Source organism: Gymnoscopelus braueri (genome assembly GCF_963280865.1).
Source record: "Gymnoscopelus braueri genome assembly, chromosome: 15".
Taxonomy (NCBI): Eukaryota; Metazoa; Chordata; class Actinopteri; order Myctophiformes; family Myctophidae; genus Gymnoscopelus; species Gymnoscopelus braueri.
In genome coordinates, this window is record NC_137620.1 from 46,465,179 (window position 1) to 46,537,267 (window position 72,089).

The window sequence follows — 72,089 nt, forward strand, 5'->3', positions numbered from 1 at the left end:
ATAGCTTTCTTCACCAATGTGTTCTTATAGGTGTCTAGAATCACCTCTCAATTTATTTAAACCCAACTCCTCGTGGAAAATCCTGGAGAGCCAATCGAAGTTAAGGAGCCCAGAGGGCTTGGGTGAAAAATATGAAAAGAAATAAAAGTCTTGTGAGGTGTCTAACTAGGGGTTTTCAGGGGTGCTGAATCCATTCCAACCATTATTTTTGAGTAAAAATGTCTCCCTGGCCATCTAATATTGGTATATTGGTTCTTGTTAGTGTATAATCAGTGTATAATCAATGGTAGGGGATTGGGGTGTTGTTGAATTGATTCTATTCTGAAAAAAAATAATAATAATATTGCTAAACACTTGATAAGAGTGTACACCTACTGTGCACATGCTCAGTGGGATACACTGTCTGCATGTGGGGAAGGAGCGGGAGTGTTGCATCCTGGAAAATATTTCTGGACGATTTTAAGGTACGGTAGTTTATCTACTTTTTGGCATTTATTTTCCTCTGCTGGCAAAACTTTTGATTACTGTGAATTTAGATGTCAATTTTCTCTAGCCTATTGCTTACATTGAACAACCATTAGTTAAACAATCATGACACTTGTCTTTTAGTAGACAACATGGAAGAGGATTCTGTAGCTTGTGGCTTAAGGTGCTTCATCTGTGGTGGTCCTGAGACTGAGATTCAAAAGCTCTCAAAAGTCACCCAAAAAGGCTATGCACAGATTTTGTCTTATTCTGAGAGTGTGGATGATGCAGCATTAATCAGAAGACTACATGAGGACTGGAAAAACTGAGATGACCCCAAACTAAGATACCATTTGGAATGCAAAACCGAGCTATACAGTCGTGCAAGAGGTATATCCACTGGAAATTGTACGTTTTTTTCACTGTGATGAAAGTTGCCACTTGCAGATTTCAATCCTATTCTATGTTGTGAGTGACATCATAATTTAATAAAAACTTTAAACATAATCTATTCTTCAGAGCAAGATGAGCAAGACCAACGGCCAGGCAGGAAGACAAGACGCAGGGCATTGTCTGGGTCAAGTAGTTCAAGTGCTAGCTGGCACACTTGATCTACCATAATACTTGCATCCTTTGCAATGAAGGTATCAATGTTGGCACATTGAAAAGAAACCATGGCAAGTCTTTTGTATGTAAGATTCAAATGAATTTTGATAATTGTTTTTCTTGCTCCTCATTGTAGGCTTCCACTCAAAGTAAAATAATTTAATCATGCACATACTGTATGTGGCTACCTTTTATCCAGACAGAGCTCGGCAGTATCGTGCACCTGATAATGTCTACCAGGACCAACTGAAAAGGAGTTTGATGCAGAGAGCAAAGCGACGAGGTGATGACTGGGGACGTGAAGTCGCTGGTCACCTGTCTGGTATTATAGATTTGGTGGCAGAAGAGGCAGTATATCATATTCGATGAAGAAGAGACTTTGAGAACCCTGTTACAAAGTCTAAGGTAACATTATATGGATACACAATACAGCTGTACAATACAACTCACATTTCTTATCCTTTATTAGTCCCCCTGATTACTGGACCCATATCAATCTTGCAGAATAAATTATTTTGAAGTCAAAAGTTTCACTATTAAAAATTATATTTCTTCCCTCAGGACAAGAAATGTGAGTTGTATTGTACAGCTGTATTGTGTATCCATATAATGTTACCTCAGCCTTTGTAACAGGGTTCTTAAAGTCTCTTCTGCATCGAATATGATATACTGCCTCTTCTGCCACCAGGCCACCAGCGACTTCAAGTCCCCAGTCATCACCTCGTCGCTTTGCTCTCTGCATCAAACTCCTTTTCAGTTGGTCCTGGTAGACATTATCAGGTGCACGATACAACTGCCGAGATCTGTCTGGATAAAAGGTAGCCACATACAGTATGATTAAATAATTTTACTTTGAGTGGAAGCCTACAATGAGGAGCAAGAAAAACAATTATCAAAATTCATTTGAATCTTACATACAAAAGACTTACCAGGGTTTCTTTTCAATGTGCCAACATTGATACCTTCATTGCAAAGGATGCAAGTATTATGGTAGATCAAGTGTGCCAGCTAGCACTTGAACTACTTGACCCAGACAATGCCCTGCGTCTTTTCTTCCTGCCTGGCCGTTGGTCTTGCTCATCTTGCTCTAAAGAATAGATTATGTTTAAAGTTTTTATTAAATTATGATGTCACTCACAACATAGAATAGGATTGAAATCTGCAAGTGGCAACTTTCATCACAGTGAAAAAAACGTACAATTTCCAGTGGATATACCTCTTGCACGACTGTATAGCTCGGTTTTGCATTCCAAATGGTATCTTAGTTTGGGGTCATCTCAGTTTTTCCAGTCCTCATGTAGTCTTCTGATTAATGCTGCATCATCCACACATCCACACTATAATAATAATAACAATAATAAGACAAAATCTGTGCATAGCCTTTTTGGGTGACTTTTGAGAGCTTTTGAATCTCAGTCTCAGGACCACCACAGATGAAGCACCTTAAGCCACAAGCTACAGAATCCTCTTCCATGTTGTCCACTAAAAGACAAGTGTCATGATTGTTTAACTAATGGTTGTTCAATGTAAGCAATAGGCTAGAGAAAATTGACATCTAAATTCACAGTAATCAAAAGTTTTGCCAGCAGAGGAAAATAAATGCCAAAAAGTAGATAAACTACCGTACCTTAAAATCGTCCAGAAATATTTTCCAGGATGCAACACTCCCGCTCCTTCCCCACATGCAGACAGTGTATCCCACTGAGCATGTGCACAGTAGGTGTACACTCTTATCAAGTGTTTAGCAATATTTTCTTATTTTATTTTTCAGAATAGAATCAATTCAACAACACCCCAATCCCCTACCATTGATTATACACTGATTATACACTAACAAGAACCAATATACCAATATTAGATGGCCAGGGAGACATTTTTACTCAAAAATAATGGTTGGAATGGATTCAGCACCCCTGAAAACCCCTAGTTGGACACCTCACAAGACTTTTATTTCTTTTCATATTTTTCACCCAAGCCCTCTGGGCTCCTTAACTTTGATTGTCTCTCCAGGATTTTCCACGAGGTGTTGGGTTTAAATAAATTGAGAGGTGATTCTAGACACCTACTGTATAAGAACACATTGGTGAAGAAAGCTATTGGTAGTAAATTTTTTCACAGATGGTCCAAACATTTTGCTAAAATTCCCTAGCTATTATCATCATCATTATTATGTCTGTAAAACATTATAAACACATGTATGAGACAATGCTCTCCTACAGTATGATTTAGTAATAGTTGTGACAGGCCTTCCTCCTCCTCCTCCTCCTCCTCCTCCTCCTCCTCCGCCTTCTCCTTTTTCCCTACACCGTCGCGTGTCTAAGGAGTTATGACAGACAAGCACTTATGGACATCAGCACAGCGATTACACACAGAATTCCGGACTTTTTTGCCGAAAACCTTCCACTCGGCTGGGAGGGGGGAGGGGTTCCCTTTGTTCCGGCTGGAACAAAAAGTTACCCGAGGCGACGAAAAAGACCGTGGCGACGAGGGACGAGAGCAGGTCTCCTCGTAAGAACAACAAAACGTGGATATAAACCTGCACTGCCTTCAATCCTGCTAGCGAACGTTAGATCTCTGTGTGAATCAAGAACTGTGACCACTATGGACGACTTACTAGCGCGCGTAAAGTATAACAGTGAGACAAGGAACACGTCCATTGTGGTGCTAACAGAGACGTGGCTAACGGAGTTAGCATCTGATTCTTCTATCACTCCTCCTGGCTTCACCGCGTATAGGAAGGACAGAGACCCTGTACTGAGCGGTAAGCAACGTGGGGGGGGAGTTTGTGCCTTGATCAACAACAACTGGTGCAAAGATGTTAAAATCCTAGATAGTCACTGCTCACCAGACCTTGAACTTTTAATCATAGCCTGCCGTCCTTTCTACCTACCACGCGACTTCAGCATTGTGATTGTAGCCGTTGTTTACATTCATCCTGGAGCTAATAAGGACACAGCTATGAGGGAATTACACCAGGCGATCAGTGCACAAGAAAATCGCCACCCGGACTGCGCAGTCATCTGCCTAGGCGACTTCAACCGGACAGACTTAAAAAAGGTCTTTCCCAAATTCCACCAGCATGTCGCCTGCAGTACCCGTGGTGACAATATTCTTGACCACTGCTACACGCCCTTCAAGGATGGATACAAAGCCCTCCGACGCCCACCGCTAGGAAGCTCTGACCACGACGCCATCCAGCTGCTACCTGCCTACAAACAGAGGCTAAAAAGGGAGCCGGTCGTTGAGAAGGAAATCCGAATCTGGTCTGAGGACACAGACGCTATGCTACAATCCTGCTTCTACCAGACTGACTGGGGGATGTTTAAGAACGCCGCTGGGAATAACATCAACGAACTCTCAGACTCAGTCACTGGCTTTATCAGTAAGTGCATAGATGACATAGTCCCAAAAAAGACAGTTCGGATCTATCCCAATCAGAAACCATGGATGGACAGCGGAGTACGTGCACATCTGCATGAACGGGATGCTGGTTTCAAATCTGGCGACGTGGAAACGCGCAACACGACGCGCGCGGCCCTAAACAGCGCCATCAGGAAGGCGAAAAAGGCCTACACAAAAAAGATGCAAGACAAACTCAGCAATGGCGACATCAGGAGCACATGGCAGGCGGTACACACCTTGACAGACTGCAAAACAAGAACCAGAAGCGAGGTGAACCCGCCTGCCTGCCTCCCCAACGAACTGAACACTTTCTACGGCCGGTTTGAGATCAGCTCCAACCACAGCAGCCAAGCGGGGCCATCAGCAGCACCAGCAGAGGAGAACCCTCTAACCATCTCGGAGAGAGAAGTGCGTACAGCCTTCACACGGGTCAACATCCACAAGGCAGCCGGACCTGATGGGATTCCAGGCCGGGTCCTTAAGACATGTGCAGACCAGCTGGCGGGTGTCTTCGCTGACATCTTTAACCTCTCCCTCTCCCTGGCTGTGGTCCCTTCAGGGTTCAAAATGTCAACCATTGTGCCCATTCCCAAAAAGGCCAAAGTGACATGCCTGAACGACTGGAGACCTGTTGCTCTCACCCCGATCGTCAGCAAGTGTTTCGAGAAACTGGTGAGGGAATACATCAGCTCCACGCTACCTGCCTCGCTGGATCCGTGGCAGTATGCATACCGCAAAAACAGATCCACCGACGACGCTATTGCCATGGCTCTCCACACCGTCCTCTCGCACATGGACAACAAGCTGCTGAAGGACAAATATGTACGTATGCTGTTCGTGGACTACAGCTCAGCATTCAACACCATTGTCCCAGCAATACTTGACAAAAAGCTCAGAGACCTAGGGCTACACCCAAGCATGTGCGACTGGATACAGGACTTCTTGTCCAACCGACATCAGGTGGTGAGAATGGGCAGCATCACATCCGACCCCCTGACCCTCAACACCGGAGCACCCCAGGGATGCGTGCTGAGCCCCCTCCTCTACTCCCTGTACACGTATGACTGCATAGCCACACATGTCTCCAACACCATCATAAAGTACGCGGACGACACGACAGTGATAGGCCGAATCGTCAATAACGACGAGTCTGACTACAGAGAGGAGATCAAATCACTAGCACACTGGTGCCGGGAGAACAACCTCTCTCTTAACGTCGACAAGACCAAAGAACTGATCGTGGACTTCAGGAGGCCGCGGAGAGACCATGCGCCCATCCTCATCGACGGTGCTGCAGTGGAAAGGGTCAGCGAGTTCAAGTTCCTCGGAGTACACATCGAGGAGGACCTCAAATGGGAGACGCACTCCACACACGTGAGGAAAAAGGCTCAGCAGCGACTGTACTGGCTCCGCCGCCTGAAGAAGCTCGGAGTAGGACGTCGCATCCTCAGGCTGTACTACAACAGTTCTGTCGAAGGCATCCTAACAGGCTGTGTCACGGCCTGGTACGGGAACTGCACTGCCCGAGAAAAGATCAGCCTACAACGAGTAGTGCGATCGGCAGAGCGGATAATGGGAATCGAGCTCCCAGCGCTCCAGGAACTGTACAAAAAGCGGTGCGTGGTCAAAGCCAAGCGCATCATCAAGGACAAGCACCACCCAAGTCACAGACTGTTCAACCCCCTACAACGACCGCGACCGGGCAAGGGGCTCTACCGCAGTATCAAGAGTTCCACCACCAGGTACTGGTGTAGTTTCAATCCGGCTGCTGTCAGAATGCTGAATGGGGCATAAGCCTGAATGAGGCATAGGCCTTGTTCAGCAGCCTGACAACAGGCAGCGCAGACTTTTTCTGGCTCTTCCTGAACACACCTGTGGATTATACCAGGGACAATGACTTGGACTTTAGCCCCCCCTCGGACACACCTGTGGACTACACCAGGTACAAATGACTTTTTGTTGCACTCCCTCATGGAGCTACATGCGGATTATACTAGGGTCAGTCCACTCTAGGTGGACACGCACTGACCTTTTGCACCTTAATCCCTTGTATAACGCACTGACTTTTTTTTGGTCTTTTTTATTGTGCTCCTTTTCCTCTAAGCACCTTAACGTCCATTGTCTATCATGCACAGTATAAGTATAACATGCACAGTATACAATACATTGCTGCTATGCTCAGGCACCTTAGTTTAGTTTTTTTTAGTTTTTATTATCTCAGGTAATTTGTAAATATGTAGATAACTTGTCTGGCCTTCTGTTGCTCTCTTGTTTTGATCTCCTTCCCACTTACCCCCCACCCTCTTCTTCTCCCCCCCCCCTCTTCTTTCTATGGAAACTAACGTTGCGATGGGAACGATGTACAAAAAAGAATTTCACCCACTTTTTTACCTTGTAAACCTGTGATGTGACAATAAAACTGATTCTGATTCTGATTCTGATTCTCCTCCTCCTCCTCCTCCTCCTCCTCCATTCTCTAATTGTGTTACTTCTTGTAAATTAAGTAATGCAGATGTTTAAAGATCTAATAAGGGTCCATTTGGTTTCATTTTACGCTCTCAGGAGTTAAAGATCTAATAAGGGTCCATTTAGTTACCATTACCAACTCTCCATCATTTAGCTGGGGACCACCTGGAACCCCCCTCAAGGACCCCTGGTGGTCCCCGGACCACTGGTTGAGAGCCACTGATTTACAGCAAAGGGTTGGCAGCCTCTTTAGGGCTCATGATCAATGAACCCAGTGGTTCTACAAGGCTGCCAGGGACCTCCAGAAGAAAATATGTATGTTAAAATATGCTATTAAAAGATGCGTCCCTTTTTTTCCCACAACCTTTCAAAAATAATTCAGAAATATCACATCTATAAGCTCACAACGCGCGTTGTGAGCTTATAGATCTACTCAAGTGCTACTTCGTACAATTTCATTTATAAAATTACAAGACCTTGTTCAATAGAAAAAAAACTAAATTGGTCTAAGTCTCTGAGAGAATGAGACAGAACGTGCATTTACTTTAAAAGGAATCTATGCACTTGAGCAAAATGTAAAACAACGCTTACACAAGTACTATTTATTCAAACGGTTACTCAAGTAAATGTAACAGAGTAAAAATAACCGATTACTACCCACCTGTGTGCATGTGACAGCACATCATGTGTGTGTTCATGTGAAACACACTTTATATTGAATATAAATGACATGACTAACTCATTATACACATTTCTAAGAACACACACGTGTGTGTTCACAAAGCGCGCGCGTGTGTGTGTGTGTGTGTGTGTGTGTGTGTGTGTGTGTGTGTGTGTGTGTGTGTGTGTGTGTGTGTGTGTGTGTGTGTGTTGTATTATATTACACTTTGGCTATTCAAAAATAGCAGATATACAAGCTCATAGGGCGGCACCGAGTGCCGCGCTATGAGCTTGTAGATCTGCTATTTTTGAAAAATAGTGAAAATGTGCAAATCATTGAATATAATATATTTTTAAAGCGAACATTTTTAACTCAAATCTTAAGTCTGGGGGTCCCTGGAACAAACTATTTTGAGATGGGGATCCGCGGTCAAATACATATAATTTTGAGGGTCCTTGACATGAAAAAGTTTGAGCACCACTGATATAGAAACATACGTTTTTGAGAAAACTGTTGGGATTTAGGAGACATGTAGAATCGGCTTCAGGTCTTAATGGGTTAATGTGCAACAGTGTTTTCTCACTCAACAGTAAACAAAGCATCATATAGTATAGGTCAGGGATGGGCAACTGGCGGCCCGCACCGTCACTCAATGCGGCCCCAGGACAAAATCAATAGTTTTTTTTTTTAATCACAAAGAAAAACAAAGTAATCTAAACATATCGGAAATGGTGAACTATTGCCTTCAACTGTTCCAAACATGCAACTTTCCATGAACCATTTTAATTACAACAGTCCACCAGTAGAGCGCGCTCTCGTTTATTTTAATAGTTCTATTAAAATAAACGAGAGCGCTTATTAATTAAAAATTAAAAATTAAAAATTAAAAATTAAAAATTAAAAATTAAAAATTAAAAATTAAAAATTAAAAATTAAAAATTAAAAATTAAAAATTAAAAATTAAAAATTAAAAATTATAAATTAATAAGGCTTCAGCCTTATTAACTATAATTCTAGTGTTCATTTTTGTATATTTTAAGCCAAGGTTACAGCAATACTCTGAAAGGCATACTCAGAGATGTGAAGTTTTGTTTAGCAGTACAGCTGTAGTAAGTTGATAGAAGCATTACTAAATGCTAAATAAAAACAAAGTTATAACAAATAATAATAGTTAATATCCCTTATTTATCACATATGTGACTATTATGGGCTTTTTGAGTAATGGGGTACTACTGGCGAGAGTGCTGATAAACAGGGGTGGGCTGGGACCAAAATTCAGCTCTGGCATTTTGGTCCGAACCGGCGCACCGCCCCCGGACCGTTTTGTCAACCCGGGGGGGGGGGGGGTCCCTGCCGATAAACAATGCGGCCCCCCAGAGTGATTGAGGAAATTTTGTGGCCCTCACCATCTACAAAGTTGCCCACCCCTGGTATAGGTGTATACAGGGTATCTGTGCATTTATGGACTTTTAAGACCTTTTTAATACCAAATTGGCCAAATTGTCAAATATTACATAAGAAAGAGGCAAACATCGTGAAAATAGCCGATCTACAAGCTCACATAGATCAGCTATTTTCACAATATTTACCTGTGGAATCGAGTCAAACTCAACTCCTACAATTCCAAGTGCTTGAGAGTGCAAGTTCAGATATGATTATTTTGGGGACTCCTCAGTTCAAATATGATTATTTTGGGGGCTCCTCAGTTCAAATATGATTATTTTGGGGACTCCTCAGTTCAAATATGATTATTTTGGGGGCTCCTCAGTTCAAATATGATTATTTTGGGGGCTCCTCAGGTCAAATATGATTATTTTGGGGGGTCCTCAGTTCAGATATGATTATTTTGGGGGCTCCTCAGTTCAAATATGATTATTTTGGGGGCTCCTCAGGTCAAATATGATTATTTTGGGGGCTCCTCAGTTCAAATATGATTATTTTGGGGGCTCCTCAGTTCAGATATGATTATTTTGGGGGCTCCTCAGTTCAGATATGAATATTTTGGGGGCTCCTCAGTTCAGATATGATTATTTTGGGGGGTCCTCAGGTCAAATATGATTATTTTGGGGGCTCCTCAGGTCAAATATGATTATTTTGGGGGCTCCTCAGGTCAAATATGATTATTTTGGGGGGTCCTCAGTTCAAATATGATTATTTTGGGGGCTCCTCAGTTCAAATATGATTATTTTGGGGGCTCCTCAGGTCAAATATGATTATTTTGGGGGCTCCTCAGTTCAAATATGATTATTTTGGGGGCTCCTCAGGTCAAATATGATTATTTTGGGGGCTCCTCAGTTCAAATATGATTATTTTGGGGGGTCCCCAGTTCAAATATGATTATTTTGGGGGGTCCTCAGTTCAAATATGATTATTTTGGGGGCTCCTCAGTTCAAATATGATTATTTTGGTGGGTCCCCAGTTCAAATATTATTTTGGGGGGTCCCCAATTCAAATATTATTTTGGGGGGTCCCCAATTCAAATATGATTTTTTTTGGGGGGGTCCCCAGTTCAAATATGATTATTTTGGGGGGTCCTCAGTTCAAATATGATTATTTTGGGGGGTCCTCAGTTCAAATATGATTATTTTGGGGGGTCCTCAGTTCAAATATGATTATTTTGGGGGGGTCACAGCCTGAAAGGTTGGGGAACCCTTGCCCCAGTACAAGGTGAGAAATAGAACGTTGTGAGGAACCATTTTCTTGGTCCACACAAGAGAAAGGGTTGTTTTATGGTTAAAAAATATATAAATATGATATAATATTAAAGTTAATCTTATAACTAGAAAAGATTCAGGATTCTATTATTTTAAGGATTGCTAAAACCGTTACATTTGTGTTAAGTAAACACAACATGTGTTATTGTATCTTACTTTAAAGGTTTAAAGGTCCACTTCACCCATTTTCAATCTTTATATAATTGGTCCTTACTAATGTAACATGACACCAATTAATTAATTCTGTCTACTGGGCTGTGGACAGTTCAGAAACCTGCCTACCAGTGACATCATCGGTATGCAGTTTGGGTATTTTTAAAACAAATATTTATATAATTCATAAAAATGCAAGAGCAGTGGTTTCTCTTTCAGCATGCAGGAAGAGAAAGTTTCTATGATGTCACTGGTAGTGCTAGTTTATTCTCTCTCTCTGTCTCTCTGAGGAGAATCCATCCAAACGCCTTGAAATAATCTGGGAAGATAAACATGTTTGTTATCCTTCAGTGGATATGAGAGAGCGAGAGAGAGAGAGAGAGAGAGAGAGAGAGAGAGCATATCCTTGCTGTCGTCGGGCAGAAACCTTGTATCTCCATATTGCATATTTAAATAAATACATTTTATAGTGGTCTTGCAAGCGGTTAACCCATTCAGACATTTTAAGATTTATTTGGCTATTCAAAAATAGCAGATCTACAAGCTCATAGCGCGGCACCGAGTGCTGCGCTATGAGCTTGTAGATCTGCTATTTTTTGAAAAATCCTGGCACAAAAATATGTTTTGAGACAGGGGGTCCGCATTCCAAAAATAAAACATTATTTTGGGGGTCCTTGACATGAAAAACTATGAGCTTGTAGATCTGCTAAAATATACATATATATATTCAAAGATTTGCACACATTTTCACGATTTTTCCAAAAACAAAAATAGCAGATCTACAAGCTCGTCATGAGCTTGTAGATCTGCTATTTTTGAATATCCAAAGAAATCTTAAAATGACAGAGACGCGTCCCCGGATGATTGAATGGGTTAAGTGTGTCTGTGGTGGGTTTTATTTTTTTTATTGACCTTTATTTATTCAGGGAAGACTTTTCAAGGACTCCCTGATCACAACATATATAAACACATATATAAACAACATATATAAACAACATATAAACAACATATATAAACACATATATAAACAACATAAACAACATATAAACAACATATATAAACAACATATATAAACAACATATAAACAACATATATAAACAACATATAAACAACATATATAAACAACATATGTAAACAAAATATATAAACAACATAAACAAAATATATAAACAACATATATAAACAACATATATAAACAACATATAAACAACATATATAAACAACACGAATTTTGAAATAAAAGTGCAATAAATATAACAAACGACATTATTTACATTTATAAACATTGAACCAATGAAAAGTATCAACAAGAGCTTGCAGTGGTGGAAAAAGTACTCAAATGTTTTACTTAAGTAAAAGTATCGATACTGCAATGTAGAAGTACTCCGTTACAAGTAAAAGTCCGGAATTCAAAATTTGCTTGAGTAAAAGTACAAAAGTATTGGTATCAAAATGTACTTAAAGTACCAAAAGTAAAAGTACTCAAATGTTTGAAAATAGCAGATCTACAAGCTATTAAATAGGGCTTAAAGGACAACTTTGTTTTTTTTACAACCAAGGTTTATGTTTTAGATTGTAATTAAAGTAAATAAAAGATGAGTGTTCAAATTTAAAAATGTACTGCTTTCTATAGTTTTAGCAATTTTTGTGATCTTTTTTACAGTGGGCGGGGGCATTCTGTCCGGTGGCTAAATATGTCTTTTTTTACACAATAACCCAGTGTTTTCTTTATTATTATTTACAGTAGCTCTTCTAGCCCCCAATAACTCACATCTGGCCATCAAAGACCACAGGACCTTTTTTATTGTGTAAAAAAGACATATTTAGCCACCGGACAGAATGCCCCCGCCCACTGTAAAAAATATTGCAAACATTTCTAAAACTATAGAAAGCAGTAAATGAAAAAAAAATAACACTCATCTTTTATTTACTTTAATTACAAGCTAAAATATAAACCTTGGTTGTAAAAAACTAAAGTTGTCCTTTAAGTGGATAATGTGTATGTTTTAGAATGTAATCATTTATACCTGCAAAGTAACTAAAGTTTTCAAATTATTGTAGTGGAGTAAAAGTACAATATTTGCCTCTGAGATGTAGTGGAGTAGAAGTAAAAGTATTGGAAATTGGAAATACTCAAGTAAGGTACAAATACCTCAAAATTGTACTTAAGTACAGTACTTAAGTAAATGTACTTAGTTACTTTCCACCACTGAGAGCTTGTGGCTAAATAATAACTACTTTGGATCATACAAGGTTTACACCTGACAGCGAGGATATGTAAAACGCGTCAGGAGGATTAGTTCCACTACTCCCCCCCCCCCCCGTGGTGAGGGGCTTCCATGGTACTAATGGAGGCAGCTAGCGCCTCCGCACCGCGCCTCACCACACAACATGATGGAGGGAGAGGCAGTGGGCGGCATGTACCAACCTACGTACCATGGGCCACCAGGCTTTCTGCTCAGCCACCGCCCGCCCCCGAACTGTGGAATGCCCCCCAACCCCCCCCCCCCCTGCCCACCTGAGAGCACCACAGGTGGTTAAGACTCTTTTAAGAGAGGAGTAAGAACCTACCTTTTAAACAAAGCTTTTTCGTTTTAGCTACACTGGTTCTACCTCTAGGAGTTATGCCCTCATGTTTTAAATGTTTTGTCATGCAATTGCCTATTGTAGCACTTTGAGATTTTCACAAATGTAAAGTGCATTATAAATAAAATCCATTACCATTATTATTATTATTATTATTATTGTCTCCGCCAGGCCGAAAGGCATGGCGAGAGAGTATGTTTTTCCCCCCCCCCGTCCGTCCGTCCGTCCGTCCGTCCGTCCGTCCGTGTCCGTCCTTGTCTGCGACCAGCTAATCTCCGCCACCGTTGGCCCGGTCGCTGTGAAACTGCACACACACACTCCCTGGATGTCCCAGCAGAACCTCTGCCCCACATTTTTCAGATCAGGCTGTCATAGCGCCACCATGAGGCCGACTTTTGCAAAACACATTTTTGGATATGACTCCTACAGATTTTGTCCAAAAAACACGCAAATCGGTACACAGTATCTATAGTCATGTGATCATCACGGATCTGTCCGATTTACCATATTCCATCCTGATTGGCTAAGATTGGCTTCCAAATTTTGCAGGATTGGTTCATTTTGAACAAAATGTCTCAAATCATGAACGCAGCATCCGATTTCCGTGAGATTTTCCACAGATATTCCCACTTGGCCCAGGAAGAAATGCCACCCTTTTCACATTGGCCTGTTATAGCGCCACCAGCAGGTCTAATTTAGCAAAACACATTTTTGGAACAAAATGCCTCAAATCATGAATGCAGTGTCCGATTGTCGTGCAAGGTCTAAGAAGAAATGGCACCCTTTTCACATTGGCCTATTATAGCGCCACCAGGAGGCCACAATAATCTACCTGACCTGGCGGAGACTTGTGCTCCGAGGAGCACTTTTTCTAGTTATTATTATGTTCACCAGCCAACACGTACTCAGAATGTTTTTTCTTTTACTTAACCACTTAAACCCCAGCGTCCTTATTGTGAGGAAAGCTTTCCCCACAATAAAAATAAATAAATGAAAAGACGCTAGTATAGTGCCCTGAGGGCAGCTCTGAGCTGAAGCAGCTCTCACACGCTGAAGACCTCCTCCAGAACTTCACATCCTTTAACACCCCTCCACCCATCAAGGACTGGACAAAGGTCAAGGTCCATCGGCCTTCAAATGTGGGGACTGCGAGGACAGCTGTGGGCACGCTAACTTTGGAAGGTAGTCATAGCCAAATGCAATGGAATGTGAAAGTCTGAGTGATACATTTTGATCACATGGCCTCAGAGATAATATATAAGTATACGGATTTGTGTGAATTTGTGTAGCCACATTTTTTTGTTGTAGCAGAAAGTTTTGAAGAGACACAAAATGGCGGAAAATCTAGTCTGGCACAAATGGGCGGCGCCTAGATGACGAGTTGCGTCATGTTCCAAGGAATGCAGGGGAAGAAATATTTTGATTGCATGACCTACGGTTCAAGAGTTATAGGTCAAAACGTGAAGTGGGCTGTTATAGCGCCACCATGAGGCAGACTTTAACAGTTTTTTAAGTCTTGCTTGGCCTACTGGGAGTGTAAAGTTTCATAGCAATCATGATAATCTTTTTTGCTAAACAGGCCCCTCCCGCGAAATTTGAAAGCCTATCGTAGCCAATCGGAATGGAATCTGAAAGATCTGACAGATACATCTGATCTTGATCCCCCATTGAAAGATCAAGATTTTCAGACATTTTCTAAAAGAAATTCAGACTTTCCAGAAAATGTGTTTTTTTGTGTGTTCCCCCACAAATAGCTAAAAATAACAGATCTGCAAGCTCAGTAGAAAGTGCTTAATCAATCGTTTGTTGTTATTGTTGTTGCTTGGGTGTGGACCACTTTGTGGAAGCTAATGGAGATCCAAATCAATAGAGTAGGGGTCCTCCAGACTGCCCACCCAGCCAGCCAGCCAGCCAGCCAGCCAGGGTCCTTTTAAAATCATCTACAGGAGCAGAAACAAACAGGCCAGATGGATAGAGGATTATAGAATGGCATACGATCAATAAATCAACCAGAGCGCTGTATCAGGGACGGTTCAATTAAGATCGCCCCAGGAGAGCTGTGGGGTCCACCTGCCCACCCACACACACACACACACACAACACACTTCACACATCACACATGAACACGCACAATACACACCCTCCACTTCACCACGGGTGGAAAGTAACTAAGTACATTTACTCAACTACTGTACTATGCGTTGTTTGTGAGCATTTAAGATCGTCATTTTTTGTATAAAAGAATAAAACAGTACAAAAAGGTATATAGAAATAGTTCTCGTATAAAATAGAATAATAAAATAGAATATCGTTGCTGTCAGGCAGAAAACTCTTATCTCCATATTCTATCATACTTGATCATCCTATAGCGTCACACAGAAGTACTTTCGCTATTTTTTTTATTTGAATCCTGAAAAGTAACAGTTTTGGACATGCAGGACTTTTACTTAAGTGAATAAGTTAATTAAGTACTTGGGGTACTGGGGTATTTCTACTTCTTCCGAGCAGTGCTGTTCATTCACACACATGAAGAGGCAGCAGCAGCATAAAGTGCATATCATATCATACAGGCTCCATTAGACTCAGCTAGCAGCTGCTGTGTGCTCCCCCCCATGTCTGTTTTTAAACACTGACTATATGGACCATGCTGTGATGAGCATTAACGCTCTCACATCACACCGCCCGGCACCTCTCACTTTAAGTGAAGAGTGGGAACACATACGCACGCACATACGCAGTTCCGCCATAAAAAAAAGAGCCCTGCGTTTCCTTTTTTTTCCCAAAAGGAAAAACACAACAAAAGCTTTTTTTTTACCCCTCGAAAAATAGCCAGTGTACAATCTCTGAGCTTGTAGATCTTATGCAACTGTTCTGTACATTTTTTAAATATTGCACCTATTGTAAATGGTACATTTATATAGCACTTTTATCCAAAGCGCTTTACATAGATTGTGCATTACATTCACACACCGATGGAGGAGGAAACCAATGCAAGGCACCAACCTGCTCATCGGGAGCAATTAGGGGTTCAGCGTCTTGTTCAAGGACACTTCCACACTAAAGGTCATTACACACCGGCGATTATGCGAAGATACGCTAAATTCAGACTCGCTCCGAATAAATAAAAGACGCTTTTTCGCTTCGCTTTTTCTCTCCATGGAAGCTTGCATTGACTTTATAAGTGTTTTTTTTTTTAAAAACACGTATTATTCGCATGAAAAAATCGACCCCGGTGTGTAAGGGCCTTAACTCTTCTGGGGGAGCCCGGGATCGAACTGGCAACCTCACGGCTTCCATCCAGCCGCTCTACCGGCCACTCTACCCCTGAGCCACAGCCGCCTCATTGTGGTCAGCCCCAAAATAGGGGATAAAATGGTTCAGTGAATAGTGTACACACACACACACAAACACAGGTCCACCCCAAAAAAGTTGCTTTAAAGTATGTTTAGCTTATTTATTCGTACAATTTCTCAAATGCAGTTTATCTCAGTTATCAATATTCACAAATAATATCAATACCCGATTTCAATACCTCCTCTCCATCGCATAACCACACACACACACACACACACACACTTCTTCTATACAATATATAATAAAGTTACAGAGGTTGTCAACTGTGATGTCAGACGGTGTGTTTTGTCAACTGTTTATACGGCGTGGCACTCCTCTGGGAGGCTGAGCCTGTCTAGAAGAGGGTCTGTCCGTCTGTCTGAGGCTATAATCTCGCAAACCGCTGGAACGATTTCCACATCTCTCGTGCACACTGCCATTAGGCCACAGAAGCACCTCCATGCATTTCTTTCAACATTATGTTTGATTTTTTTGTCTCTGTTGGGAAATGTTAAAAAACCTTTGACTCCAACATCTTAACAAAAAGAAATAAGAATGTTGACTCTGGCTTTGTCCAATGTTCCAATGTTGATTCTGGAAAGTTAGGCAAATTCCTAATGCCTAATTTGCATATTTAAATACACAATTTCAGAAAACTTGTAAAACGATAAATCATTGTCTTCATGTAAGTAATCACCTGGGGAAGTTTCATTATGATAACTATTTTTTAAATGTATTTTTTTTCACCTGTCATGTACGTATGGGGAGAATAACAAAATGTGTGATAAATACAAAAAAGCTGCTCCTGTGGAAAGGTTATCATATATTCATACAAATAAATCTTGTCTGGCTCATGGACTAAATATGGAGTCATATGTCATAGATATGCCATATTATGACTGATGTCATGAACAAATAATACATAGCTTGCGAGGTTAGTTCAGGCAGTATATACTCGAGAGGTTACATGCTCATTACTATGTGGGTGTATACAGTGTTATGCAAGACCCACACGTCATACACTGACGTGGCAATCAGCTGACCAATCGGGCGGGTTATTTAATTTGTTGTCATGCGGCTGTTTGCTCCCACCGCCACCCCAGCACCACCAGTATGCTCCGCTATTGGTTCTGTTCCCCATGGGGGGGTTGTTATTGTATATCTAACTCCCTGCTCTTAATGGTTAATGATGGTTGTCTAATTGAGCTGAGCAGCGAGAAAAAAATGTAGCAGAGCCTGAACGCCAAGATAAAATATTACATCCACATTTCGTCACCTTGCTAAACTAATGGCCTATGTCATTTTGTTACGTTTTTCAGGAAAAAATATAAAACTGATCCAAAACAAAACTATATGATATTTCTTTATCATTTCACCCAAAATGTTTATAAAAAATTATAATTATTAGAATAAAAATAACACTGTCTGTCAGTTATGTAACATAAGAGATTTAAATAGGTTTGAATAGGATTAAATCTGACTTAGGCCAAAAAAAAATCAGTGCCTAAATCAGTAAATAATTTGGCCTAAGTCACAAAACCATGTGACTTAGGCCAAACAAATGGCCTATTTTGGCCTATGTCACACTAGGGAGTTAGGCCATTACACCAAAAGGGGAGTGAACAGCATGATCCTTTTCATTTAGGAGATGGGCGATTTTACCAGAGGTGGCCAGTGTCATGAGGAGCTGACTTAGGCAAAAATAACATTTTCCTCAAAAAATGACTTAGGCCATTAGTTTAGCAAGGTGACGATTTGTATTCTCATTCTATGATATTTTGGTTCAATCTATTCGTGAGTTGTCTGTCTGACTGAACTGACATCATAGTAAGATGAGTGAGGTCATAGATACATGTCATAGATCCACATTGGAGTCACACTGTTACTATAGTCTCTGTCTGGTTCTTTCCCACGGTTTGCTCTGCATTGTGAATGAAACCTCCAGTGTGACACAATGATTTATCTCCCAGTCTACAGTGTATAAAACTGTAGACTCTGAGAGTTATACAGACCCGTAAGGGGTCCATTTGGACCCCTGGTGGTCCCCGGGCCAGACGTTGAGAAACATTTCTCTACAGCAGGGGGATCTACAAGCTCTACAAGATCTACAAGCTCACAACGCCTCGCAGCGCGAGGCGTTGTGAGCTTGTAGATCTGCTATTTTTGGCTAATGGTCCCCTCAGAATAGGGATGCTAGGGTTTGTGTGGTTAGTGTATAAAAAAAAGTTCCAATCACACAAAGATTTGGAAGCCCCCCCCTGCAGTAACTCTGAGGACCCCCTAGGGGTCCCGGACCCCCCCGTTGACGACCCATGGTCTCCACACTGTGCAACTAGACAATAATTGTTGAATTCAATCAAGCCAGTAAAGCCATTTCAAACAGCATTGTCTCGTAGGGCCCTATTTTCGCCAGTGCCTTAACCATTATCCCTAAACATCTTTTTTTTTAAACTATTTTTAAAAACATTTTCAAATAGTTCAAATAGCCAATCTACTATGGAAGCTCACAACGTGTTGATGTACCCACCTCTTCAGGAAACACTACCCTTCCCCTTAGCCTAGCCTACTTGTTGTCAATTAGTTGTACGAACTCTTGTTTTATTGGTTCTTGTTTATTCAATACTTATTTGTTTGAGCTCTTGCTCATTTGATTTTCCTATTCGTCTCATCTGTTTATGAAAGTAGGTGCTTGTTTTAGAAGAGAATGCACTTAAGACTTCTGGTGATTAGTAGTTTTCGTTCCCTACCTATGTCGAATGCACTTATTGTAAGTCGCTTTGGATAAAAGCGTCTGCTAAATGACTGTAATGTAATGTAGATCGGCTAGTTGAACTATTTGAAAATGTTTTTAAAAATAGTCAAACATGGCAAAGAAGTTTAGGGATAATGGGTAAAGGCACCGGCGAAACTTAGTCTTCACCCTCTGGCGTCCCAAGGCCTTCGATGATGCCATTGCTGCCGACGATTTCATCATTACGGGTCGATGATGTCATTACGGTCGATGATGTCATTCATTCATTCCTGAGAGTCCTTGCTGACGTCCAGCATGGCGTGCAGCTCCCCCGGCTCGTATCCCAGCAGGCCTTGCAGGTTGCAGACGAAGCGGTAGACGTAGCGCTTGCCGGCGGTCTTGTGGATGATGTTCTTGTCGTAGTAGTAGCGCAGGCCGCGCGACAGCTTCTCGTAGTTCATCTTGGGCTTGTTCTTCCGGCGACCCCACAGCAGCGCCACCTGGGGGTCACACAAGGGAATCTGTAAACGGTCTCTGCCACAGTACACATTCGCCCGCCATTTTTTCCGCCGCCAGCGGTTCTTGTATTTGTTTTTTCTGAGTTTTTTTTTTTTTTTTGGAATAAGCAGTGGTGTAAAGTAACTAAGTACATTTACTTAAGTACTGTACTTCAATTTTTTTTTCGGTATTTGTACTTTACTTGAGTATTTCCAAATTCCAATACTTTTACTTCTACTCCACTACATTTCAGAGGCAAATATTGTACTTTTACTCCACTACAATTATTTGAAAACTTTAGTTACTAGTTACTTTGTAGATATAAATGATTACATTATAAAACACACATTAACCACTTTAGCTCATCTTATATTTCGGCTATTTGAAAAGAGCTTGTCGATCGGCTATTTAAACAAAAACAAAAATTGGAAGCTGGCCTGCATAATATGGAGGTGGTGTTGACGTGTGGCCCACGTACTGGCCAATGTACGTCTTTGTATTTATTATGTCTATGGTCAGGTAGTCTAGTAGTCTAGGTAGTCTATGGTCTACCTCGTCAGGGTCGGTCAGTTTGAACTCCCAGCCGTCGCCCGTCCAGCTGATGCATGATTGACAGCTGCGGTCTGTCAGGAGCTCCAACAGAAACTGCCACAGTTGAATGGGACCACTTCCTGTTATGGAAACATCATGACAGGGCGAAAAAAACAGATCTGGTATTAAAGCTGCAATCCATAAACTGAACTCAAAGTTCGGAAACGTTATTTCGGTTGATTATTTCTCCCCAATAATACCAACTAGACTAGTTTAACAAATACAGGTCAATACTGGCCTAATTATAGGTCTGCACACACGTCATGCGAAGTCTGGCCTCTCCTCTCCACTCGGCTCCTCCCCTCCCTCCCCGCTTTGCTTTGTGGCCCTAACCTCCCATCCTCCCAACCTCCCAACCTCGGTCATGTGATAAAGAGGTCAGACTTCCTGTATCTGGTTGCTAGGGCAACCTGCCAGATCAGGCTGAGGGTCTGATAGGCGAATCAGAGAATCAATCAAACCGAGAGTCTGATCACTGATGGAGGTGGGGTAAGATGCCTAAAACATAGCCATAGCTCTGATCAACAGTCTGTGACGGGTCTTGGAGGCATGTGGAGTGATCCTGTGCTTGCGAATCGCTGCCAAACTTCGGAGCTTTTGTCAATTATATAGTAGTAAGATTGCTACTGTATTTTATATCGTTGGAATGATTAGTCGCCTTTACAACAAGGCACAACTTGTAAAGATCGTGCATTTGTGGAATATTTTCGGCATAGAGGTTTGGTGTAGAGGGGAAAAAAGACAGACCGAGTACAGAGCCAAAAGGTCAAGTTTACTAATATACTAGGGTTTAAGAGGTTAAATGTCTGAAAATACACATTAACATGATTCCAACATATAGGAAAGATAATGTGTAAGTAATATATGTAATTAATATTAATATAATTGTAAACGTACTGTAAGCGTAAAATGGTGTCTTATAAACCTACGAGGGCACTTTGTGTGCAGGACACGGAAATAAAATGATCTATCTATCCAGTCAGGTATGATATAGGGCATAGCAGTGGCGGCCATTTTCTGGTTCCACTTCAAAATAGTCAATGCATTTTTCCCATTGACATTTCCAAAAATATTTATATCAATTAATTTAAGCCTAGAATCAAGCCATCCATCATTTTGCCGTTTTCAAAAACGTTTTTTTCACAGAATCAAAGGGTATTTATTAAACATAGTATATCATATAATTAAATATGAAATAAAATAAAATCACAGAAAAAAGTGTTTTATGGTCATGATTCACCACGACCATGGATGGCTTGATTCTAGGCTTAAATTAATTGATATAAATATTTTTGGAAATGTCAATGGGAAAAATGCCATTGACTATTTTGAAATGGAACCAGAAAATGGCCGCCACTGCTATGCCCTATAGTGTCATAGAATGTAAAGGCCTCACCAGTGTACCCAGCCAGGATAGCAGCAGGTATGACGGCTCTGCTCATGTCCGTCTGGTTGCCCACAAACTCCTTGAAGCTGCGGTGCTGATGATGCTGATGCTGAGCAGGGAAGCGGAACGGACTCTCCTCCAGCGAGGCCACGCCCACGGCCCCGCCCCCGCCCGGCTCCGCCCCGTCCTGCAGCGACCCGCTCCACGATATGGAGTCGGCCATGTCGGAGTCTTCATAGTGCAGGGTCTCCTCCGAGTCCGTCTCTGGAGGTCCGACATGACACAGTTAATTGAACTAATCAACTACATTTGATTTGATTATGAATTTTGGGCCATGTCATAATAGACGAAAAGTTTCACACACCAAAACAAAATAATCAGTGAAAATAGCCAATTTACAAGCTCATCGGATTGTGACGTGTTGTGAGCTTGTAGATCGGCCAATTTCGCTATGAATGCAGGTGTGCCTTGAGGTTTTGACTTGGCCTTTGGGCACAAGAAATGTCAAACCACTGGTTTCGTACTCCAGCATCTCGGGGGTCCGGATTGCTACACTGAAAAACCCTATGTAGCATTTAAAGACTCTGGAATAGTTATCTGGTTTGAGAGTTCTCAAACCGTTTTGTCTCAGGTCACCCCTGTAAATAACTTGACTCCTCCTGAACTACATTGTTACTTTACAGCACCTTACATTGTCATATTACGATACATAAATATGTATCTCTTTCCCCCTGAAACACACTATGTCACGAGGAAAACTTGAGAGAATATCCATTTACATTATACGACAGATTGACATTTATACTTGACATTTAACCACTTGAACCCCAGCAGTATCCCTATTCTGGGAAGAACATTTGGCAGAAATAGCCGATCTACAAGCTCACAACGCATCGAAGCGAGACGCGTTGCGAGCTTGTAGATCTGCAATTTTTGGCAAACAGATTTGGTGCAGATTGAAAAAGAACGCACCAAGGACCCGTTGTGAGCTTGTAGACCTGCTATTTTCACTAGTTTTGCCTTTTAGGCAACCATATAATTTCTGTTTTGAGTCTTGAGGTAAAAGGTTTGGGAACCACTGCCCTAGGGCGTCACAGCACCCTAGGGTGTCACAGCACCCTAGGGTGCCACTATGAGAAACCCTGGATTTGAGAACCACTGGTGTGTGTATTCACCCGTTTCCTAGGCTGTGTGTTTTCCACTTCCTGTCGATTTCATTGGATATCATTGGTCATCTGACCAGTTTCATTGGATTTCATTGGATCAAATCGACAGGAAGTGGAAAACACACAGCCTAGGAAACAGGTGAATAGACGCCTTATCAGACAACGTCACACTGATAAGAACCAGTATGGCGCGCTCAGGCCGGCACCAAATGAACCCCACCGCTCATAAGATGCAATGTTAACACATTGGGTGCCAGAATTTTATAATAACAGAATACGTTCGGTGCCGGGAACCTCCATTGTGCTGTTTAAAGCTGTAGACTCCATGACGAGCAATCCATGGAAAAAAAAGCATGCCTCCATTTTACCCGATGGTGCTGGCTAACAGCTGGAACGATAACATCTCTCACGCGAGTAACAATGGCGGAGCGATCGCGGATGCAAAATGAGTTGTTTTCCCCATAGAAAAAGGTTTCGGAGTTATAGGCGTTTTAGAGAAGGAAATAGACCGGAAGCGGATGGGGAGCCATGTTTTTGACACGGTGATGCATCTGGCCTATCCTTCTCAGAATCGCCTAGGGTGATCCCAGAGCTGCTCTAGCCCCTCCTGCATGGAAACAAACGGAAAAAACAAAAAGATAAAACTCACGTATTTATACGTTTTTTAGGAAAGTTGGCACTCCACGGGTGTATTTGCAAAACCGTACCGGTACGGTTTTGGCACTCAATGTGTTAAAGTGGTCACAGCCTCACGTGTAAAAATGCATCCCATCAAACTTTCAGATGCTGTTTTTCTCCCAGTGTGGAGGAAGAATGCTTAGGATTTTTACTGTGATCTCTCGCTCTTTAAATATATAATCCTTTGTTTCTGTTCTGTGTAAACAAAATGATAACAATTCAAAGCAGTTGTCCCCCAAACCCCTCCTCCAGGGGCTGTCATAAGACACACCAGAGGAGGTTGAATGAAGTGAAACCAGCGCACCCCAAAACAACAGGTTTGGGGATCTGTTGGGAATTGATTACATGAAACCGGCACCTGTGCAGTCTCAATGTTTGTTAACAAAATAATTGGTCTATACGTATACGTATCAATGTTTTCAGCCCAAGGACCCCCTAGTTGAGAGAGAGATGAAGCAGGGACCCCCTCTATATTGTCTAAAATTGTGTTTCAGATGAAACTTCTTTTGTTTACTTGGTCTTCTCTTCACCTATACCTCTTCACTAAAGTTCACCTCAGAAAAGCGATGAGGTTAAGGTAAAAAAAAAATCACGTCACACAAAGATTTGGCGGACCCCCTGTAGTCACTCTGAGGACCCCCGAGGGGTCCCGGACCCCCTGTTGAAGACCCCTGGTCTAATACTATACGAGTCATACCTCCCCCGGCCCCCAGGTGGTGCTGCAGCAGAGTCACGGGGTCTCCCTGCAGTTTGAGCAGATGGTAGTGTTCAGGGTGATGGTGGTGATGGTGATGAGGCATCATGTTGGACACGGGTTCCAGGCTGTGCAGCTGGATGCTCTCTGTCTGGAGATGGTAGCTCTGTCTGTCTGGACAGCCATGGTGCTCCTCGTAGTCTGACACGCTGTCTGCAGGGACAACACAGGGGGATCTTTAACAGCTTACTTATTGTCACATCACTGGTTAACAGTGTTTACAGACCTCAAGAGGTTCACCAATCCTGTAAACACATTGGTTTATACATGTGTTAACACATTGAGTGCCATAAACGGTCCGGACCGTTTTTGGCCATTTTTTTTTTTAAATATATTTTTCCCACGTGGGGCGCTCTAACGAAACTTTGGGATCATCCAAGGAGTCTCTGAAAAGGAGAGGCCGGATGTGGATCCATGTAAAAAATGCTTCCGGTCGGCCGCTCCAATGTTAACTCCTTGACTAAAAGCTTGATATCTCCATTTGTTTTTAACGTGGTGGAAGTTTTCGATCGGCGATCACTCTGCAATGGAGGATCGCGTTAGAAATATTATTGTTCCAGGCGTTAGTCGGGACCCTCCGCCGTCTCGCACGCACGCTTTGTTTGCATGCACTTCCGCGTCGGGGCTTCTACAGCACGAAACGTATCAACGTAAGTGGATGGAAGATATGCTGGCACTGAACGTACCCTATTTTAATAAACCTCTGGCACACAATGTGTTAAGAAGTGGGTGATGTGCGCACGACATTTTTGTTGTTTTCCAGAAAGGGAGAAGTAGTAGGGGGGGGGGGGGTCAGGGTAGGACAGGCCTACACGAGAGGCCATATGTTCTGACGTTGTTGAATTTTGCCCCCGACTGCCCCGTATTACGATAAAAAAAACTAAACCAACCACAAAACAATTATAAAAACTTGCATTGTCACAATATTAAAAAAAATCACACCCTGTGTGAAGTGGGCGGTGTCTTGCTAGCTAATCACAATACTGAATGGAGTCGATCAATCATGTACAAAAGATAAATACATTTATTGAAACACTCTTTATGATGGACGAAACCATAACTTGAAAAAAACCAATTTATGGTTTTTTTCAAGTTATGGTTGCTTATATAGGGCTATGCACATGTGTCATGTGACACTGGCCAATCACAGTCCTGAATAGATTGTGATTGGCCAATCACAGCGCAGGATAATTGTACAAATTTCCAAACCTCACTTTTAGGGGCGGTTTCACTGCCCAAGATATTTGTTCATTTTTCCAAATCTCACTTATAGGGGCGGTTTCACCGCCCAAAAACTCAAATTGAAAACAAAAAGTCAAAAAACAAGAAAATAAATAGTAACTAAGTTAAAATGACTGTGTGTTACTCTACCTTTGTTTATGTGAGCGTGGCAGTAGGACGACATTGAGCACAGGCTCAGTGATGAACTAGAGTCATATTCACACTCTGAGGAAAAACACACACAGAGACAATTATGAACATTATGTCTAATATTTACAAATGGAATCAATAGATAGAATGTGTGTGTGTGTGTGTGTGTGTGTGTGTGTGTGTGTGTGTGTGTGTGTGTGTGTGTGTGTGTGTGTGTGTGTGTGTGTGTGTGTGTGTGTGTGGAGAGAGAACTCTTACAGGATACAGGATGAACAAGTAACATTGGAAGGGTTTATTAAAGAGCTGGAGAGAAAGGGGAGACCCTGTTACTGAACAAACACTGAACACTCTATGGTAATGATTACAATATATAGTTTTTAACCCATTCAATCTGGGAAGGCATCTACAAATGTCTTCTAAATCCTTTTCTGAAACACTTATGTTGCTATAATATCAGTGGTGCTCAAAATCTTTCATGTCAAGGACCCCCAAAATGATATGTATTTGGTCATGGACCCCCATCAGAAAATATGTTGTTCCAGGGACCCCCCAGAAGCAAAGATTTGAGTTACAAATGTTATACATTATATAATACCATATATATATATATATTATATATATAATATATAACAAATAAATAATATAAATATATTCATAGATGTGCACACATTTTCACGATTTTTCAAAAATAGCAGATCTACAAGCTCTGTGCCGCACTATGAGCTTCTAGATCTGCTATTTTTGAATAGCCAAAGTATAAAATAAAGGTTATAGCTAAAATGACACAGATGCGTTCCCAGATTGAATGGGTTAACTAAAATAAATAAAAAAATATAACAGTTTTAAGCAAATAATATCACTGTAACTATAACAACCTTGCTCTGAGCTATTATTACCATTATTATCATTAGTATTAGTCTTATTATAATGACCTCTCCTCATGGTGTCCAGGTGCTCCCAGAGGATCTCTCCGGCCGTGCAGTCGGAGGTGAGCTCCAGGAAGGCGTGTCTGTCCAGGGCACAGAGCTCTCCGCCCTGCATGCCCCGTAACTCCGGGCCCAGGCTCTGCAGGCCGAACTCCGCCTGGCACCAGTCCAGCCAATGGTTGACCTCCCATTCTGACCACAGGCTGGGGTCTGCAAGGAGAACCAAAAGTACGGTACTCATTACACTTTTTTAAGTAAAAGTATCAATACTGCAATGTAGAAATAGGCTACTCCGTTACAAGTATAAGTCCGCAATTAAAAATGTACTTGAGTAAAAGTTTCACAGGTTTTCAAATGTATAAAAAATCATTTGAAAATAACTACGTTTGGGAACCGCTGATACAGTCACTCAAAGTACCGCTGATATAGGTACTCAAAGTACCAAAAGTAGAAAGTACTCATCGTGCAAAAAAATTCCGTTTCACAAGTTTTCAAATGTATAAAATGTATAATTTTTTTTTTTTAAATAGCTAAAACATTTGAGAACCGCTGATATAGTCACTGTCAACCTGGTGGTGTCCCTATTATGGTCATGTAGACCAGTGTTCATTTTGTTGCGTAAGACTAAAGGTCACCGGGGCAAATTCTTCATGCAAATAAATACGTTTTTTTTAAAAACCTTATAAAGTCAATGCAAGCGTCCACATCCGTTTCGCGGAGCGAAAAAGCGTCTATTAATTATTCGGAACGAGTCCGAATTTTGCGTATATTCGCATATTCGCCGGTGTGTAACCGCCTTAAGACTAAAAGACTAAGGTTTTGATATCTAGTTGACTAAGACTAGACTAAGACTAAACAATTTCAGAAGACTAAAATGGGACTAAAACTAATGGTGTGTTATTCAAAAGACTAAGACTAAATCAAATATCACAAAGAAATAAGTATTTTAGCGGCCAGGCGGGCCAGTCTACCTTGTGGGAAGTGCTGGGTGCTTCTCTCCTGGGCGAAGCCTGCAAACGTAGCGCTGACCGCCTGACTCAACACCTCCTTACTGGTGGGGGTCAGGGGGGGCACGTCCAGGGGGTCTGGATGGGGACACATACGCACACGCACACACACAAACAACACACACACACACACACGAAATATGCTTAAAGTACTGAAAGTAAAAGTACTCATTATGCACAATGTTCCATTTCACAAGTTTCCAAATGTTTAAAATTCTTTGAAAATAGCAGATCTACAAGCTCACAACGCGCCGCAGCGCGGCGCGTTGTGAGCTTGTAGATCTGCTATTGAATGGATTAAGTGGTTCATATCAAAAAGAAACATAAAACAGCTTTGTCCACTCTACATACGGTAATCATAAAATATTCAAATTAAAAAATACTCGAGTAAAGTTGTCGTGGAGAATTACAAAGTAAAAGCGCATCAGGTATTGCGCCGTCCTAAGTCCAGTACTTACTTGAGTAAATGTACTGTAATAAATGTACTAAAAGTTGATTATCAACCACTTAAGCACTCTTTTGTACTTCGGCTATTTCAAAAATAGCCAATCTACAAGCTCACTGTTGATCAGCAACTGCAGTTGTGGGCTTGTAGATCTGCAATTTTCTTAAGATTTTGACCAAAAAAAAGGGGGGAAAAGCTTGTCAAATGGGACATTCTGCAAAATGAATACTCTACTTTAACTTTTCATACTTAAAGTATATTTTGATGCCAATACCTTGGTACTTGTACTCAAGTAAAAAAGCTTGCAGATCGGCTCTTAAAAAAAGATGAACATGATTAATAATCTAAACCCACAGAGTAACAAGTAACTAAAGCTATCAAATCATTTATTTTTCCTTTATCTATTCAGGGAAGCCCGTTGAGAGCAAGCTCTCTTTTTCAAGGACGCCCTGATAACAACATATAAAACACATACATCATGAGAAACAATAACAAACATTTGAATCACATTACAATGTCACAGATGCAAATAAACATAGTGTTAAAACATAATTTCAGTGTGAAGTAAAAAGTACAATATTTGCACATAAGTACTGTGCACTTAAAGTAAATGTACTTAGTTACTGTCCACCACTGTATATAATACAAAAGGGAACATGATACAAAATCAAATAAAAGCAGGTTAATTACCGTAGGTGTTCCACTCCATGCCAGCCGGACGGACGGTGTGTGTTAGACAGAGACCAGAGAGGATCAAAGCGGATAGAAATGACCCCCACACGGGGTGGGGAGACCCTTTAATATGATGGATGTGTGGGGAGGGGGAGGGGACAGGGCTGTGATTGACACATGCCAATCATGTTGTTATGGGAGGGGCATGGGGACTATATAGGCGGCAATAATTAATTAAGACCCGGAAACGCATCTGTGACATTTTAAGGTTTCTTTGGGCTATTAAAAACATAGCAGATCTACAAGCTCATAGCTAATTTTGAAAAATATTGAACATTGAAAATTGTTCACTTTAAAATATATATTCAATATGATTTGCACATTTTTTTTGCAAATCTTTGAATGTATATATTTTCTAAAGTGAACATTTTTCACTCAAATCTTTGTTTCTGGGGGTCCCTGGAACCAAATATTTTGAGATGGGGGTCCGCGGCCAAATACATATCATTCTGGGGGTCCTTGACATGAAAAAAGTTTGAGAACCACTGATATTATAGCAACATAATTATGTAAAAAAAAAAAAAACTGTTAGGATTTAGAAGACATTTGTAGAATCCCCCCTGAAGCAAAGATTTGAGTTACAAATGTTTGCTTTAAAAAATATATATATATTCAAAGATTTGCAAACATTTTCAAATATCAAAAATATATAACTATTCTACAGGCTGGACGATGCAGATGCGATATAAAGAACGGCAAAAGCAAGTGAAAAATCTTCATTTTTGGGGTTTATGGCTTTATTTATAGCAGTGGTTCTCCAACCTTATTGGCTCAAGGTCACCCCTGTAAATCCACGGCACCCCTGAATTACATTGTTACTCACTTACTTACAGGACCATCCATTTATGTCATATTACGGTACTTAAAAATGTAAATACTTCCGCCTTAGATACAGTATGTCACGAGGAAAACGTGAGAGAGCATCAATTATAGGGCAGGTTGAAAATAATTCCATACTTGACGTTCAACCACTCTGGGTGGAACACTCATCAAAAATAGCCGATCTACAAGCTCACAACGCATCGCGTTGCGATGCGTTGTGAGCTTGTAGATCGGCTATTTTTGACCAAGAGATTTGGTGTGGGTCCAAAAGTGATATGGATCAATTCCAAATATTATCAAAACATTCCGAGGCACCCCTGGACTGGTGCCACGGCACCCTAGGGTGCCACGTTGCACCCACTTAGAGAAACCCTGATTTATAGGACAGTAGACTGACAGGAAAAATGGGGAGGGAGATGGTGGGTGACACGCAGCAAAGGTCGTCGGGATCGGGACTCGAACCCGCGACACGCTGTCAGGCTGGCATTGCAGCCTATAGGATGCCTGGACCGTCACGCTACGGCCCAGGCTGCTGCCCCATTAGTTTTTTTTTAAGGTTTTCCATTTAATCCAATCAGGAGAGAGAACTCATATAGAATACACAGGATGAACAAATGAGATCGTAAATAATGAAATATAACCTTTACCTTTATCGAGAGTGACAAATAATCCTGTTGATTCGCTCTTGGAACCTGTCACACGTTCAAGCTTCATCATGAAATAAATATGAAAAGTTAAAAACACCCAAAAAGATTCAAAAGCAACTTTCTTTAATAATCACATTGTAAAACAAAAAACACTTCAATAAATATGTTGAAATAACCGAGGAATTGTCAGCAGTGGAGAATCACAACCTTGTCAGCACAGTCTCTCATCTGTCCATGCAGAGCTGTGAAAACTTACTCATCAGAAGCTCTCACAACAGCTCTTGAGAAAGTGGATTGGTCAAATGTACTCGGTGGCTCCTCGGCTGAGGAGTCTTGGACTGGTTTCAAAACTGCTTTTGTGTCTGTTATTGATAGCCTAGCGCCCAAGAAGGTGGTGAGAGTCAGAGCCCGTACACAACCCTGGATGAATGGAGACATCCTAAATGCAATCAAACTCAGAAACAAAATGTACTCTGAGTTCAGGAAATGCAAAGATGTGCAACTACTTGAAAGATGCAGAAATCAACGAAATGTAGTAAACAAATTGGTCAAAACTGCCAAAAAGAATTTCTTAAATGAAAGTATTGAGGCAAACAAAAGCCACCCACAAAAGCTGTGGGAAGCGCTACAGAAATTGGGCTGCAACAACAAAATTCAAACCAAAGCTACAAACATCTGCATTATTTCAAGTGGCGTGCTCATTACCGACAAGCAAGCGGTAGCAAACTGTTTTAACAGCTTTTTTACCACCATTGCAACCCAGTTGGTAAGCAAACTTCCTCAGCATTCAGGTTTGTACGGCTCTGACCACATCCATGCTCACTATGTTAAACTAGGGGCTAAAAAAGACTCCTTTTCATTCAAACCAGTAAATGCTGATGATGTGCAGAAAAAACTACTCGCCCTCCAGCCAAACAAGGCCACCGGCCTTGACAATATCCCCACCAGATTCCTCAGAGACGCAGCTACTGCTATTGCCCCCATAGTAGCCCAAATCACAAACCTATCCATCAGCCAGTGTCACGTCCCACAGGATTTCAAGTTGGCAAGAGTAATCCCTCTGCATAAAAAAGGAAGCAAATTAGAACCTGGCAACTATAGGCCTGTTTCCATCCTTTGTTCCATCTCAAAGGTTGTAGAGCGATTAATTCAAGAACAAATCAACAGCTACCTCAGCGAGCATAAACTGTTGTTTGAATTCCAATCGGGCTTCAGAACCTCCCATTCCACTGACACATGCCTACTGTATCTGACCGACTACATCAAACGTGAGGTAGACGCGGGCAAATACTGCGGCATGGTCATGTTGGACCTCCAAAAAGCGTTCGACACTGTAAACCACTCAATTTTACTTGATAAGCTGAGGGCGATTGGTTTTGACTGCACATCACTAAACTGGATGAGATCTTACCTGGAGGGAAGAGAACAAGTGGTTGACATAAACGGAACCATGTCCTCATCCCTCCCGGTGAGCTGTGGGGTTCCTCAGGGCAGCATTCTAGGGCCGTTACTGTTTCTTCTATACATTAACGACATGAGTGCTGCCTGTAACTGCAAATTGTTCCTGTTCGCTGATGACTCGGCACTCCTGATCTCGGGAGAGGACAAGTTGCAAGTTGAGGAGGCGCTCAGCTCCGAACTCTCAAAAATCCGTACTTGGCTTACCGATAACAAACTGTCACTACACCTTGGGAAAACTGAATCCATTCTCTTTGGGACCAAACATTCCCTCAGACAGATGGATGTAAATGATTTCAAGGTCAAAGTCGATGACACAATTATCTCTAGCAAAGAAGAGATTACCTATTTGGGTTGTGTACTTGACAAATACCTGACAGGTGATAGCATGGCTACAAAGGTGGTCAAAAGAGTAAACCAGAGAACCAAATTTATGGGCAGAGTTTCCTCTTTTGTCAACCCTCAGGCCCTCAGGACCCTCTCTGGGGCCCTGATTCAACCACTTTTTGACTATGCTTGCACCTCCTGGTACTCCAACACCTCAGTGTCACTGAAGACTAAGCTTCAAACCTCCCAAAACAAACTGATTCGGCTACTCCTCGGATTGGGGCCCATGACCCACCTTTCTCCCACCCATTTTGCCAGCCTAGGCTGGCTCAGGGTGGAAGACAGGGTTAAACAACTAAAAATGGGACTGGCCTTCAAAATTGTAAATGCAAATTTGCCCGATATGCCCCCAATTCCCGCATATCTGAGTAAATACCTCCAAAAGGTTAGCGACACCCACAGTCACAATACCAGAGGGAGCGTTAACAACAATTTGGTACCACCCACCCATAAATCAAACATGGGCAAATTCTCCTTCTACAGCACTGCCACCCAGGATTGGAATAGTCTAACTCCATCCCTCAAAAAATGCAGTTCGCTGGGCTCATTTAAAAGAGCCTTAAAAAATCACCTTTCAGGAGGCCAAAGGTGGAGGTAGTACCATTTTCCCGTTAGACAGCAGACCCCCCCCCCCTGTTCTCGTACATTTTTTTTTCCCCTCTTTTTTATTTTTTTTGTTGTACATAGTGTTATATATTGTTTTTGGCTGTTTATTTTGTAATGATATTTGAACTGTGGTGCCACTATATATGCCTATGAATTAAATACCAAGGCCCTCATTGGAAACAAGTCCGCAAGGACTTTTATGAACGGACCTGTTAGACAAAGTATTTTAAATGTAACTGTGCTGTTTTACATTTTTTGCCTAATAAAATATTCAATCAATCAATCAATCAATCCATGTACCATATCTCCATATTTTTACTTTTTGTTTTAGTTTTTCACATAAATGTATGCCCTAAGTTAGTTTTGCCTTCAGTACCCCCTTTCCCCCATTTCTGAATCCAAGCACGTACTTTACCCGCTGATTTTTTTATTTTTTTTTCGATAAATACTGACTTGAAAAGTCCAATTATGTCAAATTATGTTCAAAATAAAACAGCTTAAGTATTTATTTCTATTCAAGTTTTGGACTTAATTCTAATGTAATGGCTCCGTCTCCTGTAAGTTTAATAAGAGACTGAGCCATTATTGTGGGGGAATAGGGACGATATTAATTTGTATATATACACACACACACTCACACACAGAAACATTTAAATATAGGCTTAACGACTATGAAAACCAGATTGAGTTCAGTGTGGAGAAGGTGTGTAGAGTACAGTCAATTATCTGGTGTGAATATCAAATATTTTAAGCTTAAGGTGTCAAGTGATTTATTTTTGTTTTTCTTCAATAAGAGTTAAAGGAGAATTTTGGACTAAAGTTTTCTTACCTTTTCTATGACGTTATGATATCTTAGGATGAATGGTACAGTAGAAGAATTTCATAACTCCACCCCTGAGCCGCCACAGCTTAAAAGGTGCGCGGATAGGCCTTAGGTTAGATCACATATTTTAATAGCTTTTTTATTAATTTTTTTTGGTGAGATCTGACGTTCATAGTGACAGAACACTATGCAAAAAAAAAAAAAAAAAAAAAAAAAGTCTCGCTAGACGAGATTGAAATCTTGAGATTTCAATCTCGTCTAGCGAGACTTCTGTTTTTTTTTTTTTTGGGGGACTGTTCTGTCACTATGAACGTCAGATCTCACAAAAAAAAAAAAAAAGAAAAGCTATTAAAATATGTGATCTAACCTAAGGCCTATCCGCGCACCTTTTAAGCTGTGGCGGCTCAGGGGTGGAGTTATGAAAAATTTCTACTGTACCATTCATCCTAAGATATCATAACGTCATAGAAAAGGTAAGAAAACTTTAGTCCAAAATTCTCCTTTAATCATCTCTAAATTGTGTTGTTCAGTAACAGGCGTCTCCTTGTCTTATGTAGCTCATTAGTAAACAGAAAACACATTTACGGGTTGGGATATGAATTGTATCCATTTATGTGCTTAATTTGTTTAAACAGTAAATGGAATTGGAATATAAAAGTGTCCTGGGTGTTCTGTTGGCCATCCTGCCTCTTTCTTCCCCAGATGTCAGCGTCCGTTTGTTTTTGGTTGCGTTGACACACCCTTACAAATTTCTCAAAATGGGGTCCAGGGACCCCCAGGGGTCCTGGGAGGGGTTCCAGGACCTAAATGTGTTACCGTGGCTATTTGGGGAAAAAATAGCAGATATACAAGCTTGCAGCGCTTGTACATCTGCTATTTTTGAAAAGGTATTTGGAAACTTTTGTATTTTTTAACAAATCTTTCTGGCAGGGGTCCCTGCTGGCACAAAACCTTTTCAGATGGGGGTCCACGGCCAAATACATATACATTTGGGGGTCCTTGACATGAAAAAGCTCCATACATTGCAGACACCAGTGATCCAACTGATTTACAAACGCCACTGCTGTATGTTTAGACTATGTTTATTTTGCAAATAAATGCATTATTTTTGCATTACCTCACCGTGTCCTCTTCAATGTGTCATGGCCTCACATGACCCCTGTTACTGAACAAACACTGTAGTAATGATTACACCATCACAATACACAGCTTTCACTTTATTACAATACAACTTTTTGTTTTAACCCAGAAATATCACTTTGAGCAGGTGCTCTCCACCTTTCCTGGATTAACCCTTTAAGACCGCATCTGTGTCATTTTAAGATTTATTTGGCTATTCAAAAATAGCAGATATACAAGCTCATAGCGCGGCACCGAGTGCCGCGCTATGAACTTGTAGGTCTGCTATTTTTTTTAAATCTTGAAAAAAAAATTGTTTCGATATTTTTTTTTTAAAACTGTTAGGATTTTGAAAACATTTTTAAGAATCGCCTCAGGTCTTAATGGGTTAAAGGCCCACTTGAACATCTTGAAAGTGTTCGCGGGCCCACCCATCCGACCAGACTTTTGTCTGCCGCGTTAACTGGTCAGATTGGGTGCATTTTCAGAGCATGTTCATCTGAACGATCAATCAACCAATGAACCGGGTTCTGGCGCCGCCAAGGTTTTAAAAATAAAATACCATGAAAAATGTCAATGTTAATTAATTTAATTAAAGATCAAATCACGAAGATTAAACCACAGAGGTTGTGGGTTCAAATCCGGCTATTTGTCGAGCGTCTACGCACGCAGAATTTGCCCGTGTTCAGGGGAGGGAAGCCCGGCGGGGGGGAGGAGGAGGAGGAGGAGGAGGAGGAGGAGGAGGAGGAGGAGGGGGAGGGGGATATTTGCACGAAATCCTACGGGGCAGAGCTTGTCAGCGGGGAGTGTTGGGCGGGAGGAGTAGGCTCTACGTCCTCCCGGTAGGGGCTCCTCACTGGTAGGTGAGTCAGTACAGTGACAACACAGACATGAGTGTGTGTGTGGGGGAGGGGTTAACTGGCACAACAACTACATCGGGGAGAAAAAGGGGTTTTTAAAAAATGATGAAAATGTTATTTTATCATCATAACGTTGTTTTTTTTTAGGTTAATTATTTGGGGACCCATTTTGGAATATCCTCCTGGTCCAACTTTTGGAGTGAAAAGGTCAAAGGACAAAAGGTCAAGGGTCATCATAGGACAAGGTCCCCAAATCACAAAGTTAAAAAAGTGATAATAATCAGTGTGTCGCCCCCCGGTGGCTCACTGGGTCAGAGCACGACGCACCACATGAATAAGGCTAGAGTCTTTAACCCATTAAGACCGGGAACGCATCTGTGTGTCATTTTAAGATTTCTCTGGGCTATTAAAAAAATAGCAGATCTACAAGCTCGTAGCGCGGCACTCGGTGCCGCGCTACGAGCTTGTAGATCTGCTATTTTTTTTGAAAAATCGAGGAAATGTGTGCAAACCTTTGAATAAATATTTTTTTTAAACCGAACATTTTTAACTCTGTTACAACTTCTGGGGGGTCCCTGGAACAACATATTTTGAGATGGGGGTCCGCGGCCAAATACATATCATTTTGGGTGGTCCATGACATGAAAAAGTTGGAGAACCACTGATTATAACATAATTGCAACATAATCTTTTTTTTTTTTAAACTGCTAGGATTTAGAAGACATTTTGTCCCTAGAAGCAAAGATTTGAGTTACAAATGTTTGCTTTTAAAATATTTATGTTCAAAGATTTGCACACATTTTAAATGAGCTTGTAGATCTGCTATTTTTGAATAGCCCAAAGACATCTAAAAATGACACAGATGCTGGCCCACGGTTCGAATCCCACACACCAGGCTCTCTGCTGCATGTCTTCCTCTCTCTCTCTCGCCTTTCATGTCTCACTGATTACTCTCTCTATCATAAATAAAGCAGGAATACAAAAAACTACAAATAATGTTAAGAAAGGAAAATCAAACTGAAAGATAATCAGTCACATCTCAGGGAACAGAGACACAGAACCAGAGGTGTTGGTGCAACTGATCCATTATTTTATCCATAGCTTTTTTTGTGAATAATCAAGAAACTTTTAGAATTTTTATATATTGCAACAAATCGATTATACTGTGTATAATAGTGAACATAGTGTACTGTAGTTATCTGCTCTTTTTTACTATTTTTGAAAATCTTCGAAATTGTATTAAACTAATATAAAAAAGGCATATTAAAAAAAAGCACGCTTCTGGATTATTCAATGAATCGAAAAACAAAAAACAGAATAATCAGCAATAAAATAATGGCTGGTTAGTTGCAGCCCTACGTATGTGTACAGCCTTCTCCTCTGTAAACACAGCTATTTGTTGATGACATGTGTTCATATTCTATGCTCTGTTGATGAACTGAACTGACTTGTTTGTGTTATGCTTTTAGCCTAAATGTTTTACTGTGCCTAATAGTTTTTGGAATAATAAAGTATTCAATCAATCAATCAATCGATCGCTGCTATCTCTGCCATCTCCAATCTCAAGTCGATTAAACAAAAAAGGGAAACAAATTATATTTTTTAACCCATTGAATCCGGGAACGCATCTCTGTCATTTTAGATTTCTTTGGGCTATTCAAAAATAGCAGATATACAAGCTCATAGCGCGGAAAATCGTGAAACTTTGTGCAAATCTTTGAATATATATATATTTTTAAGCGAGCATTTGTAAAATATGTTGTTCCAGGGACACCCAGAAGCAAAGATTTGAGTTACAAATGTTCCTTTTACAAAATATATATATATATATATATTCAAAGATTTGCAAAGATTTGCAAGATTTTTCAAACCAAAATAGCAGATCTACAAGCACAGAGTGCCGCGCTATGAGCTTGTATATCTGCTATTTTTTTAATAGCCCTAAGAAGAAATCTATAAAATGACAGATTCTTTCCCGGTCTAGATGAATTAAACCAAGGAAAAAAAAATTTAAAGAAAGAAAAAGCAGTTTTTAAAAAAGTTTAAAATCAGTGAACGTTGGTGTACTCCCACTGTCTGCTGTGGGAGCTGTGCCGCAAATAAAGCAGAAAGTAAAATAAAAGCCAAAGTTTTTTAGTGCATTTGTGTCATTTTAAGATTTCTCCTCGGTGCCGCGCTATGAGCTTGTAGATCTGCAATTTATTTATTTTCATCGTGAAGATTTGTGCAAATCTTTAGTTTGAATATATATATATATTTTTAAAGCGAACATTTTTAACTCAAATCTTTGCTTCTGGGGGATTCTACAAATGTCTTCTAAATCCTAACAGGTTTCAGAAAAACGTATGTTTCTATATCAGTGGTTCTCAAACCGTTTCATGTGAACGACCCCCCAAATTATATGTATTTGGCCGCGGACCCCCATCTCAAAACGTGTTGTTCCAGGGACCCCCCCAGGAGCAAAGATTTGAGTTACAAATGTTCGCTTCAAAAATATATATATATTTAAAGATTCGCACAATTTGCAAAAAAAAATTTGAATAGCCAAAGAAATGACAAAATGACACAGATGTGTTCCCGGCCTTTAAAGGGTTAAAGACATTTAAAAAAAATTTAAAAAAGTTTTTAAAAAGTTTAAAATCAGTGAACGTTGCCGTACTCCCACTGTCTGCTGTGTGACCTCTGGTGGAACTTGAGCCCGCCGCAGTTGCGGAACGTCTTGCCGCACTGGCCGCACGCGTAGGGCTTCTCGCCCGTGTGGATGCGGAAGTGCCTCTTGAGCGCCCCCGAGTGGCGGAAGCGCTTGGTGCACACGGAGCAGGTGTAGGGCCGCTCCCCCGTGTGGATGCGGAGGTGCGTCTTCAGGTTCTCCATGCGGTTGAAGTCCCGGTTGCACACGGTGCAGCGGAACGGGCTGCAGCCCGGCGGGTACAGCGCCACCTTGGACCTCTGGGGGGCGCCGGCGCCGGCACCGGCGGCCTGGGGCCTGGAAACAACCCAATCGTACAACAGTTCATTGAACTGATCGATTTAAATGGATTATAGAAAGTAATCCATAATTGACTGAAGTTCATAAAATAATCGATTCACAATCGATCCTTATTTTGGACATTACAGGCAAAACTCTACAGACCGTATATTAAAGGTTCGATGACATTCATTTTAACTTTTTTTATTTTTTATGTTTTTTTGGGGGTTTTATGACCTCAATTACACCCAAAAAATCGGAACTTTGAACATTCAGTAGATTTTCTGTGGTCTGGGGTTTTCTGAATAATTAGGCTGAAAAGTAATCTGAGCTTGGCCCTTCGACAGTGAGGTCACAGTCGATTAATCCCGCCCACTCTCCTCCTCGCCCCTCCCCTCCCCTATCCTTTCCTTTGGGGGGGGCGGAGCAGAGGCGATGATTGACAGGCAAAATCCCTCACCAGCGACACCCGCAGGCAAAGATTTCTTTTTTCATTGCAGTTGAAAAGGCTTTAGAAATGTGAGACAAAAACACCTACAGTGAATCACTGGAGTGGAATTTTCAGTTAAAACTTTTTGTACACGTTTGAAGGACCAGGACAAAGACTCTGAATGTGGTGTAAACATGAATGTCATGATACCTTTAAGCCTATTTTTCAGCAATTTCAAATCCGTCATCTTTCTATATCGCGTGAATGTTGTGGTTGTGTATCTTGTCAATCAAATCATCACAAGGTAGCCACGCCCCTACTACAGCATAGCCTACTTTATCATCCATTTTAAAATAAATGGGACCATGATTTACCAAAACGCATATCATGGTGATTGAAAGAAGACTTTAAACTATAGCGACTGGAAGCATATAGTATTTATGACAATGTTTATGAAGGTAATCAAGTCTAAAGTTCAGCAAAAACCCATCCGCTTGAATGGAGAGAAATTATTTCTGACACCAGCAAGTACAGGCCATTCATAATGAACTGTCATTTCCTATATAGACACAATTTACAACTCAGAAGCTGACCCCTTGGATACGACGCGTTGTGAGCATGCATTGCAGACCCGTTATTTTCGCTATATTTCTGAGCTGTTGTTATAGTTTCACTGCTGACTACCCCAATATTACGATACAAAACTGAAACGCTAAACTAAAAATAAGACTTAAATAGCAAGCCCCCTTTAAAAAGAATCAAAACTAAACTGAAATTCAAAACAAAAAAGGCCAAGGTCCAAGACCAACATTGAAACCGCTACCCATTGATACCTGGAACGCATCTGTGTCACTTTAGATTTCTTTGGCTATTCAAAAATAGCAGATATACAAGCTCATAGCGCGGCACCGAGTGCCGCGCTATAAGCTTGTAGATCTGCTATTTTTGAAAAATCGAGGAAAAAACTTTTGGGTTTTTCTTTCAAAAAATTTTTAGGATTTAGAAGACATTTCTAGAATCTTCTCAGGTCTTAATGGGTTAAAAGAGCACTTACAGGTGGCTGCAGTTCGAAACTGGCCCCTGTAAAAGTCATAGCACCCCCACCCCCCCAGTTTTTGCAAACTGCTGATGAAGTATTCAATCAAAAAACTGGGATATAAGCCTCTGACATTTCTTGTGTTTTCTATCCTTGACATTTTTCTTTCTGTGAGGAACATGTAAGTCAACATAACATCGAATAAATCAAATCAATTCAAACCTTGCGGGCGTGGCTTGCTGTCGACCGGTCTGCTGGTTCTGGTGTTGTTGTTGTTGTTGTTGTTGTTGTTGTAGGGTCTGTTGACACTGTCCATAGTGTCTCCGCAGCAGGCTGGGGGCGTGGAAGGCCTGGCCACACAGCTTACACACGTGAAGGCTGCTCGCCGCCACGGCGGCCGCGGGGGGGTTGTTGTTGCGTCCGCCGCCGCTAGCCCTGACGTGGACGCCATACACCTGTGGCGGCGAGGAGGAAGAGGAGGAAGAGGAAGGAGCCATCTCCCCTGGAGGAGGGAGGAGGTGGGAGAACTCCCCTGACGAGGAGGAGGAGGAGAAGTCTGGAGCGTTGCTGCCCCCACTGAGCTGAGGGAGGTCTGCAATGAGAGGGAGAAAAAAACATAATATTATATTATTTTCATAAATTAATGGTCAACTGCATCAAACGGGTGTCACACAAATGTAGTGAAAACAGATCTACAAGCTCACAACGACTACGCTCCCCAAAGTGACAAAGTTTGGGTTTTGGAGGGGGAAACAGGGCAGAGCATTCACACATTGCGCCCTCTGTCTCTGGAATGCTCTCCCTCCAGCTGTTAGAGACGCTTTGGTCATGTTTTTATTTCATGCGTGTGCCCTAAGCAGAATATCTTTGTGTTAATATCTTGTTACCAAGTTTCTTCTGCCTGTTGCCATCCTATTCTTTCCACAATACGGAAGGAATGGTAGAAGTCACAATAATCGCAAGAGAGAGCCCCGCGGGTGCCTTCACGCTCCTACTGCATGAAAGCCTACATCATTGGTTCTCAAAGTGAGGGTCCGGGGACCCCCAGGGGTCCTTGTGGGGGGTTCCCGGGGGTCCCCAGCTAAATGTGTTAATATAGCATCACAATAATTTTAACCACTTTAACTTTTTATACTTTGGCCATTCAAAAATAGCAGATCTACAAGCTCATAGCGCTTGCACCGAGTGCCTCGCTACGAGCTTCTAGATCTGCTTTTTTTTTTTTTATCGTTAAAATGTGTGCAAATCTTTGAATAATATATTTTTAAAGCGAACATTTGTAACTCAAACCTTTGCTTCTGGGGGTCCGTGGAACAAAATATTTTGAGATGGGGGTCCGCAGCCAAATACATATAATTTTGGGGGCCCTTGACATGAAAAGGTTTGAGAACCACCTACATAATGCCGAAATGACACACACACACACACACACACCCCGACGCACATGATGCACCATGATTCAATATTTCAAGCAGGGTCTTATACATTGTCTGGTCTAATGGTGCCTTTTGTAAGTTAATTCAAACGCTCTTCTCACTGACCCAGAGCACAGCTGGGTCCAGGAACCACATGTTCTGGGTGTTGGTTGAGGTCCTGGAGGTTATTTTCCAGCATCTCTGGCTTCCACTCCTCCAGCATCTTGGACTGGACCAGAGACAGACTGTCTGGGCCGAAGTCCTCCACGTCGTCCATGTCTTCCATGGAGTCGAAGCAGCAGTCCGCGGCGGCCACGCCTTCCTTCGGCGTCTTCTCCTCCTTGATCCTGACCAGCTGGACGCTGCAGGCCCTGTCCTCGGTCCCTCTGGGACGGACGCTACAGGACCGCTCGTCCTCTGTCCCTCGGGGGGGGCGGGGCGGCGCGGCGATGTCGCCCGGCTGGAACGCTGCGTCTCGACACGACGGTGGTTTGACGCTCTCCGTCTTTCGAACCCCGGACGTCTGTTCCTGTGGTTCTGTGGAGGGGAGGGGACAACAGAACAGAACAGGGTCAGTGAATATCAAAAGTAAAAAGTACTAAAATGTTTGAAAATAGCAGATCTACAAGCTCACAACGCGCTGCGTGGCGTTATACATAGGCTGTTTTCAAATAGCCTATGTATAGAATCAGTGGTGGAAAAAGTAATCAAATTCTTTACTTAAGTAAAAGTACCAATACTGCAATATTAAAATACTCTGTTACAAGTAAAAGTCCAGAATTCAAAATTTACTTGAGTAAAAGTACAAAAGTATTGGCATCAAAATGTACTTAAAGTATCAAAAGTAAAAGTACTAAATATTTGAAAATAGCAGATCTACAAGCTCACAACGCGTCGCGATGCGACGCGTTGTGAGCTTGTAGATCGGCTATTTTCAAATAGCCTATGTATAAAATAGGGCTGAAGTGGTTAATGTATGTTTTATAATGTAATCATTTATATCTGCAAAGTAACTAGTAACTAAAGTTTTCAAATAATTGTAGTGGAGTAAAAGTACAATATTTGCCTCTGAGATGTAGTGGAGTAGAAGTAAAAGTACTGAAAATTGGAAATACTCCAGTAAAGTAAAAATACCTCAAAATTGTACTTAAGTACAGTACTTGAGTAAATGTACTTAGTTACTTTACACCACTGTATAGAATAGGGCTGAAGTGGTGAATGTAAGTTTTATAATATAATCATGTATATCTGCAAAGTAACTAGTAACTAAAGTTTTCTAATAATGGTAGTGGAGTAAAAAAAAGCACACTATTTGCCTCTGAGACGTAGTGGAGTAGAAGTAAAAGTACCGAACGTTTAAAATACTTCAGTAAAGTAAAAAATACCTCAAAATTGTACTTAATTACAGTACTTGAGTAAATGTACTTAGTTACTTTACACCAATGGGAAATTCAATACAAGGCATGTTGTTTGAACAGCTAGAGGCTAGGTTCATTGTTTACCCGGTATCCTATAGTTTCAATGTACAGATTATTATTTTGATAGTAGATAGAGCACCGAAGTCTGACATAATTCATACATCCAACCTGGGTCGCGTTTTTTTCCCCCCATTCTGAATTCCCATAGAAGTCTTAAATATCCCGTCAAATAAGAACTTTGTTCCAAAAATAAACAAATAATCCCGGTGGTTTGACTCTTATGGATATGAAGCATCAACTGACGGTGAGAAAACGATAATGTTACTTCCGCCGAATTAGTTAAATGTTCGCCAGAAACAGACTGAATCAAATATGAGTGACTGACTATCATAAACGATACAGAACCTCCTCCCTGACAAATATCGCAGAGACAGTTTGTTTATTTTTGGACCACAGTTCTTATATGAGACGATTCTAAGATGACCCAATGTTATTCTCCATAGAGACATTACTTTACGAACCAGGGGATGAACGAGTGACATCAGGACTTCTGTACTCTATAGTTTAGACTAGGCCTGCCCCCGACTAAGGATTTGTTTAGTCGAATCTAATTGGCGACTAATTGCCAATAGTCGACTGGCAGACTAATGCAATACCCAAAAAAAAAAAAAAAAAAAAAACTTTTTTTTTTTTTTGTGCATAATTCGACTGAGATTGGCAGTCGAATCAATCTGATTCGACTGCCAATCTCTCAGTCAAATCATGCAAAAAATATGTTATGCAATAGAGGAACATTCCATTTGGGCTGTAGGGGTGCTTAGTGTCTGATTTAACTATTGGTTTCTCCCAATAAACCATGATGTATATCCTATTTTTGGCAAACTAATTTTTTTTTTCTCGGCTAGATTCGACTAAGAGACACGCAGTCGACTCAGACCCCCCGCGACTAATTAGTCGACTATTCGACTATTCGAGGTCAGGCCTAGTTTAGACTGATGCTAGGTTCTTGGTTTATTACCTGGGATCCTAGTTTCTTTGAGGCACTACACTGTCTCTCTGCATTTGATGCGTGTGATCACCTCGCTTATTTTGAATACAATAAAATAAATACAAAAATGAAAGGCATCCATACCGTGGTCGTGATGAGCAGAGGAGATCTCCGGAGGATACTGCTGTGACAGAACCCTTCCGTCAGCACAGATCTCCCTGAACGTCCCGCCGTCTTCATCCTCCGAGCCCCCCGAGTCTGGGTCGGCCTGGGGTTCTGTCTTCAGGTCATGATGACCGTGTGCAGCATGGCCGATGGTCTCCTCCTGAGAGCTGGACGACACGTTCTGAAGCATTCTGCTGGACAGCAGCACTGCTGGGACATAATATACAGTATGGATCAAACATCAAACACCACCATGTTTCTGACCAAATACCTTGATTATCCCATGATTCAAACGAGGAACGCATCTGTGTCATTTTTAGATTTCTTTTGGCTATTAAAAAATAGCAGATCTACAAGCTCATAGCGCGGCACCGAGTGCCGCGCTATGAGCTTGTAGATCTGCTATTTTTGAAAAAATATTGAACATTTGCGCAAATATTTGAATATATATATTCTTTTAAGGGAACATTTTTTTACTCATATCTTTGCTTCTGGGGGTCCCATGTTAAGTTGCTAGTATATTATCAGTGGTTCTCAAACGTTTTCATGTCAAGGACCACCCAAAACGATGGGGGCCGCGGACCCCCCCGCATCTCAAAATATCGGTGCCGCGCTATGAGCTTGCATATCTGCTATTTTTGAACAGCCCAAAGAACTGTATGACACTGACACAGATGTGTTCCCGGTTTGAATGGGTTATGATAGTGACAATAAAAAACCTTTTTATCCTTGTGGTATAAGATGGACCTCATACTAGGCACATAAAACTACCATCAAATTCCATTCCAACTGAAGGTTGCGATATTAGCCGGTGATACCTTGTTGGCACAACCGCAACTTCCTACGCGAAGCACTATTACCGGTACCTGGTAAATTCAGCTCATATTCTTGCTAGAACCTAATACTCCCATAACACGACACAGTACAAGTACCAGGCATTTGTAATGCTACCTGAAGGTCATCTCTGTATGAACGTGAGGTCCTATCCGGTGTGGGGGTAACTACCCCAGCATTTTTACTGACATTTGGCTCTACATCTCAGGTTCTATCCCTGCATAAACCAGGCATCTCAATTAGGCTACGAACCTAAGTTGATGCCGGAACCGCATTGCGAGTCCGCTACCATGCATGCCTGGCGTTACACGCTCCGCGTTCCACGCCCTAGCGCTCTTTCTAAAGAGCTCACATCATTTTTTTTGGTTTATCATTCACCTTACGACATAAAGCCGACACGCACCATAAGAGAGCTCATACATGGTCCGATGGAAACCCGAGGAATATTTCATTCGAGAATCGAAGACATATCATCTTTTAATAGCATAATTGATTGCAAGAGCATAATGATATGGTGAGTATCCCCCTTTTCTCTAAGAAACCGGCTTTTTTTCGGTAAACCCCCCCCTACCCCCCCACAAATCTAATTGTCCTTATGGCTCCTGCAAACCCCCGGGAACAGGAAAGGACCTAAATATGTCAAATCTAGCACCGATAAAAAGACAAGTCTGAGTTAGAGTTTGAATTGGGGTTAAGATCTCGCTACACGACAGAGACCTTTTCTTATTTGGTTTGTGTCATTCAAAATATATAATTTATATAACACTATCTGAGTAAGCTTTTGTTAAAGTCAAATCTTAAAAAGGATAAATTAAAGGGTGTCAGTGTCCACTGAGAACGCTGTTTGAGCTGAGGAGTTGCTCAAATGTCCTGATCCATGTTATTTATCAGCACAAATCGCTTTGCTGAAATATAACCCATTCAATCCAGGAACACATCTGTGTCATTTTAGATTTCTTTGGCTATTCAAAAAATAGCAGATCTACGAGCTCATAGCTGCTATTTTTGAAAAACAAATCGTAAAAATGTTTGCAAATCTGAATATATATATATATATATACCGGTATATATAATTGTAACTCAAATATTTGCTTCTGGGGGTCCCTGGAACTATTTTGAGATAGGGGTCCACGGCCAAATACATATCATTTTGGGTGGTCCTTGACATGAAAAAGTTTGAGAACCGTTGATATTATAGCAACATAACTTTAAATAAAAACTGCTAGGATTTAGAAGACATTTGTAGAATCCCCCCCAGAAGCAAAGACTTGAGTTCAAAATGTTCGCTTTAAAAAAATATATACATATATAGTCAAAGAAATTGAAGAAATGTAGTAATGTAAATATAGTAGATCTACAAGGTCTGAGCTTGTAGATCTGCATTTTTTTGAATAGCCAAAGTATAAAATAATGGTTAAAGTGGTTACACGGATGTGTTCGACGTCGGGTCGTAAATCACCGGCTCGTCAGACACAGCCTGAACTTCCCTGAAGCAGGGGTTGACACTAATGCCTGCCCGCCTGCCCGCGGCAGGTAAATAAAATGGTCGGGTAGGTGAAGTTTGCTATCGGGTTGCCCGACCGGCAGGTGCACATTTTGAGTGGGGATGCAACGAGATGTACAACGAGAAAAATATAAATAAGTGTGAACCCATAGTCATATTCATAGCTATTTACAGGATATTTGCCATAAATATTGAGGTATGACACTTGTTATCGTGCAGCCCCAGAATTCGCAAGTAGAAAGTAAAAAATAAGTGTTAAATTGAATGGTAATTAAAATATTTTGCTTTTCGGGCAAGTGGGCAAGACCTGTGGGCAAGTAGAACATGACCTGTACTTGCCCGACGGGCAAGTGCCTCTGAGACCTTAGTGTCAACCCCTGCTTGAAGGATCAAAAAGTTTAACTATTGTCAGCTAGAAGCGTCCAGGGCGCTGCGGGTCAAAGATCACGGCCCGACGGGAGCGCTGAAGCGCGACGCTTGGCCACTGGGACGAGGAGCGTTTGCACCAGCTCGTCTTTACCACAGAAATACATGGCACTGTGCCAGCTCAAAAAAAGGCGTTTTCTGTGGATACGAACCCTTAATACACTATACGCATAAAACAACCATACCCAATTATAAATAATGCCATTACAGTATCCTGCTCTATGCATAAACACAACAATACCAATGTTGATTTTGACAGCTTATTTTGATTTGGTTTTAGTCATATTCTATTAGTTTTAGTCATATTTTAGACATCTGAAATGATTTAGTGTTAGTCTAGTTTTAGTCGGCTAAATATCATAAGATTATAGTCGACTAAATCTACAGTTAATTTAATCGACTAAAATGTATATGTTGGCGGTGCTTTGATGGTGTCGTAATGACTGATTTTACACTTGGTTGCATGCTGAAAATAGCCGATCTACAAGCTCACAACGCGTCGCAGTTGTGAGCTTGTAGATCTACTATTTTCAGAGCGCAACGCCGGAGCGCAACGCCGGAGCGCAACCAAACATAACATGACTTGTCTTTTAGTTCTACTGGATCTCCTCTCCACTAGATCCCTCACTAACATTTCAGTCTAGTTTTTATTTGTTGACGAAATTGTCAATATATTTAGTCTTAGTTTTCGTCATCGTAGCTTAGTTTTTTATTTCGTTTTTATGTCGTTTTCGTCAGTGATAAAAGGTAGTCGACCAACATTTTTCGTCATAGTTATAGTCGACGAAATCAACACTGAACCACACCCAATCATAACGCCATAAATACAGTATCCTACACCATGCATAAACACTCTGCTCCAGGATGATACGGCTGGAGGTCTTACCGGGTTGTGGACCACCAGAAGGACCTCCTGCGGTAGGAGGAGTCACAGCGCCCTCTCCTCCTCCTCCTCCTCCTCCTCCTCCTCCTCCCATGTACCCTCTGAGGAGCTCCAGCTGCTCCTCGGCCTCCTGGAGCCTCTGCTTGAGGCTGTCGTTCTCCTGCAGCGTGTCGTGGACCTGGCCCCTCAGGTCCCCCATCTTATGGGCCAGCAGCTTGGTCACCTCCAGCACCGTGATCTCTACCGCCACCTAGAGGGACAATGTAGTCAGGTTCACTATGTATTTTTGTTCAAAATGTTTGGAGATTAGTAAAACTATACATTTTTGGAATCTTCAGAGCATGGGGAATCCAAAAAAATCTATGTTGCCATTTGCACAGACACCTGCAAAGCCACCATTCCGGACGTTCAAAATGGCCGACATAAAATACATAATTTGTGCTATCTTGGCTTCTACTTAACTTAATTAAACATGCTAATCCTATGTTTTCTGTGTCAAGGAATCAAATGAATACCAAATAAATTGTGCTCAAGATCTGACAGTGGCGCCCCCATTTGGTGGCCTGGAAAATAATGATAATAATGTGCTCCAAGTATCTGATATATCATACTATTCATTTAAATAATAATGTATATATTTTTCTTGGTAGTTAATGTGAAATATAAATATTGTAAATATTATAAATATATATATATATATATATATATATATATATATATATATATATATATTAGGTGTTCTGAACTTTCAGGGCATAACTCATGATGGATGAAAGTCATGACAAGAACTGTTGACTGGAAACTATGCATCTTCTGTCAGAATAATATAATAGATTACATTACATTAGACCAGTGGTTTCTCAAAAGATCTTCATGTCAAGGACCCCCCATATTAATTATGTATGAGGCCCACGGACAACAGTGGTTCTCAACCTTTTCAGGCCGAGACCCCCCGCCAAAATAATCATATTTGCACCGGGGATCCCCATTTTGTTTGACTCCGTTCCACAGAAAAAATAATGTGAAAATAGCAGATCTACAAGTCTCTTTCTTATATCATTTGACAATTTGACCGATGTTTTATATTATAGTTTGTTGATTACTTTTGATGCAGTGATGGTCTCTTTCTTTTCTTTGACCCTGGGGGTCCCAACCCACAGGTTGAGAAGCTCAATGATCGAAAAAAAACATTGTGCGCAAGGGACCTCCAGAAGCAAGGATTCTAGTTAAAAATGTTCGCTTTAAAAAAGATATAGAAAATATATATAATATATATGTTACAGGTAAATTGGCATTCTAGGTAAATTGGAAAAGGGGCGCTTCTTTTCACCGCCCCCCAGGCAATTCTGTAGAACCAACGCTAGAGGGCAATGAATGCACACTGAATCCACACGCATGCACATGCGTGTGCGCACATGTACACGCATGTGTGCGCACGCGTGTGCGTGTGTGCATGCGCACACATGCACACGCACACATGTGTGTCGTCGTGGACACTGGATAGTAACCATAGACTGTATGATAGTAACCCATAAAAAGATCTATTCTCCCCCTATCGGTTCACAACTCGGACGGCGCTGATTCGACTCAGCAGACCTTCGGCCGGTCGGCGCGGGCACTCGTGCATGGAGGCGCCTCCTCGGCCTCAAGCTCTGCTGAGTCGGCGAGCGCCTCCGTCATGGACAATAACTATTATCACGTGCGGTCCGCGTCGCATCAAAGCCCCACATCGCGCCTCCTCCTCCTCCAGCCGCCTCGTATCAAAGCCCCCCTTCGCGCCTCCTCCTTCTCGCGCCGCCTCGTATCAAAGCCCCGCATCGCACCTCCTTCTCCTCCTCCTTCTCCTCACGAGCCTCGCGTAAAAAACCCTGTCTCGAAAAGCCCTGCATCGCAGCCCCGCCCCACGCCTAAAAACAAGCGCTCCCCTTCCAATTTACCTGGAATGCCAATTTACCTGTGACATATATATACACATACATATTCAAAGATTTGCACAAATATTCATGATATTCATAGTCTTCCCTAAAGGAACCTGGGTGTCACCTTCGATTTAGAATGTGTTTTTGAAATCTTTTTGAAAACAGCCAATAGTGCTCATTTCATTTGGTCTACTCTAGTCTAGTCTCACTTCTTTTGGGCTTGTTTTCATAGACCTGGTTGCTGGTTATTTCGCACCCCGAGCTGGAATCGAACCCCGGTCTCCAGCTCGGCAGACTGGCAGGTAACGAGCAACGCCAGGAGAGCTGGCTCCCTTGGAGGAGCGAGTTACAACCGGGTCTTTAGAGGGGTCACTACACACTATCAACAAAGCAGTAACAGCAGCATCCTGCACTATGCATACACCAGCACAATCAATCAATCAATCAATCAATCACCACAATTGAGGTTCAGAGGTCTGCATAACTCTTGTTGTGTACAAAGGGATTTGTAGCACACAATAAACGTGCACAGCACACATTGACAAATTAAGTGATTCTTGAAGTCATATAATATGTGAACACACTTGTTCTTTCACAGCTTGATTACAATCAGATAATATGGTCGAATGCCACAAAGAAAGACTTAAGCAAATTCCAATTAGTACAAGGCAGCACGGCTTGCTAAATGTCCATTTAGAACTAACCTCAACACCATGCACTTCCATTTAGAAAAGTTAAAGACAAAATAACTTTTAACTTGGAAGGTGTTACAATCCAAAACCCCATAATGTCAGTACAGTCAGCTGAAACCCAATTTAGAGTCATATACAATATACATATGATATGCCACCAGACAGGCAACACAAGGCCAGTTTCCACTTCCCAAGGCAAACACATCATTTGAAGCCACAGTAGAATACAGTAGAAAAGGAAACATGGCATTCTTTGTCACTGTTAATAATCAAACTGACACAGAAATCACTATTCAAAAGGATGATAAAGAAACACCTGGGGAAATATTTGTTGTAGGATGTTCTAGATTGTTTTTAATGCATTTTAATTACTCTTATATGTGTTCTTAAATATATTTTGGATATGGACTGGATGAGCTTAATGTACTTTTTCTTTATGTTTTAGCTGTGCCTCTTTAGGGCACAGCTAATGGGGATCCTAACAAATAAACAAAACGAGTAGTAATAGTCTCATTAGCCCTAGAATGTCTGTGATCTTACATACATTTCAAGTATTCCAAATACACAGTCATAGATCGCTCTCGGAGCCCCACTGTGTAGTGGCGATCTGCGCGGCCATAAATGTGCTCTAAACTCCGTCTGTACTCACCCAATAATTAATTCCTAAGAGTTGGAGTCATATTTTGTCCTCTAGTTTCATATCCATTTGAAAGTTCTGCCAGAAAACGTGTGTTTAGTCAAATATCTCCACTTTTTCACGAGTTGCACACGGACGACTTTCTGTAGGGAGCTAGGGGGGGCGACTTGAGTGATGGACCGAATGTACCCAAACGGTCCTTAATTATTGGGTGAGTACAGACGGAGTTTAGAGCACATTTATGGCCGCGCAGATCGCCACTACACAGTGGGGCTCCGAGAGCGATCTATGACTGTGTATTTGGAATACTTGAAATGTATGTAAGATCACAGACATTCTAGGGCTATAGTCTCATATACTACCTGGATGAAAATATCTGAGTACTTCTTCCACCACTGGTAACATAGTCATGTTATATTTACCTGGAAGGCTGTTACACACTGTAACAGTGGTGTAAAGTAACTAAGTACATTTACTCAAGTACTGTACTTAAGTACAATGTTGTAGATCTGCTATTTTCAAAAATATTTTTAGACACTTTATACATTTGAAAACTTGTGAAATGGGACAGTCTACATAATGACAACTTTCTACTTTGGTACTTTAAGTACATTTTTGATACCAATACTTTTGTACTTTTACTCAAGCAAATTTAGAATAGCTGACTTTAACTATATTTCTACATTGCAGTATTGATACGTTCACTTCAGTAAAACATGCGAGAACTTTTCCCACCACTGTATTTATTAGTATAAAGGTTAGAGACACTGTAATAACCAGTGGTGTAAAGTAACTAAGTACATTTACTTAAGTACTGTACTTAAGTACAATTCTGAGGTATTTGTACTTTACTTGAGTATTTCCAATTTCCAATACTTTTACCTCTACTCCACTACATTTCAGAGGCAAATATTGTACTTTTACTCCACTACCTTTATTTGAAAACTTTAGTTACTAGTTACTTTTCAGATATAAATTATGATATAATGAAACATACATTAACCACTTTAGCCCTATTTTATACCTAGGCTATTTGAAAATAGCAGATCTACAAGCTCTCAACGCGTCGCATCGCGACGCGTTGTGAGCTTGTAGATCGGCTATTTTCAAATATTTAGTACTTTTACTTTTGGTACTTTAAGTACATTTTTATGCCAATACTTTTGTACTTTTACTCAAGTATTTTTTTGATTCTGGACTTTTACTTGTAACAGAGTATTTTTATATTGCAGTATTGGTACTTTTACTTAAGTAAAGAATTTGAGTACTTTTTCCACCACTGGTAATAACATATAAAGTAATCTAGTATATTTACTGTACCTGGAAGGCTCCATGGATGGTAGACAGCAGCTCCTCCTGAAAGGACACCGACACAGAGGGACTGCAGGGCGGCTTGCTGCTCGTCTTCATGCCGCCGACACCTCCACACACATCAGATCAGTACAAACACTGCTTTAATGGAGGTTTAACACACATTAAAAGGGTTTAAAACACATCACTGGACCTCTGTCTGATGATGATGATGATCCGCCATTGTTGTTCCTTTCTGTGTACTGTTGCTGTTCTTCTACTGACTGACTGAATCTTACATGATTTCCTCACGTGCGCCACCTGCTGCTGTGGAGGATGTATAAGCGTAGCTAGCTGTAGTATACAACCCTCGTAGACGTATTTATGATTCTGACGTTTTCAATCTAACTTTCTGCACTATGCCCCGTAGACACTCCAAACATTGTACAAAATGAAAATAAATGCACTTACCGCCGAGCTCCAAATGTTAACTGGGTCTACGGGGTAGTAGTGTAATGTAATAATCCATATCTTTCAATAAAGAAGTGTTTTAATGCCGTCTGTGGCCGAACGCCATTTTTTCACCCTCGTTTACTTCCTGTTTACATTTAGTGTAATTCCGGTTTCACCGGATGCGCCCCCTCACTTCCCGTCACTACCGCCCATTGGGAACTTCCGACAGAATCGGCCACAGACGGCATTAAAACACTTCTTTATTGAAAGATATAGATTATTACATTACACTACTACCCCGTAGACCCAGTTAACATTTGGGGCTCGGCGGTAAGCGCCTTTATTTTCATTTTGTACAATGTTTGGAGTGTCTACGGGGCATAGTGCAGAAAGTCCAGGTCACTATGAGAAGTGCACCCTACAACTCTCGTAGATTGAAAACGTCAGAATCATAAATACGTCTACGAGGGTTGTATACTACAGCTAAAGCGTAGCCATGGTTCACGTGACGTTCGTCTGTCACGAGCGTCATGGCGCAACTTGTTCCTGGTTTTTGGCACTTTCTTCTTTTACAACCCGTACATCTACATGAACGTTCACATTTCAAATGTAAAGTACTAACCCCTTGGCCATGGATGTAACAAGTTGAAACGCCGGGTGGGTCTTAGAATATGAACAATGAAAAGGCATTTTAATTATCGGTGGACATTTTCTTAAAATGTCCTTTATTATGCTTCAACAACGCGACCCTATCGGTTGGGAGGTGTACTGCACGCTGATACATTATAACACTATGAGGAAATGGCCTTTAAGCCGTATTAAAATGCTTTTTATTGAACAATACGGAAAATACGGTTACTTAAACCCGGGCGTTTCAACTTTTTACATCTGTGGCCGTAGGGTCAGCACTTTATATTTGAAATTTGAACGTCCATGATGTAGATGTACGGGTTTAAAAAGGAGACATTTCTAACAAGTTGTTGCGCCATGGGCCATGGGCTTTCCGCAGCACCCGTGGGAAGCCTGCTTTCTACTGCGAATCAACCAGTGTGATCCGGTTTAGAGCCCGCCTTCTGTATCCGAGTCATTTGCATGCACACATACATGCAAGAAACGTTTCCGTATCCGGTATTAGACCCAGACCAGATCAACAACTTGCAAAGCAACTTGATCCCACTCATCCCAGACCCGTATAGGACATTGGTTCTCAAAGTGGGGTCCGGGGACCACCAGGGGTACTTGAGGGGGTTCCAGGGGGGTCCACAGCTAAATGATGGATAGAACCAAATGGACCCTTATGGGTCTGTAACTCGGGTCCAGTTGGTTCCATTTGTACACTCCCAGAGTTACATTAACATTGATTTTACAATATAAATTGGGGTCCCAGAGATATAAATGCCATTAAATGGGGGTCCGTTGTCCTAATGCATGTCAAACTGGGGGTCCTTGAAATTAAAATGGTTGAGAATCACTGCCAGAGCCATACAAATCTTCTCTTATGGTCCCTTGGCATATCTTTTCAAATGGGGGTCCGCAGGCTAATAAGTGTCTGTTTGGGGGTCCTTGACATGAACAAGTTTGAGAACCACGTCTAGGATAAGCGAGGTGGGCAGTTTTGGGCAGCTATAAACCAGACCTGGCTAAACTATTGATTTATTTATAGACCTAAACATTTCTTTTATTTTCAAAAGATTTGTATACATTTGAAACCTTGAAATGGAACATTCTGCATAATGAGTACTTTCTACTTTTAAGTACATTTTTATACCATTACTTTTGTATTTTACTCAAGTAAATTTTGAATTTCTGACTTTTACTTGTGATTGAGTATTTCTGTATTGCAGTATTGCTATTTTCAAAGTACAAAAAAAAATAGTACTTTTTCCCTCTGCCTGGGAGACAGTGAGTCCTTGGGCAGAGGCCTAGCTAGTAGTGGTCTTATTAGTTTGTTTTGAAAGGTCTGTAGTTCAGATGTTAGTGACATTGAGATGTTAGTGTACCATGAGGTGTAAGCATAGTCTAAATGACATTGAATGAGTCCTCAACGCACTCTTTTCTTTGTTGATAAAACAGGAGAGCTGCGTGCAGTACTCCTTGTTCACCAGCAGGTGTCCCACCTGACACACTGTACAGTTCTCAATGCAAAACTAGGGAGAGCACCTCCTGCACATTGGTGGAAAGTAACTAGGTACATTTACTCAAGTAGTGTACTTAAGAACAATTTTAAGGTACTTTTACTTTACTGGAGCATTTCCAATTTTATATACTTTTACTTCTACGCCATTGCATCTCAGAGGCAAATATACTACTTTTACTCCACTACAATTATTTGAAAACTTTATTCATTTATTATTTTTGCAAATATAAATTATTATATTATAAAACATACATTAACCACTTCAGCCTTATTTTATACATAGGCCATTTGAAAATAGCAGATCTACAAGCTCGCGATGCGACGTGTTGTGAGCTTGTAGATCTGCTATTTTCAAACATTTTAGTACTTTTACTTTTGGCACTTTAAGCATATTTTTATGCCAATACTTTTGTACTTTTACTCAAGTAACATTTTGAACACAGGCCTTTTGCTTGTAACAGAGTATGTCTACATTGCACTATTGATACTTTTACTTAAGTAAAAACATTTGAGTACTTTTCCCACCACTGATACAGTTTCATCCACTACCATATCAACACAGATCACAATCAAAAGCAGCCCCGTGAAGATTTTCTGTCATTTTATTTATTGAACTTAAAAGACATTGACATTAAAATGTTAGAGTCAGTGTTCCAGAATACAATCTTCTCAGTAGCAACAATCCAAACCCATCATCATCACCATCATCATCATCATCATCATCATCTTCATCATCTCCCACCACAGTAAATGCTCTTCAACAGTGTTTCACAGTCGTGCACAGTGTAGTATAATATAGTGGTTTTAATAGCTGGGATAGAGAACTCAAACAGTAGCCTGGTATGTGATTAAAGTCTACAGCGTACAGACAGGCTTCAGAATGATCTTATAAACATGTATTATGTAAAGGTCAGTAAGGCAAATGGAGTCGTCTAGGCTTCGTTCAGACTGCAGCCCAATCACATTCCTCTAATTTGATCTTGTGATAAAGCAGGTTTCAGTGTCTGAGTGTCTTTGCAAATCACATTTGAATCGGATTTGAAACCATTGGTTCTCCAAGTTGGGGTTTGGAGACCCCCAAGGGTCCTTGGGGGTCCTGGGGGTCCCAGCAAAATTAGTTACTATAGCGGTCATTTCAACTATATGTTATGCTTTGGCTATTCAAAAAAGATAGCAGATATACAAGCTCGTAGCATTCAAAAATAGCTTTAAAAAAAAGCTTCAAAAAGCTCATATAGCCCTTGAATATCTGCTATTTTTGGAAAGTCGTATACATTTTTACAAATCTGAGAATATATATATATATATATATATATTTTTTTTTAAAGTAAACATTTGTAACTCAAATCTTTGCTTCTAGAGGTCCCAGGCACTAACATATTTTTTAGATGATGGCGGTCCGCAGCCAAATACATATCACTTTGGGGGGGGGGGGGGGGGGTCGGTGACATGAAAACGTTTGAGAAATCACCATTTTAAACCACCTAAGAATGTGGTTCATAATTCTCGGAATGTTGTTTTTGCTGTTCAGACTTGATAAAAAAAAAAAATCTGACTCCAGTCTGGATAGACCAGACACCAGGTTTTGGGGGGATAGACCAGACACCAGGTTTTGGGGGGATAGACCAGACACCAGGTTTTGGGGGGATAGACCAGACACCAGGTTTAGGGGGGATAGACCAGACACCAGGTTTAGGGGGATAGACCAGACACCAGGTTTAGGGGGGATAGACCAGACACCAGGTTTAGGGGGGATAGACCAGACACCAGGTTTAGGGGGGATAGACCAGACACCAGGTTTTGGGGGGATAGACCACAGACCAGACACCAGGTTTAGGGGGGATAGACCAGACACCAGGTTTTGGGGGGATAGACCAGACACCAGGTTTAGGGGGGATAGACCAGACACCAGGTTTAGGGGGGATAGACCAGACACCAGGTTTAGGGGGGATAGACCAGACACCAGGTTTAGGGGGGATAGACCAGACACCAGGTTTTGGGGGGATAGACCAGACACCAGGTTTTGGGGGGATAGACCAGACACCAGGTTTAGGGGGGATAGACCAGACACCAGGTTTAGGGGGGATAGACCAGACACCAGGTTTTGGGGGGATAGACCAGACACCAGGTTTTGGGGGGATAGACCAGACACCAGGTTTAGGGGAGCTGCTAGTCTGAACAGAAGCCTTAACAGAGAGAGGTATCAGGTATTGTGAGCGTGGAGAGAGGAGAAGAGAAGAGGGTCTTTCTTTAACATTGTGATCACAGGAACAAAGCACAGTACAGGTCAACGGTTCCCAACCCATGTTCTGGATCAGGGCTGACTTTGTAAATCTCTTAAAAAGCGTTCCCACCGGCCCACCCACCGGCCCACCCACCTGACCACCCATCTGACCACCCACCTGACCACTAAACACAGCACCCAGTCAGTGCATTCTCAGAGCATTTTAAAAAGTCAATCAAATAAAATCAGATTTTTGATAACACACATATTGCTCGTCAGCCGTGTTTTCCGGGTTGGAATGAGTGAAACCAACATAGTATACTTCAAGTTACTATAAATTAACTGTAGGTTAATTTATCTGTATCGCAGTGATAATAACACATTTTTTAAATACATTATCATTATTATATTATGTCACCATTAAAATCTTTAAGTTTCTCCATAGACTTTGGGCGGCCTCCACTTGCAATACCCTCACCGGCCACCAGAAAAAGTAGGCCCCCCCGCCCTGGCCCAGAGCCACAGGTTGGGAGTCGCTGGTACTGTATATATAAAGTGAGAGAACACTGACAGGATCATGCTGAACAGAACACAGCTAAAAACTGATTATAATTAGTCCACGTTAATTCATAATTAATATAGCCATCCGGATTGCAGAGGTCCGACAATCAATGAACGGCACAAACACACAAAAACAAACAAACGAACGAATGCATACATTCAACATACATCATAAAATACAGTCGGAGAAGTCAGTGACATTTATGTGTGATTTTTGGCCCGGGTTGGTACTTTTCGTCTTGCCGCCGAGAGAACAGCAGATCTATAAGCTCACAATCCGTCGCGGATGCGACGGATTGTGAGCTTGTAGGTCTGCTATTCTCAGCCGTTCTCGGCCGTTTTCGGCGCATGACGGAGCATAAATCATGCTTTAGGGTCTTAATTATTCGGAACGATAACGTACAGCGTGAATATGAAAATACAGCTTTCCCTGGCAAGGCAAGAAACGTGGCCGAATCACGATGCTTTGATGGGAGAATGTGTGCATGTATATTTATATAAATACTTAGCGATGCTATGCTAGCCCCGTTTCGTCTCCTTCCATGGAAGACATATGGTTTCGGTAGCTCAACATTACTGACGTTTCCTACAGCAACATAATCCGCCCTCATTTCTTCAGAAAAACAGTTTGTTTGGGTGGAACGTAGTGATTTACAGGTAGAATATCAGCGCTGTCTGGCAGAGACATCGTATCTCCATATATTTCATATTTTTTTTGTTTCGTTTTCATAAATTGACGTTCTATTTAATACTTTGTCGGTACTTTAAAAAAAACAGCAAAAATAGCTGATCTACAAGCTTACTTACTTATTTCTTCGCTACTTTTGAAGGCTTCCACCACGGTGGAAGGTTGAAAGTGGGTTTTTATACCGTAAATATTTACGAAATGAAAAGTATTAACAAGAGATAGTGACTAAATGATAGTAGATATAATATATTATTATTTTATAATATATAATCAATTTTTTTAATTTCCTGAAAAGTAACATTTTGGACAAGGTTCCCACCAGACAGAGGTGATACGTTTTAGTGCATAATGGCTGGGTTGCCGTGGCTACTACTGTACGCGTTGCTGGTATGTGGAAAATAATTAATACTCGTATAAAGATTGTGTCATAATTTACTACAGAGATACTGTAAAATAATACTCCATGTTGTATAAAGATTCAGTCATCATTCACTACAGAGATACAGCTTACACTAGGGAGAAAAAATTATACGCTTTGTCTCTTGTTCAAAGGCAGTGTAAGTGACGTTTTGTTTTGGTTCAAACTAAACGTATTTTACTAGTTAAAAAGCTCTATATTCGGGGGTTCTCCGTCTCTCCAGCTCTTTAGTAAACACACAAATACATTGTCCAGGTGGGACAACAATTTCAACCAATCAGGATGACATATTCTCTGCTATTTTTTTTTTCCAATTTCACTTGTTTATCCTGTATTCTATGTACAGGAGTTCTCTCAGCAAAATTAGTTAATATAGCGTCACAACCACTTTAACCATATTTTATACTTTGGCTATTCAAAAATAGCAGATATACAAGCTCACGAGCTTGTAGATCTGCTATTTTTGAAAAATCTCGAAAATGTGTGCAAATCTTTAAATCTTTTTTCTTTTTAAAGGCGAACATTTTGAACTCAAATCTTTGCTTCCGGGGAGTCTCTGGCCCAACATATTTTCAGGTGGGGGTCCACGGCCAAATACATACCAATTTGGGGGTCCTTGGCACGAAAAAGTTTGAGAACCACTGCACTCAAAGAGCTGGAGAGACCCCTGTTACTGAACAAACACTCTATAGCAGTGACTACTCTCACAATATAGAGCTATTTAACACTTATTTTAACCAAAGGAATATCACTTACACCAACCTTAGATGAACAGAGACGGTTGTGGAGGAACAGAGGGCGGGTTGGGGTGGGGGGGGTTCGGTGTGCTGGTTTAGCGGGGGTCGTCGGGGGCTCCGATCTTCTCCATGTTGGGCTCCATGCCCCAGATGTCCCTGGCGTACTCGCCGATGGTGCGGTCGCTGGAGAACTTACCGGAGCCGGCGATGTTGTGGATGACCATCCTGGTCCATTCTTTGGGATTCTGTCAAAAACGTGGAGAGAACAAATATATCCTATTATATATCCTACTATATATATATTATCCTATCCTATCCTATATATTAAAGAAACCTCTGTCTGTCTGTTCTCCTCAGTGGGTTGAGCACACGGGAATTGACAACATCAGTGACAAATCAATTGGCATAACGACTAAATTGGAGAGAAAAAGGGGTAAAAAAAACAACAAGACAAAACAATAGCATCAGAATATGTTAAACGAATTTAAACCTTCTGACATTTCTTTTTACACAAATCGTGTATGGGGGTCCCTGGCAGAAAATATTTTCAGATGGGGGGGGGTCTGTGGCCAAAAAAAACCCATACATTTGGGGGTCCTTGACATGAAAATGTTTGAGAACCACTGGTGTGGTGTGCAGGATGACACGGACAACTAGATACACAGGGATTAAGAATGAAAAATAATCTCACGAAACATTTGTTAGGCAAAGTCCCAATCTGCGATTAGTGAAAGAACACACACCCACACTAGCACACGGTGTCCTAAACAACTGTGGTGTATTCAAGACTGAAGTTATGGAATATGAAATTACTAGGATATTAATATGTTATAAATACAAATTGTTAGAATGTTCCATGTCAATGGGACCAACAGTAAAGTCAATAAAACAGGCTCAATTTGCATTGAGTGGCTCAGCTGACCTCAGCCCTAGGCCATGAAGCGGGTGGGGGCTGTGCAATCTAAAAGTGGGATCAGGCTGAATTCTTGGGTCTCTGCTCCCCCAAGGATCTACCTGACATTCCAAAGCAGCTATCTGTGATCTGTGAGCCCAGCTGGAAGGGGTCACTCAATGGGGCATCTGTTCACTGTCCAATATATAATATATTTAAGTTGACAGCCGCTCTCTCAACTAGTGGATTGACAGGAATAAATTGGACTGGATTTATAAATAACATGTTTACTAGGCTCTTCTAAATTTACAGATAAATATAAGTTTTAGTAAAATAGGGCCGAGGGAAGACCCTTTAGTGGGATAAGATGATCACTTGGTGTCTAAATCCGAGGTTAATGATGGCATCATTATTAAAGGGATTTGATGCTCTCTCTAGGCGGGGGAACTCAGCAGAGGAGCGCGGTTCTATTAGGTAACTTCAATTATAAAGATCATTCATACAACGTCGGATATATTACTGTTTAGACTTATTTCGAAGCTAATAAAATGTTGTATAACAATGTCATAATGTGAACATATGGGAAGTACGGTTTTATAGATAAAGATAAAGAAAGAGTTCATGTGGTAAGAGTGAAAGGAGGCAGACGTTAAATCAGTGCCCTGAGAGGAGGAGGCGGGCCAAGCATGTTTAAACAAGGAGCCTATTTGTGATTGACGGTGACAGGCAGGAGGTAGTTAGTTGTACTGAACTGTTCCGTATATAATGGCTTGCATTAGAAGCAAACAGGGCTCTGTGAATCTGGACCCATGCAGATGCCACGTTCAGTAGGATAAAGCAGAAACCTATGAATAAGATGCGCTATATGTTGAATTGACTCGAACGTATAGATTGTTAAAAGAACTCTGACAATAAAGTGGAATTGTTTGAGAATGAAAGCTCCGGTCTCTGAGCGATGATTATTTATTCCCCGCCTCCGGAAATGGATCCGTATTTCTGCCGGTTCTCTTATGACCCAGATACGACAGAACTTGGCGAGCCAGCTAGTCTCGTTGCTGATGGGAATCAGACGATTATACAGCATTTAAGGTATGTGATTGTATGCTTTTCATGTTGCCTGATCTGGGTTCCTGTCGGCATGTTAAAAACGGACCGGTCGTCTGGTTCCGGCCGGGGTGCCTCTGTTTCCGGCGGGGTTTTTGTCTTCGTTCAGAGCCTTTTGTTTTTACCGTCTCTGGAGACGCACTTGGTGAGTAGGCTTATCACCATACAGTGGACGTCTGTGTTACAATCCTTTGTATTCCCTTTGGAAAGACAGTGATGTGACATCTAGTTTCACGTTTGGCTTAAGCATAGGAGGCATGGCGTTCAACCGTTATGTTTAATTCCTCTTTGATGGTTCACATCATGGATTAATTAAATTGCAAGTTGAACAATTTAAATGGATATTTGGCTTGTTGTGGCTTGTTGTGTTCCACCCGTAGGCTAATATTTCATTTCTTAATGGGGATTCTAGCCATTAATTAATTAAGTATACGAGTTAAGAAATGAATGGACATTTAACTTGTCGTGGTTCACTGTACGTTTAAGTCCTTTATGGACTGTATATGTTAAGACTCTTTATTTATCCCTGAAAAGCACAGAGGTTGCATTCAGTGTACTGGAAAGAGATGGGTTCTCATTCGGTTCTTGATGATATTGAGTCTTGTAAATGGATCCTCGCTACTGGTAGATTGGCCTGATCAGCCTTTCTAAACGCGAGCGCCCTGGTATTTCACAACGGCTAACGAGGCATTAATTTGCATTTGGCTTAAGTGGGACTCTGGGTCGTAAAAGAGATCTATTTGTAGCTAGTCCAAAAAGCACAGGGTTGCATTTGGCACCTGAAAAACGATGTCTCGTATTCAGTGTATAGATAGGAAAGTAGCGGCGAGGCCACGGAGACGTGGCGTTCGCCAGCGTGCCAGAAAGTACAGGTTTATATCTGGTGTAGCGCTTAGTGAGACCCGGGAGAAGTTGACTGAGGTAGGCCTATTTGTTTTCATGTGATATTATTTTTCTGGGGAGTGCTTGTGGCCTGGCTTGGCTTGTGTGGTCTGTACTGTTACTACAGTGTAACTACGTGGATTTAAGCTGCGCGATGCGCATGTGTGTGTTTTTTTTTTTTTTCCTTCTTTTTCTGCATTTATATTTTTTACGTGAGTGCTGTTCGTTCGCTTTTGTTTGTTCAAAACATTTTTATAGGGGATAATGTTTTGAAGAGGGGAATGGAGTATTATTTAAAAAACTTTTGTTTGGACTTATAGGGTTCCGCTATATGATTATAAGTGGGACAGAACTATGTGGTTGAAACTGGAGGCTGCTGTAGATAGGTTGGTTGAGTGGAATAAATTGTGGAGTAATTATTTTATCTTGGCTTATTGTGTTGAGTGGACGGAATTTGTGTAATTATGAAGTTGGTTTAGATTTTTGGAAACCCACGGAGGGGAATAGAACGGTTATGTTTGTTTTAAAAAACAGTTTTAGAGTGTGGCTGTTTATGGGATTAAAGAAGCGTCTTGCCTCTTGATTTTGTGAACAGGTGAAGATAGGAGTGTTAAATTTAGAGCAGTGTAGGCCTGCTGTTCCGTGTTGCTGTTTATTTTAAGGGGGAGGACATTTTCTCATGGCTCATTCTTCTGTCTGGGAGCCGTCAGTCAAACAGCGCAATTTGTAGTTTTTGGGGCCGGGAATGTAGTTTTTGCTACATGTCTTGACTTCCGCGTTGTCACGTCATATCCGGTGCATCGTCGGTGTTGCTGGAGGGACGGGAGACGCAGTTAAGTTTTAGCTTTTAAATCTTAAAAGGCTACTTTTCTTATATATATTACATTCGTAATATTTTCTTCTTTAAACGCTTGTATGAGATTCCTTTTGTTTGGAGGGAATAAGATCTTTTAAGTGGTAAAAGTATTTATTTTTATTTTTACATTTAAAATGATTTCACTTTATACCCTGTAGTTGTATGGGCTCTTCACACGTCTTCTCGTGTGTGGAAAAGGTTTCTATTGACTCTGTGTTTAAGCGCAAGAAGGCGTTTAGTTGTTCACGCTGTTTGTCACGTTTTTAAGGTTCTCTGGGGTTATTTGTCTGTTTTGACACATGAGTGTGGAGCAGTGTCTTAATTTTCGTTGAGATGTTTTACCGTTGTTTTTCTCTTATAGTTGTTAAGTGCTCATTGTGAGAAGAGTTAAACAGGGGTGTGGGCTATGCAGTAGCACAAGTAACGTGTTTCTTTTTGTGTCTCTGGGACACTTGTTGAATGGCATTATTCCTTTGTGAGGAACTAGTATAAAGAGACGTTTTTAAGTGCTTATTGAATGGCTGTTTCTATGTTATTGAAAGAGGAGTAAGGTCGGGTTGCGGGTTGTATTGTTTATTGTGAGGAATAGAGTAAATGAGCTAAAATCACTGTTGATGTTCAAGTTAAGTGAGTTAAGGTATTGTAGAGACATATTGCTTTGTTATATGGCAATGAATGTGGCTTTTTATTATTCAATTGATCATCAATAGGCTGTCATGGGAGTGATGTATTGGAGTCGGATAAGGTATTTTTTGGGGGAACAATAGCCTGTGATGTACACACAGGTTACTCTATAGTTTCACTGGCTGGCCCAGGGAATGGGAGTATGTTGTCTTCTTTAAAATGGACCTAAGTCCGACTTTATTTGAATAACATTTCTGTGGAAGCATATAGTGTTACCTTTCCATGTTACTTTTATAGGTCTGCCTATAGTGTGTTATATCTGTGTGATTTAATTCATGGATGTGCCACATTTAAGCTGACTAAGGTATAGGATAAGAACAGATCAAGTTGAGACTAATTGTTTGATTGTAACTAAATAGGATAATAGGATAAATTTGATAAAAACAAGTGCCTGCTTAAGTACCCAAAATGAGATATTTTCCCCATAGTATCTTTATGGTGTACGAAAGTGGTACTATAAGTGGCTTTAAAATCCTACGAGAGGTATAAATTAAAATTGTTTATTATGCGTGATTATTTGATGGGGCACAACCATTCGAGACTATTTCTGTCCTTTTAAACTGATGGACATTGCCCACTGGTAGACGTGAGGAATTATCACACCCTTTAGTAACCTATTTAGAGCGATATGTTAAAGGAAAGTAGAGATTTTTAAATAGAATGAGCCCGAATTTGAATGACAATTTATGAACAGTTAACCAGTCTATGTTACTATTTTTAATGACACGAATATGTAGGATATGAAGCTGCAAACGTGTAATTATACTCGATTTTTGTGACGTACCACTGATGGCTGAGGTTAGGAGGTAGGCTCTCCAATCCCTTGGCCACAACAGGCGACGGTGGGACCGCAAGGTTCCGAGGGCACGTTAAAGTAACAGTGTATAGTGCTGGGGAGATGACTGAAGGCCCCCGTGTCTAATGAAGAATGAGTTTACATTCTACCGTGGTTTCGTCTAGTCGATGTGCCGACTGCCGCTAGTTGTATAAGGCAGCACATGGTGCGTGGATGACAGTCCACACCTAACCGGCAGGGAGCGCGAGGGCTCACCGGTTACAGGCAAGGCTGGTGAAAACGGTTAAAGTTTCTATACCCATAGCGAAAGTGGGATAGGGATCAGACCGTCGGTTTCCTGCTCAGAGTGCCAATCACACTTTGAGTAAGGGATCGCTATCGACTGGGTCACCGGCCGGTCGGGTCGCAAATGGGCATTAAATCCATGATTGGTCGCCGCGCCTGGCTCAATGTACAGTCAGGCCATCATAAGCTGAAAGCGAAAGGACAGCTAAGTAGGCGAGTGGTGCTCCTGTGATCGGTGTTTTTGAAAAGAAGACACCGGGAAGCAGGAGACTGAGATGTTTGTCCAGGGGAGCCTGGGTAGAGACCTCAGATGGAAAGGGGTCCAGCCTAGGACTGCGCCCTGAAGAGGGAGGTCTAAAGGACTTAAGTGAAGAATAGGTTGAAATACGTTTTTGGTTTCAGTATTGTGAAAGAGAAATTAGGAGTTCACCCTACTGGAAGCACGGACCGTCACGTGATCATTACGTGGTGACGTGTTGCCCATGGGAGTGACCTATTTGACGACATGATAGTGTATTTTACCTCTGAGGGGGCTGAGCTGACATTGTCAGATTGGCTCCCCCTGGCGGTCAAAATATGAAGCGTGTCTATTAATGACAGTTGATTTTAGGTCTTTTTGACATTATTTTCTTGACAAGAGTTGCTTCCTTCTAACAGTTATTAGTTTAATAAGGTTAACTAGTATTTTTCAGGTTTAGTATGTTAAGTATGTTTGAAGTAACATTTGTTTGTCTGTTGTGTTAACAATTAATCTTTTATTTCATGGATAGCCTTCACAAGTGAGGCTTGTCAGTATGGCTTGAGTGGCTTGTGCCAGCTTAATGAGGACAGTTCCTGTCTGGAAGAAGTAATGTATCGACCAGACTTTTAAAATTGTTAGACGCTCAGAATGTTTGATTTGTATTGATTCAGTTATAGAAGTAACTAGAGGGGCTTAGTGTAGTCCCAGACGAGTGTCTTAATTCTAGAAAGAAAAACGTTTGATTTTTTATTTTAAAATTCATTGATGAGATTATAAGTTCCTAAAACAGAGTGTTTTAAGTTGAGCGTCAAAGCTCCTAAAACCTTGGCGATAAAGCCTAAATACCTTTTGTTGACATTTGCTACAGCTTCTGACAGAAATCATAATGATACATGTATTAGAGCATGTACATAGATGTACATGTGTTGACCAAATTCACACCCATTTTCTATATTGTATTGACAATGCTTAAAAGTTTATATGTAATACTGATTGTGGAATATCGTGTGTTGTGTAGAATGATACAATATATTACTTTAGTATTAGTTTCCGTTTGAACAAACTGCTCTGAAGTAACTGACACAATGATATCCATCGTTTGTGTTTTATTTACAAGGAAGGGAAGTATAGTGTAAAACATACTTTCAGTAGTCAGAATAATAAGAGGAGAATTTGACATTTTTGTGGAAGCAGCTGCATGCCTAGAGCATAAAATAGAATGTCAAATATTTGTGACTGAAACGATTTGAACAAATACTAATTAATGTGGCCTGAGGGGAGCATATTTGGTCCAAAATAATTGGGAAAAGAAGGAAAGCGGTCGTATTATTTTTCAAAAAAGGGAACGAGGTAACCAAAAAGCTCACACAAAGATCCCACACTAAAACTGACAAACCGCCAGTGAAAAGGACAGTGAAGGAATTGAATGCATAATTCCCTATGTCTTGCGAGAAGTCCCTGTGTCCCAACAGTCTGACCCAGTTGCTACAGGAGACCGCAGCCACCACAGATGGCAGAGGGGCAGACAGGTGTTTGCCAGCGGACAAGCCTGTTGTCTGTTGCATCGACACCCGTCCTGACGTGCCTGCGTTCTAGGGGTCATGTTCTCCAATTGAGGCCCATAAGTTCCAGCAGGACGACAGGTTTTTGTCATTATACATAGGTGCAGCTCGAAGGACGAGGTCGACCATCAGAGTTTGTTTCATGCCTGACTATCACGGCCTCTCAGTAAACCTTCGTCTCAACGTCTCATATCATGGAGCTCTCCAGGGGGCCCAGCGGAGTCGCGAAGGAACCGGTGATCCATTGAAATGAGTCACCGGAGAGGGGAGGAGTCTAGTGGGCATGAGGTAAGCCTGAAGATATTAGTGGGCATGAGGTAAGCCTGAAGGGATTGATTGACTACAAAAATTCTAAGTCATTACAGAAAAAGACATTTGAAGGACACTTGAAATGTACAGAGACATTACTTTAGGTGTTGGTGAATATTGGAAGTACTGGAAAATACCAGAAGAAGCATCACCGTACAAGGAAGGAAAACAGTAGTCATCTTTTGAACTTGACACAAGGACTTGACACAACACAGATTATAGTTTGGTGTGGGAGTTTAAAAAAAAATAAGAGCTAAATAATTTGCTTCCATGCCTATTTTGAAACTTGATAACGAACTCTTTCCCTAAAACTAATGTTAGATTTAGCAAAATATGCTTTCAAGAGTCTACTAAATTGTAACAAAATTATAGAGTATGCAGGTTGCAGATATTGTCAATTTATTTTTGAAAATGCTCATTTAAAGAAAATATTGTCCTGTGGTTGTCTTTCAGACTTCACAGTGTTGGGATACTACCATGATTATCAAATCATGGAAAAATACATTTCGGAACATGCTTAAAACAGAATAACAAGTTAACCAGGACTCTAAGAGAGTCACAGTAAATTAAGAGATTTGTCCTTAAATGAATTACAAACTTTGGAAATTATCGTCAGAAAAATATGGAGCAAATAAGATGCAATTGCAGTGTGCAGTAAAAGGACTTAAAATAGGAGATTTATTATTAGGGAAATACAAGAGTCATAGGGAAAAAGGATAAAGCTGTGGTAAATGGATAAACAAAATGGAACGATTGATTGATAAAGTACAACAGGAATTAGAAGAGTAAGATAGGTATAAGGTGGGAAAGATCACTTTAATAGTGGGTGGAGTTAGTACAATGTATGAAGGAGCGAATGGATCAGAGTCCAGGAGAATGTACTGTCTGAAGAATCAGATAGCAGTCAATAATTTAATGATAGGTTCTCTAATTTTAACAGCATGAGTTAAACTGTGCGTCTATGAGTGACTAATCCCTGAATGTATGAGTATTAAGCAAGTTAGGCATCTGTTTAGCTTATGTAGAGCAGGTATAGGTGGACTTTTGTTTTTTGTACTAGGAGAAATGAAGCAGGTGCTGAGACTGGAGAGGCCATCCATCTGGATCAGGATGACAGCAGGCAGAAGGGAATAGCTGACCTGGGGTAAACAGAGGCCGCTTGGACTTCTATCCCCAGGGAACCACAGCTACACTTATCTTCACATCTCTCCACCTACCAGTGACCATCACAGACCATGGTCGAGAGGGGAGTCGTGGGGATACAGCCCGCATGAGATTCAACCGGCCACACCGGAGGAGAGAGTTCCAGACCTGACAGCCGTTTCATCTCCGTGTCACCGATCCAGCAGGAAGTGGCGACCACCAGCTACCTGTCAACTCATCATCATCGGCCCTGCAAAACACCTTGGTCAAGGCCAGGGTGCAACACCCCTGACGACAGGAAGGCGAGAGGTCTCAGACCTACATGGTTTCTGACAAACCAGCAGCGGTTGGAAGTCCCAGGTACTTAGGAGTTACCCGTGACACATCAAGTTGCATCTGCAAATTGAAAGGCATGACACTTTCTTTCGATCATGAAAAGAGGGGCACCCATACGGATCAGGTATGGATAAAAGAATCCTGATTGTCAAGATCAGTCAAGTACTGAAATAGCTGTGATTCTGTTCAGAAGCAATACCCTCAGGATAACAATTCCTGTGTGATTCACAAATTCGGACAGAAAGGAGTGCATTGTGGTTGGGTTTTCTGGGCTATGGTGATGTGCAAATCTGCAGATTGCATACTCACCATGTCCAGAGAATTCAAACTTATGCCTCATGTCGAATTGTGCAAAATGGACAGTCAAGAAGAAGGAATTGCGTTCGTTAGAATAGAAAAAATAAGAACAGGGCTGTGTCTCTGTATTTGCGCGTTGTCCACACAATGTACTGCCAACTTGTAATAATGATGTTTGTATTAACTTGACTTTTTCTTAGGTTTTGTGAAAAGAAGTCCAGCCGAGAGTACAGTGATATTATTTGTGTGTGTTTGATGTACAATGTTTTGTTGATGATTCACTTTATAATTCAATAGTCTAGAGGGGTTACGGATTGACCATTTTAATAGAATAAGTTGTCTTTTTGGTTAAAACAGATTCTAGTTGATACCTACACAAGTGACATCAGTCCTTGAATATCCTTTTGTGGAGATTTATTAATATATCTCCAAGAGGGGATTATGTGGTGTATTCAAGACTGAAGTTATGGAATATGAAATTACTAGGATATTAATATGTTATAAATACAAATTGTTAGAATGTTCCATGTCAATGGGACCAACAGTAAAGTCAATAAAACAGGCTCAATTTGCATTGAGTGGCTCAGCTGACCTCAGCCCTAGGCCATGAAGCGGGTGGGGGCTGTGCAATCTAAAAGTGGGATCAGGCTGAATTCTTGGGTCTCTGCTCCCCCAAGGATCTACCTGACATTCCAAAGCAGCTATCTGTGATCTGTGAGCCCAGCTGGAAGGGGTCACTCAATGGGGCATCTGTTCACTGTCCAATATATAATATATTTAAGTTGACAGCCGCTCTCTCAACTAGTGGATTGACAGGAATAAATTGGACTGGATTTATAAATAACATGTTTACTAGGCTCTTCTAAATTTACAGATAAATATAAGTTTTAGTAAAATAGGGCCGAGGGAAGACCCTTTAGTGGGATAAGATGATCACTTGGTGTCTAAATCCGAGGTTAATGATGGCATCATTATTAAAGGGATTTGATGCTCTCTCTAGGCGGGGGAACTCAGCAGAGGAGCGCGGTTCTATTAGGTAACTTCAATTATAAAGATCATTCATACAACGTCGGATATATTACTGTTTAGACTTATTTCGAAGCTAATAAAATGTTGTATAACAATGTCATAATGTGAACATATGGGAAGTACGGTTTTATAGATAAAGATAAAGAAAGAGTTCATGTGGTAAGAGTGAAAGGAGGCAGACGTTAAATCAGTGCCCTGAGAGGAGGAGGCGGGCCAAGCATGTTTAAACAAGGAGCCTATTTGTGATTGACGGTGACAGGCAGGAGGTAGTTAGTTGTACTGAACTGTTCCGTATATAATGGCTTGCATTAGAAGCAAACAGGGCTCTGTGAATCTGGACCCATGCAGATGCCACGTTCAGTAGGATAAAGCAGAAACCTATGAATAAGATGCGCTATATGTTGAATTGACTCGAACGTATAGATTGTTAAAAGAACTCTGACAATAAAGTGGAATTGTTTGAGAATGAAAGCTCCGGTCTCTGAGCGATGATTATTTATTCCCCGCCTCCGGAAATGGATCCGTATTTCTGCCGGTTCTCTTATGACCCAGATACGACACAACTAACACAATATGTAGAATTATGATGTTTAGGCATTATCATTCTAAACCTATGTATTTTTTTGGTTGCTGTTCTACATCCAACAAGTTTAAGAAATGACAGATTGAGACTCTAACATTTATGAAATATCCAAGATCATTATGGTTTTATGGAAGATGCTTCTGAGCTGGCATTCTGTGGCTAGACTGACCAATTCAAATAGTCTTTATAACTTTAACATCTACAGTATTATAACTGTAGGGCTTGACCTTCCCCAGCCACATGGGTTAGTTAGGGGTTGTGCCTTGATTTATACATGGTTGTACACCGATAAATAGCAGATCTACACTCTCTGAGTGACAGACCCATAAGGGTCCATTTGGTTCCATTTGTACACCCTCAGAGTCACATGAACCCTCAGGATACTACAGCGTGTACTACAGTACTGACCTTGTACAGCGCGCTGACTTTATCTTGACATTTGATGTAGGCCTCATAGTCTGCAAACACCTTGAACCTGCAATGTAGAGAGAGTCATTATTATCATTTATAATGTAGACTTTTATCAGACGCTCTCATCCAGAATGTATGTACAGCACAACGTCCAACATCAGAGTGAATGTAAATAGAGATGAAAACTATGTAGTGCCTCGAAGAGACTGGGATATCAGGTAAAAACACCGAACCAGGCATCTGTCTAACGTCAGGCTGTCTAAATCACTGTTTCCCAAACAATGTTTGGGTCACGGACCAATTTCTATGGGAGTAAATATCTCCTTTTTTCGTTTCCTACATTAAAAAAAATAAATACATTATTTCAAACGATTTTTACAAAAGATTAAACAAAACAAAAAAACACAACTTTTCATCAATTAAAAAACAATTTCAACACTTTTGAAAAGTATTTCATGAATCAAAAAATCTAATATATTTTGATGAATAAATAAACAAAAGAACGTTTAAGAAGTAGTGAAAGTAAGTAGTTTCACTATTTTCACTCAAAACTAGTGAAAATAGCAAATCTGCAAGCTCCACAACGCGTCGCTTCACGCCGCATTGTGAGCTTGTAGATCTGCTATTTTCACTAGTTTTGAGTCCCGGGCAAACGTTAACATTTCTCTTTTGGGAGCCATCTGATCTAAATAACACAACATTGATTCTCCACAGCTTTGGAGGCAGACATGTCTAGTGAAGGGAAGGGCAGACTTCTTGTGTCAGTGCATGGATGCATGAGTCTAGGGTTACAAGGTCATGATAGTGTCAGCAGGTCCCACAGCGCTTATTCAGTGGTGACACAATGTCATTGAAGGACTGTTATTATTATTACATCATCGCCTGTCTGCAATTATTTGAGATAATCGCAATTATTTTTGCAGGAACGTGAGAATCACATCTGTATGAATTCTATGATGAAAAATTGCACAAATAGCTGATCTATGTACAAGCTACTTTTTTTTTTTTTTTTAAGTATGCAATTATTAAATATACGGCCTGTTTTCACCATACTGTAGTACATTATTATTATTTTTTGATTATTGGTACTGTACCGGGCATTGTCAGTAATAGTTTGTATATTCAAGTTATGTGTAATATCTGCCCTGTGCAACTTTCGTTCACAAAGTGAACCACTGATATTATAGCAACATAAGTTAAAAAAAAAAAAAAAGATTTAGAGGACATTTGTAGAATCCTCCAGAAGCAAAGATTTGAGTTACAAAAACTTTAAAATACATTCAAAGATGTGCACACATTTTTCACGATTTTTAAAAAATAGCAGATCTACAAGCTCATAGAGCTATGAGCTTGTAGATCTGCTATTTTTGAATAGCCAAAGAAATCAAAAAATGACACGCGGATGCGTATCATGTTCTTAGTGTGTTAATCATGACGGTGCCAGCCCTATACCTGTCGTGGT

The 72,089-nt window shown here is 41.1% G+C and overlaps 3 protein-coding genes across 4 annotated transcripts in view; all 3 read right to left on the reverse strand.

Moving 5' to 3' along the window:
• Nucleotides 1-18,732: 18,732 nt before the first annotated feature.
• LOC308101595 (protein c-ets-1-A-like) lies at nucleotides 18,733-27,589 on the reverse strand (the record flags this gene model as incomplete). Its single annotated transcript, XM_080451016.1, has 7 exons — nucleotides 18,733-19,617; nucleotides 20,168-20,286; nucleotides 21,603-21,857; nucleotides 24,135-24,344; nucleotides 25,563-25,637; nucleotides 26,495-26,698; nucleotides 27,460-27,589. 7 exons carry the CDS (start codon nucleotides 27,587-27,589, stop codon nucleotides 19,402-19,404), a joined length of 1,209 nt encoding a protein of 402 aa, XP_080307142.1. The 3' UTR covers nucleotides 18,733-19,401.
• A 10,356-nt stretch (nucleotides 27,590-37,945) lies between these two features.
• On the reverse strand, nucleotides 37,946-52,263 carry LOC308101245 (uncharacterized protein). Of its 2 annotated transcripts, none has more exons than XM_080450644.1 (6): nucleotides 52,030-52,263; nucleotides 47,465-47,711; nucleotides 43,794-44,021; nucleotides 41,370-41,780; nucleotides 40,051-40,420; nucleotides 37,946-38,380 (listed from the first exon to the last, which is right to left on the reverse strand). In XM_080450644.1, the coding sequence occupies exons 1-6, from the start codon at nucleotides 52,117-52,119 to the stop codon at nucleotides 38,035-38,037; spliced, it is 1,692 nt and encodes a 563-aa protein (XP_080306770.1). In that variant the 5' UTR covers nucleotides 52,120-52,263; the 3' UTR covers nucleotides 37,946-38,034. The 2 variants fall into 2 exon arrangements, with proteins under 2 accessions (XP_080306770.1, XP_080306769.1); XM_080450643.1 differs by having other exon boundaries at nucleotides 43,794-44,024.
• Nucleotides 52,264-56,954: 4,691 nt separating this feature from the next.
• Nucleotides 56,955-72,089, reverse strand: part of LOC308101674 (glycogen phosphorylase, muscle form) — a 44,387-nt gene continuing 29,252 nt past the window's right edge. The window contains exons 18-20 of the mRNA XM_080451117.1: nucleotides 72,080-72,089; nucleotides 70,625-70,691; nucleotides 56,955-59,462 (exon numbers count right to left, since the gene is read on the reverse strand). The exon at nucleotides 72,080-72,089 is cut by the window's right edge and continues 125 nt beyond it. Coding sequence (XP_080307243.1) covers nucleotides 59,313-59,462; nucleotides 70,625-70,691; nucleotides 72,080-72,089 — 227 coding nt within the window. The 3' untranslated portion in view covers nucleotides 56,955-59,312. The remainder of the gene's footprint in view (nucleotides 59,463-70,624; nucleotides 70,692-72,079) is intronic.

Bases quoted from the DNA above. Each gene is read 5' to 3' on its own strand.
- LOC308101245 (XM_080450643.1), bottom strand. From the start codon at position 52,119: ATGAAGACGAGCAGCAAGCCGCCCTGCAGTCCCTCTGTGTCGGTGTCC. The intron at 40,421-41,369 runs GTCAGTGAGAAG...CTCTCATTGCAG, and splicing joins TGGACCCAGCTGTGCTCTGG to ACCTCCCTCAGCTCAGTGGG. The intron at 38,381-40,050 runs GTTTGAATTGAT...GGTTGTTTCCAG, and splicing joins CAGCAAGCCACGCCCGCAAG to GCCCCAGGCCGCCGGTGCCG.